Source organism: Staurois parvus, unplaced genomic scaffold, assembly GCF_062004578.1.
Source record: "Staurois parvus isolate SC_StPar_1 unplaced genomic scaffold, SC_StPar_1.0 ptg000610l, whole genome shotgun sequence".
Classification (NCBI taxonomy): Eukaryota; Metazoa; Chordata; class Amphibia; order Anura; family Ranidae; genus Staurois; species Staurois parvus.
In genome coordinates this window covers 1,564,698-1,636,786 of record NW_028318406.1, presented here as the reverse complement: position 1 = coordinate 1,636,786, position 72,089 = coordinate 1,564,698, and the positions used below count along the sequence as shown (strand labels likewise).

Sequence of the window (72,089 nt, the reverse complement as noted above, 5' to 3'; positions counted from 1 at the left end):
ATCTTCAGGTCAGTATGAAGCAATACACCAGGCATAATAGTATAGGACTGCTTTCACACTGATGTGCTATGGTTTACCTACACCATGGATGCAGTGCAGAGTACCTGCAGCTTTCCTGGGTTTGCTGTGCTTAGCCATAGACTTCTATTATATTCTGCGGGTTTAGTGCACTTTCTGAAAGTGCACCAAAGCTCCTGAATGCAGGAGTTTTGGTGCACTTTCAAAAAGTGCCCCACACCTGCAGGATGTAATAGAAGTCTATGGCAAACCGAAGCGGACCGAGGAAAGTCACAGATACACTGCGCTGCACCCACAATTCAGGTAAACTGCAGTTTGGGGGGTGGTAAACCCTCATAGTTAAACACATGTTTTTTACCAACCATGCCCCAAATTCACCCCCTTTAGCTGCTGCGGCCAAGGGTGCACACATGTCATAGTCGCAGAAGAAGTTATACACGCTGTCATGGTTGTTGGGTGCAGCACCTGCCAAACATGACCCATTTAAGTAAATGAGACCACTCAGCAAGTGCCCTGCAACCTTGTGCAGTACAGCAAATAAGGAGTTAAAGCAGGCAGCATTGTGTGGCTTTCTCACCACCTTCTTTAACCCCTTGGACCCCACAGAAGCATGCAGTTGCAGGGTGCTTGCAGAGTGGCCCAATTTACTTAAATGGGTCATTATTAGCAGGTGGCAGCACTCACCAAAAGCAACAGGGGGTTAAATCCTGCTGCACTATGTGTATACCTTTGGCTGCTGCATCAGTAGTTAAGGGGGTAGGGATTGGGGGCAATAAAACCGCAAATCAACTGCAGGGTTTCACCGCCCCCCAACTTTATGTGTGAACGAGCCCTAAGGCTGATGCTGCCAAATGCAACTAAGGGCTCATTTACAAATGCAGCAGGTACTGCTGCTACTCTAAAAAGTGATCCGAGTGTGTTTGACAGGTGGTGGGGAGACTATATGTTGCCTCTTTACCACCTTATTTAAACCCATGATTCCCGTGCAATGCACACGATTGCGACGCGGTAGTATGGCAATTAGAGGTTTATATCAGGTGTGACGAGGCGATACTGGGCAGATATCCACCACTTTAGCCTCCCTAGCGGTCTGATTATGTCCATATTTCTGTGCTCAAATCGGTACATTTTTTTGCATGGAAATATGTATTTTTTTTATTGTAGACCTGTAAATTTTAGGAATACTGTAACTCACTGAAATCTGTCCGAACAAGAGTCTTGTAAACATCCTGGGTATGTTAAAATTTGAAACACGAAATCATAAATTATAATTTAATAAATAATCATAAAAATAATAATATAATATAATAATAATAAATGTAATTCAATAATATAATCAAACCAAAAACACTGAAATTTGAAATAGAGCGCCACAAATCATTATCACTCAATTCTGCAAGTAGTTCTAATTTACTATCGCTGTTCTCTAGCTGGTCAAAACTGCTGTTGACCTAAAGGGACACTTTTTGGACGCCATGGACATTTCTCAGTTTCCAGGCAGAAAGAACAGTAAAAATGCAGGCAGGGCACAGGACAAAGCACTCGGGACAAAATGTATGTGAAATGGTTTGATACAGTAATGTTTTACTATGTGATTTTAGTGTATTTAGTGAATGTCACTTTTTGTCATTTTCAAATTTCCTGCCAGTTCCATCCCCCGTACATCCCGACGTCGCAGGGGACGGAACCCAGAAGACAGATGCCGGCATCCGCCGGAGCACATTGCCAGGGACACTGCAGGAGGGACATCACGGGAGCACAGGACAAGGTAAGAGAAGAACAGAACCCGGAGCAGCGCCGCATGGTAAGCCCGAGTGTAGCTCGGGGTTACCGCTTGTGGTACTGAAACTTTACCCCGAGCTACACTTGGGAATACCACCAGGGAGGTTAAGGTTGCCTTTCTTTGCCTTAAACCTATGCTCTTCCCAAGAAGGGCAAAGAAACAAAATCTCTTGATTGCCGTAAGCTGGCCATACATGGTTCAAAATTTGGTCAGTCCAACAGGGACCAGCTGAATTTCAATTATATGGGCAGGGTGGTTGTATAGAAGTCGATCTACCAGTGTGAATGATTCTGTGGATACAAAAACTGGAAGCTGATTGGTTTCTATGCAGAGCTGCACCAGATTTAGCACTCTCCAGCTTTAGTAAATCAACCCTATTACTCTTCTATATTCTAATGCTTGAAAATTCCTTGCTTTTTTTTTACCCAATAGCAGCTGTATAAGTATCTTAACTAGATATTAACACTAATATTTCATAGGAATACGGCATTTACCTAAATCAGTGAAATAAAGACATAAAGTCCCTGACCACAAAATTACCATGAGCCATAATATGAAATTGCATGGATAAATAAATTAGAATATAATTTTATATGAATCATTTAATATATACATCATTACACTGCAGTTAAAAGTCCATAAACTGCATTAGTGTCCATTGATTATACCAAGCGTAAAAATGTGCAAATCTCTGCTCTCAGTGGTATAAAGTGCTAGTGCTTCACAACCTCCACCTTCTCTTATTAAAAAGAAGGTCAAAAAGTGTTGAATAATGATTATAGCTAGACAGGGATGCAAAAGATTTCTTGGCTCCATAAATATTTCCTCCTGGTCCTGCGAGAAAAGCACTGAGAAATGAGGCTCATAGTGCAGCAATGTACTATCTTTATTAACACAAATCATACTTACAAGGCAAGTGCTCAGCCCGGTATTCAGGAATAATAATACAATGTGGATTGAGCGCCACACTACTGCAAGAAGCTGCAATCTCAGGTGTCAGTGCGTGCAGACCACTCACACGTATGTGGCGGAGTAACAGTACTTGGCCCCATCAAAAACGTTTCATCACACCGAATATCATTGGGAGCAGACATAACACTGTATCCTCATAGTAGCATATATCGAAAAATTAACCCAATCTGTACAACATTTTGCAGAGATGCAAAGAACTTTCACCTAATTGTATTCACATCCCTCTAGTGGCCATAAACTATATTGCACTTTATCCTTGTCACCCTTAGGCTCCATGTACACGGGACGTTTGGAAAACACTTCTGAACGATGGAAGCTGACTGATGGAAAACGTAGGTTAAAAAATGTCTGTTTAGCCGTGTTTGTATACCGCGTTTATGAGCATTTGCATTTAGAAGCAATTAGATAACCTCAGGAGACCTTCCAAAATGCCCAGAATGCACTGAAAAAAAGTAAAAAAATAACTATTTCAGACATTTTGAGAGAAATAGAGAGAGCAGAAGCAGAAAGAGAGCAGTATGTGTTGAGATGACCTGTCTTTTCTGGTTGTATTCACTATGGATCCCGTCATGAGCATAATGCGGCACGTTCTACCATTTTTTCCTTCACGCAAAACCTGGAACTGACTTCACTGGTGTACCGGGTCTATTTGAATACATGGAAAATGCTTTGCATGGATTTCTGATGATGAAAAAAGGCTCTGGACAGCATCTTGACATGGAACTGTTAAAAAGGCTTCTAAACGTAAACGCTTATAAACGCGGTTAGCTGCGTTTACACACATTTACAAGTGTTTATAAGCATTTGGCATTTGAAACAATAAAATCTACTCCTGAACGCAAGTTTTGTGCGTTAAAAAAAAACGACTGTAAACTCGACTGCCTGTAAATGACTGTAAATGATGATGTGTGCATGGACACATAGGAAAACATTAGGGAGTGTTCAGGGGATGCTAAAAAATGCAAAAAAGCTCCTGAACATCAGTTTATCAGCTGCAGTGTACATGAGCCCTTAAAGTGAGATTAAACTAAAAAATGTAAAAACCGCTGACAGGCAGCTTGTTATGAAAAAAGAGACCCTATTGGTCCCATCTGTCGAAAATGCCTCTTTCTGCTCATCACAACGTACACTGAACATTGCATGCACAGCTCAGCACACATTTACAGCATTGCTCTGTGCCGTGATGATGTGATTCCCCTGCTCATACGTGGGAGTGACATCATCGCAGCCCGGCCATGCAAACATCCAGAGTGAACCCAGAAAAAAGTCTGGGAGATGGGGGAAGCACCTGTGAGCAGTGGGACTGCTGACAGCGACTCGCTGCAGGGCATTGTTTCACAGGTGTGCCTGCCATACTGTACTAACATGCAGAGGACCACACTCCATAGAGGGGCCTTGTTAGAGCCAGTGTGCCTTCACATACAGGAGTACAGGGATAGCATACAGCAGTGAGATACTGGGCTTATACAACATAGAAACACGTGGTAATGGTATGTACAGGGGCGGACTGACAACTCATGGGGCCCCGGGGCAATAGGGGATCATGGGGCCCCTGTGTCCTTGCCCAAACTCAAAAAAGCCTATGAAAAAGGTACCAGGGGCATCTCATGGGGCCCCCTACTGACCCTGGGCCCTCGGGCAGTGCCCGAGTTTCCAAATGGTTAGTCCGCCCCTGGGTATGTACCAGGTACACAGGATGCAGTTGAAGTGGCTCATAATGTAAACTAGGTCTTAAAATATATTACCTGCTTGCGGACCACCAATGTACTGCGGATGGGTAGCCTGTACAGGCACAGTGACGCACCTGTGCTGGCCTGTTTCAGGTACAGGGTCCATGCGCCTCCACCTGCCAACTCCCACTGTGATTGTACACTGCGGGAGTTAGTCAGCAGGTCCCAGCCAATGATTTATGGCCGGGACCTGCTGATCGGCTGTGACCAATCACAACCTAGAATCCTATGTTGACAAACAACACAGGGCTCTGTACAGAGGGAATGATCGCTCTTTTTCTTTTCCCTTTTCAAAGATATCTAGTAAAAAGCAGCACATCATACATACATTACACATTGTTAGACACACATTTAACCCTTTGATTACATGAGATGTTAACCCCTTCCCAGCCAGTGCCAATAGTATAGTGACAGTGTATAGAATTATCACTGATCATTTTATTAATGTCACTGGTGATTTCAGTGGCAGTTAGTCAGTTCCCACGCAGTATCAGTGTCAGATTGCCTTTTGCACTGTCACAGTCCACTATAAGTCGCTAATCACTGCCATTAGTAGTATAAAATAAATAAATAATTAAAGAAATAAATAAAAATTCCAGTTTATACTGTATACCATAGTTTGTAGATGCTATAACGTTCATGCAAAGCAATCAATGTACACATTTGTTTTACCAAAGACGTATCAGAATACATTTTGGCATAAATTTAATTTAAAACTTTTTTTTATTGGATATGTTTTATAACAGAAAGTAAAAAAATGTTTTTTTCCAAATGTTTGGTCTTTTTTCATTTATATAATAAAAAGTACAAAATAAAAGTGGTGATCAAATACAGCCAAAAGAAGGCTCTATTTTTGTGAAAAAATTATATAAATTTCATTTGGGTACAGCGCTGCCTGACTGCAAAATTAGCAGGTAAAGTAGCGCAGTGTAGAATAGAAAAAAAATGGCCTGGTCATGAAAGCAGCAAAACCTTCTGGAGCTCACGTGGCTAAAAAAGGTTCCACATGCTTCAAGTGAACCTCCACTCCCTCCTTTTTCATAACATTGGCATGCTGCATCTACCGCAACATCTACATTCTTCCATAACAGGGAGGGAAGATTCACAATGGGTTTCAGACGCTTAGGATACTCCATGTCAAATTGGGAAGTGGGACATGGGACCCTGTTGTGAAGGCTCAAGTGAAGGCCTGAACCTTCTGCAAAATCCTATTACATCCATTTACATCCACCCTGCCCAGCTCCAGAAGCATCCTTCTCAATATAGGTTTCTTTTCTGAAAAGAAAAAAAAATGTTGGCAAATCACCACCATGCCCAGAATCCTGCATCTCTTGTGGCATGGTAGAACTGGCTTTACAGCTGTTCCCATTCCAGCTTGTGTAACCAGTCTCTTTTCATGAGTTTATGGCCTGTGTTACACTACAATGGCAATAACCTAATCTTCATTATTTTGCCATCCCTGCCTTTCACCAGTGTGTGGAGTGCAATGTGTCTGTATTGCTGGGCCATGTTAGGTTACACATGACCATGGACAGATGGTCTAGGACACATGGTCAGGGACACTATATTTCCTTCACAATACATTGGGTCAGTCTTATAGTGGTTGGAAAGGATGCAGGACGGGACACATTCCTGGAGCTGGTGGTGAAGCCATGTGCCTTGTCTAGTGATGACATCCTCCAACTTTTATGGCTGGGGGCCAGGCCAAGGGGTAGTTAACTCCACACTATCTTCAGCCAGGCAATGACACTAACCTGCTGGTTGTCATTTGCTTGTAAAAAACCATACATGTACATGATGGTGCAGTAGTTCATAACAGGAGTGGACTGACCATTCGAGCATTCGGGCACTGCCCGAGGGCCCGGGGTCAATAGGGGGCCCCATGAAATGCCCCTGGTACCTTTTATAGGCTTTTTTGGGTGTGCTCTGAGTGTGGGTGAGGACACAGGGGCCCCATGATCCCTTATTGCCCGGGGGCCCCATGAGTTGTCAGTCCACCCCTGGTTCATCATGATGTACCCTGGTTTCCAGGAGTTCCTTTATAAGGCCAAAAGGGTCTGTGGCCATTTTAGGTGGTCATACCCAGCCAGTATTCACCTTGCATATATGCAGCACCTACATCAGCTGCCTGCCAAATGCCTCACCTGTGACACACCACTTGCAACGACGAGGTGAAGGAGGGAGGCATGTAGGTGGGTGGTACTTCCTCCATGTTCCCTTCCTAGTTGGGCGCAAAGTGTGGGTCACATAGGAGGCCTACTCTAGGATATTTTTTTCTGGGCTACGCTAGGCACTTGAGACAGGGTCACTCTCCTACATGTGGGGTACCTTTGCATTAGTGCCATTTCATCAATGCCCTGGGACAAGGCTGAGGCCGCCGTGAGGGAATACTCAATTTTAAGGTGGGTCTCTGACTTTAGAGATGACTGATATACTGTGTACACTTGCACAACAACTGTCCTCCAGTTACTCTCAGATCCCCATGTAAATGTACATCTTCCCACTGTAGATCAGCTGACTGGGGATATCCCTGGTAGTCAGTGATACTCGTTACCATAAGAATCGTTAGCTCAGGTGGCCAAAAGTGATGAGCAAATCAGTTTGAAAAATGAAGGTGAATTGGAGGGAAGGCAAATGATTTTATTCTTCAGAAAATATGTGCAGAGTTGTGTGATTGTTCAAAAAATAGACAAGTGTACAGAGAAATATTCAGGAATAAAACATTTTTTTGATCGCTGACGATCACTGATGGCCAATATCTCATGGATCAGGTGATGGTCAAAACAGATGTTTATGGGCAACTGACAGATGGTCAGCTTTGTGATTGAGAATGTCCACACTAGTGTGTTGCAGCAATGCATAGCGCCCCTTCATACGTACGCATCCCGCTGTGTTCGTATTTTCACGTTAAGGTGCCTTGTGACACAGATGGATTGAATCTGGGCCGGTTCAGCAGGGGTTGCCCCAGATTTGATCCATCTCTGGGCAGGCTGGTAATACTGAGGTTGGTCCATCGATCGACTTCAGCACAACCAACCAGTTGGATTTTTTCCATATATGATTACTGCTAGACATGTGCGGATGAAAAAATGTGTTTTGTTTTCATTTCATTTTGATTCGTTATTTAAATAATTTTGTTTAGTTAAAAGTGAAGTGTGGACCTTTCTGCCCCATTTATACTTACCTAGGTGGATACTGCATCTGTCCCCCACCGGCTCTAAGTCTAGGTTCACACCTATGTGTTTTCCGCTGTGTTTTGCAGAAACATGTTCCAAACAAATGGAACTGAGGAGGTAATTGAGAGGTCTGGGAGGTTACAGAAGAAGAAACAAGGAGATAGTAAGACACAACTTCATGAAAAATTAATTACAGGGCCATTAATGTGGTATTAAAGTATTACTAAACTCACATCAACACAATAAGTCTGTACATGCAGTATAGCATGCTTGTTATACTCACTGTAGAACCTAAGGGGTTAATCCTCTGCATTGTGTAAAAAGGATGTTAGATCCTGACTTCTCTGATCCTCCTCTTCTTTTACTGTCCCCAATCCATCTGCTGATACTACAGAACACTATGAGTCACTCTGCACATGCTCGTTTTAGTGTGTATTGCTAGAAAGTTGTTTTTTTCTTTGGGAGAGTGCATGTGATCAGCACAGGGCCAATCAGCACTGTCCAGACCGAGGGTTAGGGGTCATGCAGCCTCATAGGACAGTCAAAGGCGAATGAAAACTCCTCCTGCAAACTTTAACCAATGCTCTGCTGGACACTGATAGAAGTCACAAGACTGCTCTAACTGCTGATGAGAAAAGGTATTTAGCAGTTTATATTTACTAAAAAAAACTGCATTTCCATGTTCTGTGTATTGTGGGAGACCAGATATACTGAATGCAAGGTGATGGGTTTAGTAACACTTTAAACTTAAAACCAAACATGTAATATATTGCAGCTTACCAATCATTAGATGTGGTGGCTGCATTAGTTTTCTTCCCCTCTGTTTTCACCTGGTGATGTGGCCAGTAACACACCTCTTCTATTAGAGTGCCCCCGCTCTGGATGAAGGGCAAATTTGGACAGCAGCATTACCATTCTGGGGAGGGGGGGGGGTTGTTAGATGTACAAGCACATTTAACTACAGTGGGGCAAAAAAGTATTTAGTCAGCCACCAATTGTGCAAGTGCTCCCACTTAAAAAGATGAGAGAGGCCTGTAATTGGCATCATAGGTAGACCTCAACTATGAGAGACAAAATGAGAAAAAAAATCCAGACAATCACATTGGCTGATTTGCAAAGAATTTATTTGCAAATTATGGTGAAAAATAAGTATTTGGTCACCTACAAACAAGCAAGATTTCTGGCTCTCACAGACCTGTACCTTCTTCTTTAAGAGGCTCCTCTGTCCTGCACTCATTACCTGTATCAATGGCACCTGTTTGAACTTGTTATCAGTATAAAAGACACCTGTTCACAACCTCAAACAGTCACACTCCAAACTCCACTATGGTGAAGACCAAAGAGCTGTCAAAGGACACCAGAAACAAAATTGTAGACCTGCACCAGGCTGGGAAGACTGAATCTGCAATAGGAGAAAAGCAGCTTGGTGTGAACAAATCAACTGTGGGAGCAATAATTAGAAAATGGAAGACATACAAGACCACTGATAATCTCCCTCGATCTTGGGCTCCACGCAAGATCTCACCCCGTGGGGTCAAAATGATCACAAGAATGGTGAGCAAAAATCCCAGGACCACACGGGGGGACCTATGAATGACCTGCAGAGAGCTGGGACCAACGTAACAAAGGCTATCATCAGTAACACACTACGCTGCCAGGGACTCAGATCCTGCAGTACCAGATGTGTCCCCCTGCTTAAGCCAGTACATGTCCGGGCCCGTCTGAAGCTTGCTAGAGAGCATTTGGATGATCCAGAAGAGGATTGGGAGGATGTCATATGGTCAGATGAAACCAAAATAGAACTGTTTGGTAGAAACACAACTCACAGAGGAGGAGAGAGAATGCCGAGTTGCATCCAAAGAACACCATACCTACTGTGAAGCATGGGGGTGGCAACATCATGCTTTGGGGCTGTTTCTCCTCAAAGGGACCAGGACGACCGATCCATGTACAGGACAGAATGAATGGGGCCATGTATCAGGAGATTTTGAGTGCAAACCTCCTTCCATCAGCAAGGGCATTGAAGATGAAACGTGGCTGGGTCTTCCAACATGACAATGATCCCAAACATACCACCCGGGCAACGAAGGAGTGGCTTTGTAAGAAGCATTTCAAGGTCCTAGAGTGGCCTAGCTAGTCTCCAGATCTCAACCCCATAGAAAACCTTTGGAGGGAGTTGAAGATCCGTGTTGCCCAACTACAGTCCCAAAACATCACTGCTCTAGAGGAGATCTGCATGGAGGAATGGGCCAACATACCAGCAACAGTGTGTGCCAACCTTGTGAAGACTTACAGGAAACGTTTGACCTCTGTCATTGCCAACAAAGGATATATAACAAAGTATTGAGATGAACTTTTGATATTGACCAAATACTTATTTTCCACCACAATTTGTAAATAAATTCTTTCCAAATCAGCCAATGTGATTGTCTGGATTTTGTTTCTCAATTTGTCTCTCATAGTTGAGGTCTACCTATGATGCCAATTACAGGCCTCTCTCATCTTTTTAAGTGGGAGAACTTGCACAATTGGTGGCTGACTAAATACTTTTTTGCCCCACTGTACACTAACAAATTGAAGTCATACTCCAGCTAATACTTTCTACTCAACAACAGTGTTTTCCTTTTGGGATAAAGGTATCAATAACAGCTGATAATTGGAATCATCCTTGTCAGCAGTAAATGGTTTGTCTCAACACTCGAACCGCATGAAAGACTTAATGGCCAGATCAGATGAAAATAGAAGAAAAAAAAAAGAAAACTAATACAGCCATCACATCTAACAATTAAGCTGTAATATAATAAATGTTTGCTTTTGGGTTTAATACTGCTGTAAGCAGTGGATGTAGATAGATTATTTTTGGAGACTAAGGATATTGTTTAGTGTCACTATACTGGAGCCGAAGAACCAAAAATAATATGTTGTCCAAGATAAGTTTGTTTCAGGCCCAATGCTTTGCAAAGTATTTTATTGCTTTCAATCTATCCAAGTGAATATTGCTAGAATTGGGTAACACATATTCTTGCACATCTATTTACTTATTTTTTCTTTTCCAGAAATACCCCCTTGTTTTTCTAACACATGTTGTAGTATAGGTAAGTTCCATGTACGTACAAATGTTCTAACCTGTTTTCTGTTAGCAGAGTATTACTTGTAGTAATTCTTAGTAGTGACCAGCTGGTGTCAGCAGCTCATTATAAAATCATTCTTGTTCCTTATTCCCGTATATTGTCTGTTAGTATAGTATGTAATGAGGGACCAAAAAAGCCTCTTCCTTTAAGGCAAAGTACATAATTGATGGAGATTTACTAAAACTGGAGCGCTCAGAATCTGGTGGAGCTGTGCATGGTAGCCAATCAGCTTCTAACTTCAGCTTGTTCATTTAAACTTTGGCAATAAAACCTGGAAGCTGATTGGTTTCTGTGCAGAACTGCACTAGAATTTGCACGCTCCAATTTTAGTAAATAACCCCAAATGCCTTCTAAAATTAGGATTTTGTGGACAGTGGAAGGAGACTAGCAATCTTCAACAATATGAGGATTTGTCAGAGCTTTGCCTTCATCAGAATGATCAAAATGGCTTTACTTTTAGGATACCCCCCCTTCCCTATTCAACGTTGTGACCCTGGACGCGTCATCCATTCACAGTTCTGCGAATGTGAAAACTACAAGTACTAACAGCCTTTTCAGATGTCGGCTTGTAGTTCTCAATGAACTATCACAGTGCTGTTGAGCACTCTACTAGTTTATAGATTTTTCCTGTCAGTGTGAAATTGTCTGCTCGTAGGATGTATGGACAGACAGCTTACACTGACAGTCTGCAGGAGACCTGCATGACACCAGAGATCTGCTGATTGTGCAATAGGAAGAAGGGTCAGCTGCACACCGGAGGATAGATGAATATAGTGTGTATTTATTGATCCATAGGACACACAAAACACCAGGACATGAATACAGGACTTGATAATGCGTATCACATGATCTTGTGCTTAATCATAACTAGTGATTATGATTATGATTAAGCACGAGATCATGTGAAACACGTTAACAAGTCCTGTTTTTATATCCTGGTGTTTTGTGTGTCCTATGGATCAATAAATACACACTATATTCATCTATTCTCCGGTGTGCGGCTGACCCTTCTTCCTATTGCATCGTGTGTGGTGGCGAGCCAGAGCCTGCACCTGTTGTGGATTGATCTGGATTGTACGCCTGACCGGTATACCTTTTGTTCTTTGGATTCAGCCCTGCTGATTGTGGGTGCAATGCTTTCCACACTCCTACAAATAAAAAATAGTAAATGCACATTTTTTTTACCAGCTAAATATTTATTTATTTACTTAATTTAAAGTGAACTTATCCCTGAAAGTTACTTTTATGTAAAGGAATTACACTGTTCAAAAAAATGAAAGGAACACCTTGAAAACACATCAGATCTCAATGGGGAAAAATCTCATGCTGGATATCTATACTGAAATGGAAGGGGTAATGTGTTAGGAACGTAAGAATGCCCCATCGTTTGATAGAAATTAAAATGATCATCCTACAGAGGAATTCAAAGACACCCCAAAAATCAAAGTGAAAAAATTATGCAGCAGGCTAGTCCATTTTGCTGAAATTTTATTGCAGCAACTCAAAATTTTACTCAGTAGTTTGTGTGGCCCCCACGTACTTGTATGTATACCTGACAACGTCAGAGCATGCTCCTAATGAGACGATCAATGGTGTCCTGAGGTATTTCCTCCCAGATCTGGACCAGGGCATCACCGAGCTCCTGGACAGTCTGAGGTGCAACTTGGCAGCGTCGGATGGATCAAAACATGATATCCCAGAGGTGTTGTATTGGAAGCGAGCATGGGGGCCATTCAATGGTATCAGTTCCTCATCCTCCAGGAACTGCCTGCATACTCTTGTAATATGAGGCCAGGCATTGTCATGCACCAGGAGGAACCCAGGACCCATTGCACCAGCGTAAGGTCTGACAATGAGTCCAAGGATTTCATCCCGATAGCTAATGTCAGTCAGGGTGCCATTATATAGCCTGTAGAGGTCTGTGCATCCCTCCATGGATATGCCTCCCCAGACCATCACTGACCCACCACCAAAATGATCATGCTGAATGGTGTTACAGGAAGCATAACGTTCTCCATGGCTTCTCCAGACCCTTTCATGTCTGTCACATGTGCTCAGGGTGAACCTGCTCTCATCTGAAAAAAGCACAGGGTGCCAGTGGTGGACCTGCCAATTCTGGTGTTCAATGGCAAATACCAATCGAGTTCTATGGTGCCAGGCAGTGAGCACAGGGCTCACTAGAAGATGTCAGGTCCTCATGCCACCCTCTTGAAGTCTGTTTCTGATTGTTTCCTCAGAGACATTCACACCAGTGGCCTGCTGGAGGTCATTTTGTAGGGCTCTGGCAGTGCTCATCCTTTTCCTCCTTGCACAAAGGAGCAGATACCGGTCCTGCCGATTGGGTTAAGGACCTTCTACGGCCCTGTCCAGCTCTCCCAGAGTACCTGCCTGTCTCCCGGAATCTCCTCTATGCTCTTGAGACTGTGCTGGGAGACACTGCAAACCTTCTGGCAATGGAATGTATTGATGTGCCATCCTGGAGGAGTTGGACTGCCTGTGCAATATCTGTAGGGTCTGGGTATCGTCTCATGCTACCTGTAGTGATACTGACCCTAGCAAAATGTAAAACTAGTAAAAAAAAAGTCAGAAAACGTGAGTAGGGAAAAAAATGTCAGTGGCCTCCACCTGTAAAACCATTCCTGTTTTGGGGGTCGTCTCATTGTTGTCCATCCAGTATACCTGTTGTTAATTTCATTAACACCAAAGCAGCTGAAACTGATTAACAACCCCCTCTGCTTCTTACCTGACCAGATCAATATCACAGGAGTTTAATTGACTTGATGCTAGACTCTGATTAAAAAGTGTTCCTTTAATTTTTTTGACCAGTGTACATCCTCCTATCCTTTACAGCAAAGGAAGCTGCCATGTTAGCCCTGTTTGTTCTGCTGTTGCCCTGGTGTTGCACATGTGATCAGTTATGACACCCGTCATTTGATGGCTTGACAGTTTGGCTGAGAGCACAAGCAATTGTGACAGTTATTACTCATGGCATGCCTACTCAATTAATGGATTGAGTTCAGCTTTAAGGGCTCATTTACCCTTGCTTTGACTTTGGCACACATAAAAGTGCCTACTGCTTCAACATGCTTTTTTATGTGTTTTTATGCTTTTGTGATGCTTCTGTGATCCTTTTTTGAAGCTTTAATGAAGCTTGGCAAATGCCCTGTGTGTGTGCTAATTTTCTATTTGTTTTAAAGGGGCTCTTTAGAACCCCGGCTCAGTACTACCCCCACTCAACCGATCCCCAGCTCATTTTTATCCGTGTTCAGCAAATACCCAGCATACCGGTACCCTCATTCAGCAGATCCCTTGCTCATTAGTACCCCCAGCTCTGCTGATGCCCCATTCAGTAGTTCCCTCAGCTTTGCTGATCCCCCACTTAGTATTAACCCCCCAGCTCTGCTGATCCCCTGCTCAGTAGTAACCCCCAGCTCTGCCAATCCCCTGGTTTGCTGATCCTGCTTTCTCTATGGTCCTTGCTCACTTCCCTGTATATTGCTCCCAAGCTGTGCACCATGTGTAGCATTTGCTAGATTTTCCTGCTCCAGGTCCCCCAGCTCTGCTGATCCTCGGCTGCTCAGTCCTCTTGCTCCAGTCTCCGCTCACCTTTCTCTATAGCGTTCCCATGTTGCAAACCACATTTGCCACCTACCAGTCTGCTCCAGTCCAGACCCCGCTACATGCGTGCTAGCACACCCCTTAGGGTGTGCATCGACACAATCCCATGACCTGTGAACAGTTGAGGTATCATGATCAATTACAGTGATCACATGATTACAATGTAAACAAAACAGTCATGACTGCTTGCTTACTGTTGTGAAGCTGTGATTGGCCCACAGCTATCACATGGTACCTGACACCCTGTACCATGTGATTAGCTGTAGCCAATCACAGCATGTCAACTACATTTATAAAAGACACAGAGCACAGACTCTACTGGCACTACGATCAACTACACGTCAAGTTGAAAAAACTGTTGGGACAGTTCCTCCTGTAGCTGGTATAAGACATGATTGCCCCTGTTAAATGGAGAATTAGGTGTCCCAGCCAGGATAGGAGGAGCAGCAAACCAGCTGCTCTTACCAACATGCCTCTGTGAATGTGCACATTGCCTACGGAGCAGCATCAATCCAATCTTTGTCATTTTGAATCTTCTTCTATGTGCATTGTGAGCCATCATGAGAGTCTCTATAAACAGAATCATTTATGTGATGATTACCACATTTCCATATGTGTTAATGCTTGAAAATAATTAGAGTGATCATGCTGTGGTCCATAAACTCAAATTACGGTAATTAGTCACTCATTTATACATCCATTTTAGCATGAAATATTTTTTCATTTCCGTATGCAAATTTAGCATTGAAAGTAAATGGTACAATTGGGCTTTTATTAGAATGGCTCCCCTTTCCCCCTTGCAGTGTCATTGCTGTGTTTTTACTGTTTAATCTAAATAGTTAAAATGGCTCTAAACTCTGGTTTTAAAAAAATGTATTCAAGTATGTATTCTTAACTTAAAAAAACACCTTCTATTGCTCTCAACCTCCGCTGTGATCTGACTTTCTGTTAGAGGGTGACTATGTTCATTCTCCATGGTCCCACTGTATGTAGTAATGTAGCCACACTCTTTTGCTCACTCCCAAGATAGGGTATGAGCCAGGGGCGGACTGACCATTCGAGCACTCGGACACTGCCAGAGGGCCCAGGGTCAGTAGGGGGCCCCATGAAATGCTCTTGGTACCTTTTTATAGGCTTTTTTGGAGGGCTGTAAAAGCAATCATTTCTCCTTCTCTCTGACAACATTCTTGCAGCCATTGAGAAATACTGTGAGAGCTGTGATTGGTCACAGCTTGTCACATGGTACAAGTCTGTTGTGAATAGTTTTGTACCATGTGATCTCTGTGATCATTCACAGATTTCACAGGTAGTAAGCAATGATGTCAGAAGTGTCATCTTGCTTACACCTATTCATGTGATCACTGATTGGCCAATCAGTGATCACATGATCGGGATTTCACTTCAGTCGTCACTTGTCCAATCAGTGATCACATGATCAGGACTTCAGACAGAGGTCCCGTACAGCGATCGGTGTTCCGCTGTGGCACCGGATCACGATACCGCAAGCTCCCGGGGAGCATGCATAATCCAAAATGGCGGGTGCAGTTTATGAACGGCAACTTGCCCCTGCACTGGAGCTGTATATTAACGGCCGGACGGGAAGTGGTTAAGGGCCAGTTCACACAAAGAAAGGCTGAAAGAGACAGTTTGCCTGATTTGCATCAGTACACCTAGAACTATTAAACAGAAGAGTAAAGCAAATTGACACCATATTGTTAGTTTGGTTCTGGGTGTGCCAAACTAGAATGTTGATCTTTAATCACTTCCACACCGCCCTATAGCAGAAATACTTCTACAGGGCGGCACAGGTGCACAAAATCACATATATATACCCGTTCATGGCCTCGGCTGTCAATTATTCCGGCACCCGGCGATTTCCGCGTATGTAAACAATATAGATCTCTCCCGTCAGCTCCTGCACACTGCCTTGTATGGCTCTACATAGCAGAGCCATACAAAGCAGTGTGCTTACACTAAAGCACACACACAACCCACATAATAAAACAGCACACAGCTAACCCTTTGATCACTCCACATGTTAACCCCATCTTGCCCAGTGCCATTCGTAGAGTGTCACTGCTTTTTTATTAGCACTGATCACTGTATTGGTGTCAATGGGGATGTCAGTGACACCAAGTCCGTTCCCTCCAGTGTCAGAATGCCCACTGCAGTCCTGCTAGAAGTCACTGATCGCCATTACTAGTAAAAAAATTAATAAAAAAAAATTCCAGTATATGTTCTGCCATTTGTAAATGCTATAACTTTCACGTAAACCAATTAATTTACACGTATTAGGATTTTTTTTTTTAGCAAAGACATGTAGCAGAATACATTTTGACCTAAATTTATTATGAAATTAGATTTTTTTAATTTTTTACTGGATATGTTTAATAGCAAAAAGTCAAAAATAAACTTTTTTTCAAAATAGTTTTTTTGTTTATAGCGCAAAAAATAATAATAAAAAAAAAAAAAATGCAGAGGCGATTAAATACCACTGAAAGAAAACTCTATTTGTGGGAAAAAAAGGACGTAAATTTAATTTAGGTGCTCGTATTTCCTACAGAATGCATTCATGTGGGATTTCAGGCCCCCAGATATCCCAGGAGGCAATGATGTCAGTCCTCACTTGACTCCCATACTGCTCACCTCAGGATAGGGCCTCTTCAGGTCAGTCTTCATTTGGCTCCCATACTGCTCACCTCAGGACAGGGCCTCTTCAGGTCAGTCTTCACTTGGCTCCCATACTATTCACCTCAGGACAGAGCCTCTTCGGGTGTCTCCAATATCTCTCACCTCAGGACAGGGCCTCTTCAGGCCAGTCTTCACTTGGCTCCCATACTGCTCACCTCAGGACAGGGCCTCTTCAGGAGCCAGTCCTCACCTTAGGACAGGGTCTCTTCAGGTGTCAGTGGTCACTTGGCTCCCATACTGCTCACCTCAGGACAGGGCCTCTTCGGGTGTCAGTCGTCAATCTGCTCCAATATCTCTCACCTCAGGACAGGGCCTCTTCAGGAGCCAGTCCTCACCTCAGGACAGGGCCTCTTCAGGTGTCAGTCGTCACTTGGCTCCCAAACTGCTCACCTCAGGACAGAGCCTCTTCAGGTGTCAGTCCTCATTTGGCTCTCATACTGTTCACCTCAGGACACAGCCTTAGTGAGGTATTTCCTACAGTTCTTTGAACTGCTTTCTCTCACCATGAGGTTATAATCTTATTCTGGGGGAATTTGACTAAAAATACTGCGCTTCTCAAAGCTTAGGGGACACCGCTTAGTGATTACATGGCAATCCCTGTCATTTCTCTCTTCAGAACATAAAATGTCCGCTCCTCTTCCAGCCACCATCTAGCTCTCTTTCTCAAACACTGTTTTTCTCCTGATGGGATTAGAGGTCACCAACCATCAGAGAGAGCAGCCAGTTGCCATACACTGTCTAAGGGAGAAAACCATTACCCCTTAACCAATTTCCCGCTGCCCCTTTAAGTGTGTCTTAATGCTGGGAGGTGTAGTCTTAATTTTGTGATTGGCCAACTCAATTATTTCAATGGGCTGCCCTCCCCACAGGAATAGAGAAAGAAGCCCTGGACTCTGACACACTGCCTGGAATTGCATGGTGCTCTGCTGGCACTATGCGATTTTGTGCATGTGAAAACTCAAGGGTTTTGCCAATGTATGGAGGTGCCATTAAGAATGAATGGCATCTCCGTGTGTCTGCTAAACTGTCTTGTGTTTCTCACACAGGATTGTGCGCATGTTGCTCAAACACAACAGTGTGACACAGTTCTGACACTGGGGGGGGGGGGGGGGGGGGGGAGAACTGACTTTGTGTCCCTGACATCCCCAGTGACACAAATACAGTGATCAGTGCTAATAAAAAGCACTGACACTGCACTAATGGCACTGGGCAGGAAGGGGTTAACGTAGGGCGATCAAAGGATTAATTGTGTGCCGCTTTCCTATTGGGACTGTGTGTGCTATGCACAGCCATACAAAGCAGTGTGCAGGAGCTGACAGGAGAGATCTGTATTGTTTACATGCAGGTCTCTCCCCCATCGGAAATCCTCGCAGATTACCAGGTGCCGGGACCCTGGCTGTGAATGGCACGCATGCGCGCCCCCCCCCCCCCACCTGGAACTGCACAATCCTGTGTATATACATATGATTTTGTGCACCCGTGCAAACCTGTTGCAGTATTTCTGCTATAGGGCAGCGTGGAAGCAGTAAGCTTGGCGTCTTCGTTGTCTTGTAAATCGTTCTGACTTATTGGCACCATTACAGCAAGAAACAAATGATGAAGTGAAGCTTTAACAAGCCTGGAGCCAGCAAACATATAAGTTACAATATACTAAAGATACCAACTAGAGATGTGCATGACTGAAAAATAAGTTTGGTTTGGAATTAGTTTGTTAAAAGTGGAGTTCCAGTGAAAATTTAAAAAAAATGAGTCAGAAGCTACAAAAACTACAGCTGCCGACTTTTAAAAATTGGATACTTCCCTATTTCTCGATTGCGCGGTGTGTGTCCCCCGCAGGCGGTTTCAATAGCCGTCCTGTGTTCCAGGCACCGGCATATTTAGTGTGGGCACCTGGCTGTGACAGCTTGTGGCGTCACAGTCGGGTGCCCTCTGCACGTTTGACAAGTGCTTTGTGAATGGTCCCATAGTATTCTGTCCAAGAAGACTACGGGGAGAGAGGGGGAAGGACAACTTTCACTTCTGATCGCAGCGGAAGTGGGAGTGGGTACCTGTCAATTTTGGGTACCCACTCCCCAAAAGGTACCAATCCTTAAAACGGGGAGTGGGGGACTAGTCCTTAAAGCAGAACTTCCCCTTTTGGGTGGAGCTCCACTTTAAGTTAGAATGATTAGTTTCCAAAAATTGTTTCGTAGATTTGTTATTTTCAAATAGATTTGAAATTCGAATTTTAGAAAACGGCTATATGCATTCTATTTTGTTCTATTTTGTTCTACTCTATTCACAGCCTAAGTAGAAATCATTTTTTTTCACTTTTATACCTTACTGTATTTATTGCAATGCTTCCATTTCAAATTAAAATTCATTTTCAATTTTGGATAATTTGTTTTGTTATAATTTATTTTGGTTTTGTTGAAATTTGTTACTCTTGTGATTCGAACATTCGGATACATCTGAATCTTCAAAGAACGAAAACTTCATTCCAATTTTGCTTCATAATGAAATGAATCGCACATGACTGATAAGAACACCTAACAAGGATATTTTATGAAGCCTACAGGAGGTTACTTAGCAGGCATGTTTTTTTAATACTACATACTATGTGTTTTTCTGAAATGCAGAACCTTGGCATAGAAAAGATTTTTGTACATATTTACAATCATTTACAGCTATCTCATAATTGCAATGAGTAGCTGCTTCAAGGATCCTCAGATAACAGTGTTTATTTTGGTTCAGGTTTATATTCCAACATACCTCAGCATCTATTTAGTTTATGGTACAAGCCAACTTTCAATTAAATGTCCCCCTTATCACTGCCCCAGATTAATATTAGATGGCAGCTGCAGACTTCTAACTATTCATCATTTTCACAGGGCCCAGGGGCAGACTGACAACTCATGGGGTCCCCGGGCAATAGGGGATCATGGGGCCCCTGTGACCTTGCCCAAACTCAAAAAAGCCTATGAAAAAGGTACCAGGGGCATCTCATGGGGCCCCCTACTGACCCTGGGCCCTCGAGCAGTGCCTCAAGTTTCCAAATGGTCAGTCCGCCCCTGACAGGGCCAGTAATGGTTTACCAGGATGATGGCACAGTACTCCTCCATTGAGTTAAATGGATTCTATGGGGTTTATTTACTAAAACTGGAGAGTGCAAAATCTGGTGCAGCTCTGCGTAGAACCCAATCAGCTTACTGTCAAAGTTTAATTGAACAATCTAAAATTAGAAGTTGATTGGCTGTCATGTACATGAGTGATCCAGTTTTAGTAAATCTCCCCCCATATGTCCTTGGACTGAAGAAACCGCTGGGATTTAAACAGCTAAACTGATAAGACCCTCTCTTTTAATACAATCAGTTTTTATTTAAGAAGAAAATAGATGTTAACGTCAAAAGAAAAAGCTTTAGAGAAAATGTCAGAGATGTGTTGAATATAACATTATTTATACAAGAGTAGTGTTGAAAGCGGTGCTATAAAGGAATCAATGTTAATCCAAAAAGAATCAATACACTAGTATTTAGTCACTGGAGTATCATGGTTTAATAGTGGCCACACATGTATTATAATCAACTGATCATTCAAATTTGACTAAAGTGATCAAAAATTGAATTAAAATAAACAAAAAACCCCCAAAACCCCACACCCTCCAAATCGATGGATTAAAGTGTACCTATATGCTTATACAGCCTTCCTCATAGCATTGTATGTCATAAGGAAGGCTGTATAGGCTGAAACACGTTGCATTTTTGATGCTGTGAAATTTTACATTTAGCCAATAAAAAGGATTTTCTTATGAAAGAGTACAGAGTGGCTGGCTGTATACATTATGGACTTATGCTTTGGGAGATGAACACCCTGTCCAGAGCACTGGTCTCCAGTTTCTGAATTATTAATATAGCAGTACAGCTATGGTAAGGTTGGTTATTAAGACTGGACATATATGAATGGAACTTTGGCCAGTTCAGAGACCATCCGAAATTCTTTCAATGTATGGGCAGGCTGGTTGCACACAAGTCGATATATTAAATGACTTGTGCACAACCAGCCTGTTGGAAGATTTTCTCAGCACTGCCAGCTGGCCGTTTAAAAAAAAAATAAAAACCCGAAAAATTGGTCGTTCAATAGGCCGACGTTACCACCAACGGTAAAAAAAAACAAATCGTACGGTTTTCGTCTCGTCTATGGCCAGCATTTAATTACTTCTATCCCTGCAGAGAGCTCCGCTATTATATTTGACATGAAAAAGTTGCAACAATGTATCCATTTCGGATACAGATGTTTTTATTTGGATACAAATAGATACATTGTTGCAACCGCAATACTTTTTCATGTCAAATATAATAGCGGACTGGAATTCTTATTCTTTTTCTTCTTCTTGCAGGGCACAGCTCATGTGCAGATTTTTTATCGGTAAAAAGATCAGCTAATTTGCCCATCATTGCCGGGAAAATCGGCCGATTTTTTTCTAACTTCACCAATAAAAAAAAAAAATGTGCCAAAATCCCGAAAAACGGCCGACCAATTAACCCACTAATGGTGTGAAAATCGTTCGATTTTTTTTTTCGGCCAATTTTTGACCCATCTATGGCCTGCATTAAGCTCAACGAAGTGATTCCCCCATCTATAGTCTGTGGATGGGCAAATCAAGTAATTTAATTTTGTTCAACCTGCGGGTTAAATGAAAAGACAATGACTCGTGTATGGCCAGCCTAACAAGTGAATAACACTGTTCAACAGGTAAAAAGTTTTGGGCATAAAATTAGCTAATCTTACATAATTTTGGGGTGCTGAAAACGAAAATGACCCTAAAAAATGTTGCTTGGCTCTAGTTTCCATGATATATTCACCCATCTAATGACGTAAGCCATTCAAAATTATGATGCAACTTCAGCTGCATATTGCGCAATTAATACTGGTGACCAATAGAAAATTGCATGTATACTGAGATGATGCAATATTAGCCTTTAATTGCATCACTTCACTGCATAAAAGCTGCAGTATCTGTAGCTGATTGTAGTTCGACAGCGTCTTTACATTTTGTTTTATGCTTATATAGGCTACTCAGTAATGCCTCGAACTTGTGTGAATAAAGCAGATAATTTCTGCTATATCTGCGGTGAAATAACTTTTATCTCACAAAAAAGGAGGATAACAGGAATGATTAAGAAAGCCTACAACTTGTATTTTGGCTGCAAGATAGGAGACCAGGACAAGAGCTGGGCACCACATATATGCTGCAATTCTTGTGGGACGGCACTGGAGCAATGGTTGAATGGAAAAAAGGCATCTATGCCTTTCGCTGTGCCAATGATTTGGAGAGAGCCAACAGATCATGTTAGTAATTGTTACTTTTGTATGGTGCCTCCAATTGTAAAAGGGCTAAATAAGAAGAAAAAGTTATCTGTGCACTATCCAAATATTCCATCGGCAATACGTCCAGATCCTCATGGAGAGGGGCTACCAATTCCTAAAGCACCAGAATCCTTCGTGGTTGAGTCAAGTGAGGAAGAACCTGAAGCGTGTAGTCACGTGCAGTTGTAAGAGATAGCCCTTTCCTCGAATACAAGAGAAAAGCCAAGAGAAGCAAAACCGACACAAACTGAAGACAAAACTAGTGAGAATCCTAAGTATTAAAATGATTCAACTTAGCTTATGGCTATAATTTTTCTTGGTAATCCTATGCAATATATTATGCCATTTAGGCTTTGTTATGTAGTCAATATCACTTGCTTTAAATTTGTGGAAAGACATCTATCTATATAATTATTGTGCATTATGTAGTCATTACGCCTATAGTAGAAAACTTTCCGTTTACAGAAAAACTAGAGCCAATTGACAAATTTCATTGTTATATTTGAACTCAGAATGTGAAATTCTTTAAGAAATGGATCCTTTTGTTTCCAAAACTGGCAAAAAATAAAAATTTGTTGAACAGTGTAATTGCTCAACAAGGCAATGCCAAGAGGACAGATCCACAGCAACCACACAGAAACCATCCATTAGCTAAAACCAACCATATTAAAATAAAACTTGATTGGCCGAGGATATCTTTGGTCCTTCCACGGCTTTAATTAATGATCTGCTTTCTATGGAAAAATTCAATCAACTGTCAAGTATTGAAATCTTCACAGACACAGAGGACTTCAAGGAGCTTCAAAATGGTCACAATTTTACATATCCATTTTATATATAGCTCCATCACAATTATTTTAAAACATAAGGCCTGCAGGGCCTCCTAAAACAGACAATCTTGACAATCTCACTAACACAGTTGTTAAACTTTTCTTTAATTCAAATTTACAATCTCCTCCATGGGATGACATGTCCTTATGATCTTTGTGCATCCACACTGGGAACCTCATTCACTCCCTGGTTGCAGAAATAAAATCAGCAAATTGTACTCTTTGTGAAGCCATCCTTGTTCTGTGTGTATACTGGAGTAATTCCTGAGAGATTTCTTAATGTTATACTGTAGCTTTCATGTCTTTTCTCCCACCAGAAGACAGCTTAGGAGCCTCACGGTGGTATCCATTTATTTGTACAGTGCATTGAAGGATCTGCCTATGACAAGTCTCCTGACCTCACTAGTACCAGCACCTATCTCATACAATTTGGCATCACGAAGGAAGCGTCCCATTGGGTAATCATTTATATAACCATTTCCTCCTGGAAAAAAAAAAAAATACAAATTATGGATTGAAGGCCAGTATATAACTTATACAAGCATTGTTTTTGTTAATACACAGCATCTTCATGTTCCTGCCACTGAACCAGTACTGATGTTTTGATCAGGTCAGTCTCAATAACAAGTCTCCAGATCCAGAGGTACCAATCTGTATATTCAACAAGTCAGTGCTATGATTAGGCACGAAGTTCAGGAACACTACCAGCCTTCAGAATTCCCTGTTGCTGTTCTAACCAAAAAACGAACACATGATTAGCTATCCTACATCACTGCACTATGCCTTAAGGCTACATTCACATCTGTGTGGGTGGTGCTGCCGCGAATCCGCATGAAAATCCATGCAGCCGCACCACCCGCACAGAGAAATGCGGACCCGCGGGTGGGTGCCATTAGTTCTAATGGCATGCCGCCCCCACTGGAAAACGCAACCATACTGGGAACCGAGGTTCCCGTGCGAGCTGTGTTTTCAGAAGAAGTGCAGGGACTTCTTCCGTGCATGTCACGGGGCACGGGTGTCCATTCAAATGAATGGGCTTTCATGCCTGCGCAAAATACGGCCCGCATGGCTGCATATATGTGAACCGGGGCTAAAGGAACTGCATAGTGAACATACATCAACATTATGACAAGTAAAGGACATTGATTATCTCGTTATGATGGCATTTGTACGTGTGTGGGATATATTAGGCAGCAAGTGAACATGTTGTGCCTGAAGTGCAGGTGTTGAAAGCAGAAAAAAATGGGCAAGCGTATGCGTCTGAGCAACTTTGACAAGGGCTAAATCGTAATGGTCAGAGCAACTTCACTGCAGACCGGGAACATCCTTTGAGAGCTGCAGTTTTGATCAGGACCTCCCAAAAGTAAAAACTGGGAAGAAAACTGGTGAATAGGCGCCAGGGTCAAGGGTGGTCAAGGCTCATTGCTGGATGTGGGAAGGGAAGGTTGGCCCATGTAGTTCAGCTCCTACTGCCATCCATCACAGTCAGTGAGGAGGAAGGGAGAGGTGGGGCTGAGCTGTGCTCTGTTTGCCAATGGACACAGCTCAGGAGTGAGTGCCCCCATAGCAAGCCGCTTTCTATGGAAGCATTCAGTGGGAGGGAGCAGCCAGGAGCGCTGGTGGGAGACCTGAGAAGAGGAGGATTAGGGCTGCTCTGTGAAAAACCACTGCACAAAGTAAATATGACATGTTTGTTATTTTAAAATATTGTAAGGGTTTACAATCGCTTTAGGAGCCCATGATATCCAAAACTATTCCCTTATCTGCAATTTGGATTTCACTGGGAGATAAGTGGGCAAACTTACAAAATCTGCAGGGGATCAAATAATTATTCTCCCCACTGTATGTAGGCTGATCAGAGGCTCTGACTTCACTACACTTTTTTAATCTCCATACATGTTTCAAGTGAGTATTTCAATATTTCAGTCAGACGAGAGTGTCCTTTAACAGCTATAGCCAGGACGCATGCCATGCAGTTTCGAGCGACGGGCAAAATGTTTTTTACATACGTTTAGCCCTGCCAGGCAAGCAGCAGGGTTTACAGCCAATGGTTGGCTCTCGTAAAAGTGATCCAAGCGGCTCCAGGGAGGGGGCCTGGGAAGTCCCTTTCTGCTGCCTTCTGCAAGCTGTCTGGACGTCTGTGGAACCCCCCCCTCCCACTTGGTGGAGGCACGCTCCGGTCCAGTCTACCCCCCCCCCCCCACTGCCCATTAGCGGAGAGCGCCACCAGTTAGAGCCAGGTGTTCTCCGTGTCCAGCAGCTCTCCATAAGAACGAAATCAGGGCCGGGCGACCATACAGAGAACATCTGGTTCTGACTGGTGTCACCACACGGAGAACATCTGGCTCTGACTGGTGTCGCTTTCCGCCAATGGGCAGCAGGGGGGTGGGACTTGATCAGTGGGAGACGGGACAATATTTTATGCATTACATTATTTTTATTGATTTTTTTTAATTGTATTTTATTTTTATAAAATCTATTTTTATTTACAGTTGCATTTATTTTGATATTTTTATTATTTATATTTATTTTTGTAGTAATCTGAATATTTTTACCTGCAGATAAATATATATATAAAATGTAAATAAAATGAAAAATATATATTATTTTTGTTATATATAAGATGCAAATAACAATCAGAGATTACTTTTTCATTTTATCTGAATCTTACATTTTTTAAAAAAATTATTTTTATTTACATTTTTTATTTATTTTTGTGGTTATAATTCAGCAGTTATCTGCAGCCTTGTACTGTCCGAGTCCCATCCACCGGGAGGGGAGTTAGAGCCTGTCCAATCCGAGACACCCGAACAACCAGCCGATTCTTCCGCTGGCATTCACAGAGGCGGACAAAGAACAGCACCACTCTGTCAGTCTCTATGATGTAGGAAAAAGGAAGCAATGAGCATACATCACTTTCCCGGATGGAAACTGCGCCATTTTTAAAAATGGAAAGCATTTGATCACACTGATCTTGGTGTGATCAAATGCTTTCAGGGCAGAGGAGGGATCTGGCGTCTAATTGACCTCAGATCTCTCCATAAAGAGTAGCAATCACTGCCCATTGCTGTTACAAGGGATGTTTACATTCCTTATGACAGCAATAAAAGCAATTAACTGCTTCCCGTCTGCCCTATAGCAGAAATACTGCTACAGGGCGGCATGGGTGTGCAAAATCACTATATACAGTTGTGACCAAAATTATTCAACCCCCAATGCTGTAAAGGGGTTTAGGGACTATAGTGTACATTTGGAATTGTATTCAGAATCAAATCCTACAAGGACGTTGTAACTACCCAAATGCAACTAAAATGACATCAATTGTTTATGTAATACAGTAGTAAATGGTTCTTATGTGGTTTCTTCATTGCCACAATTATTCAACCCCTTAAAGACTACCACTCTGAAGAACAGAGGTTCATACAGGTGCTTTCCATCAGGTATTGAAAACACCTGTGGATGTCACCGAGCAGCAATCAAGCATAATAAGCACCAATTAGGCAGCTTTAAAATGACTGTGATACTCAGCTCCTTCTAGACATTTACTGGTGTGGTTACAAACATGGTGAAGGCAAGAGAATGGTCCAGGAAGACAAGAGAAGAGGTGATTTCTCTTCACAGGAAGGGCAATGGCTATAAGAAGATTGCAAAGATGTTAAACATACCAAGAGACACCTTAGGAAGCATCATTCGCAAATTCAAGGCAAAGGGCACTGTTGAAACGCTACCTGGTCGTGGCAGAAAGAAGATGCTGACTTCGACTGCTGTGCGCTACCTGAAGCGTAGAGTGGAGAGAAGTCCCCGTGTGACTGCTGAGGAACTGAGAAAAGATTTGTCAGATGTGGGTACAGAAGTTTCAGCCCAGACAATAAGACGCACACTGCGTAATGAAGGCCTCCGTGCCAGAACTCCCAGGCGTACCCCCTTGCTGTCTCCAAAGAATAAGAAGAGTCGACTGCAGTATGCCAAAAGCCATGTGGACAAACCACAAAAGTTGTGGGATAGTGTTCTGTGGACTGATGAAACAAAATTAGAACTGTTTGGGCCCATGGATCAACGCTATGTTTGGAGGAGGAAGAACAAGGCCTATGATGAAAAGAACACCTTGCCTACTGTGAAGCATGGTGGAGGGTCAATCATGCTTTGGGGCTGTTTTGCTTCTGCAGGTACAGGGAAGCTTCAGCGTGTGCAAGGTACCATGAATTCTCTTCAGTACCAGGAGATATTGGATGGAAACGTGATGCAGTCCGTCACACACCTGAGGCTTGGGAGACGTTGGACCTTTCAACAGGACAATGATCCCAAGCATACCTCCAAGTCCACTAGAGCATGGTTGCAGAGGAAAGGCTGGAACATTTTGGAGTGGCCATCGCAGTCACCAGACTTAAATCCGATTGAGAACCTCTGGTGGGACTTAAAGAAAGCAGTTGCAGTGCGCAAGCCTAAGAATGTGACTGAACTGGAGGCCTTTGCCCATGAAGAATGGGCGAAGATACCCGTAGATCGCTGCAAGACACTTGTGTCAAGCTATGCTTCACGTTTAAAAGCTGTTATAACTGTAAAAGGATGCTGTACTAAGTACTAAGATTGAATGTCACTTGGGGGTTGAATAAAACTGATAATGCTGTGAGCACAGAAAAGACATTTGTGGTTATTTCATTATAACTGTTATGTTATATTTGTCTGACCTACAAGTGCCTCTTTAATGTAAATGTAAGCAAGATGACTGAATGATCAAAAGCAATGTCAAACTGGCCAAAACACTCAATTTCAGTGGGGGTTGAATAATTTTGGTCACAACTGTATATATATATATATATATATATATATATATATATATATATATATGTGTGTGTGTATGTGATTTTGCAGTTCCAGGTAGGGGGCGCATCACCGGGTCCCGGCTGGTGATTACTCGTCAACACCTGGTGATCGCCGAATATTACCGACGTAACAGAATTATGTGTCCATGTAAACCTCTGCTGTATACAAAGTTCTGCATTTCCTTATGGTGGCAGTCAGAGGACCACAACAGGCTATATCGATGCTTCTACCTCATCAAACCTTGTATGAAAACCTATATTTTTTCCATGGATCACAGATATTTGACAATTCTGCCACTTCACCACTTAGTAGGTGTATTTGTACCTCTCTCTTCGTACATCAGCAGGCATAGTTCCAGGATTTAAAAATGTGTTTCTGGAAATAAATTAAATAGAGATTTAATCTGAGCATGTCAGTGAAAGCCTTACCCAAACACTGGATGCCATCAAGGGCCACCTGTGTAGCACATTCAGCAGAATAAAGGATCACACCAGCACAGTCCTGTAAAACAAATCAAACAATACAATTACAGAGAGCAAATAAATGCATACTATTATAATGGACTGTTTATACAATTCACTACTCAGCAGTGTGCCTATGAAGGGCCGTGACACGAGCCATCATCAGATGGCTCAGATTACAGACACAATGCACAGAGCTGATTGGAGTGGCTCTGTACCTTGTGATCACTGTAATGACTGCTCACAATGATCATAAATGAATACATTCTAGTATTTACATTTGAGAGACCTCTCTTTCCTCTCACAACTGAAGAAGAGGATGAAGTGAGGCTTTAGCAATAAAGGGAAACAAAAGAAGGGATCTTAGGCAGAAAAAGATTTATGATTGATTGTGGGATCATTTTTCTAACCCCTTTTACCCACCTTCTCCCCTGTACATCCTGTCCCCCTATGCGACCCTTCACCTGCTTTATCCTACACATTTAGCCCTTCATCACCATTCTCCTGCTGCATGTGATCTGTACACTAACCCTTTCACTTTACTATGCTCCATGCTTTAACCACCTCAATATCAGTGTGTTTCTTCATTTGCAAAAAATTTACCAAAAATTTAGTTTTTCATTGGGGTTCATTTTATAAAAAGGTCATTTTTATTTGATATGTTTTATAACAGAAAGTAATTTTTTTTTAAACAGCAATAACCCATTGGTTAATATATACCAAAAGTCCACCAAAGGAAAGCTCAATCTGTCGCTAAGAAATTATAAAGAATTCATCTGGTGTTCAGTGACCGAGTCATTCTTAAGTTTGATACACACAGTAAAATTTTGGGGGCTGAAAAAAAAAAAAAACACAAAACAAAAAACAAACTAAGGAGCTCGGGAAGAGTTTGCTGTACTAAGGATGCAAGTTTAGTACAGAGATTTCCCCACTGAGATGTGTACCGACGTGGGGGCTCCCCCCCCTCCATTTTTCCACCAGAACACACCGGTCAGCGTTCTCAGACATCGGCTGACAGCGCTGATTGGCTGCTGGTTTTACAGCAAACTAGTTTGACAGAAGCCGATCTCGCAGCTGGCTTCTTTCAAACTAGGATCCATACACATGGGCCGAATGTTGGCTGGTATCTACTGTACAGGTTGATTTCGGCCAATATTTGTCCCTTTAGGCAAACTATCACAGCACTGAACACTGAAAAATGGCCTGTTAATGAAGGGATATTAAAGGCTCGTACTCAAGTGACGCAACCTGAACACAGGTTATTTTTTTCAAAAACCTAAATGTGGCTTCAGTGCTGTTTCAATCAAGGAAAAAAGTTATTCTCGTGACCTGTTATCACAGCTGTTATTGCAGGATTCCTGGAGTGGGTGACACCTCTGTCATAGCGTCAGTAAAGCAGGCATTGTTGGTACACCCGTGTCATGACTAAACGTTCATGTCATCCCACCTTCAGCGATATCCATGGATGTGCCTGGCTGTTGTTTATTACCATTCATAACATGTCTAATTTCTTCATTGGTATCTAGACGTTACGTAATCCCCACACCTCGATATGCCCCCTTGCAACACTCTTGTCTGGCTAGTGATAGCTAAAGTTAATGAGGGAATAGCAGGAAATTCTAGTTCCAGCTTAAACGTCTATTGCATGCCACGGTAGCCTCAAAGTAAAGTAAACCCTCACCTTTTGAAACAACCCATTCAGTTTAAAATAAAAAATGCAAAGCATTTATGTATAGATATATAAAAAAAGGACATTATAAACACCTTTTTTCCCCTCTTTTTCTTAAGTGATCACATTCCCTCTGTTCTCAGCTGCATAAGAGCTGGGGGAGGAGAAACAGCAGCACACTGAACTTCCCAGTGAATGGCTGTGCAGGGGGGGGTGTCAGGATAGTCTGATATTGGAGGAGAGCAGGCTGAGTTCCCAGCACAGCTAGAGAACTGACCATACTGTGCTATCATGCCTAGTGTGGCCAGTTTTCAATAGGAAAGCAGAGGGAATGGCAAAGACACCAGGATTTCATACAAAGTTAGCAATACAAAGAGAACAGGATACTTTTAAATACATGTACATGGTAAAGCAGGCACATATCAGGAATATAAAATGTTGGGTTCACATATTCCTTAACCACTCCCAACATCTGGTCATAGAAGTGATGGATTCAGCTATATGTCACATGAATTGAACATTGAGTGCAATTAAGGTACTTGGAAAATGTATTTCTAATAAAAGATGTGGGAAATATTTGTGTAATGGAAGGATCGTTTCAGGAAAGTAGGATTTAAATGTGCTCAGAGTTCAGCAGTAAGCCTTCAATGGTTGTTCTCCAGGGAGGGAATTAGACATGAGAGAATTCCTGAAAGTATTAGATATCAGCTTACCTTCGCATTGAGGTGTCCCTGGTCGCAGGCACGTGCCACATTATAAACATACTGTCGACAAGCAGTCAGGCGTGTGTACATGTCAGCTATCTTTCCCTGCATCAGCTGCCAAAAACAAGTGTTTGTTTTAGACGTATTAAAGTTATTCTAGAAACGGGTTTGAAAAAAAAACAGCACAATATTACTTCTACATGAGCCCATCAAGGAGGATACAATTTCTTGCCTACAAGCCCATCCTAAAGCTTTTATGTACATTTATAAAAAAAAAAACAAAATACCATGTGGACCGCGGATAAATTAAGTGCATTAAATTTGACAATACATGAGTAATATTGCTTCACATATACAAAGTGAAAAATTGTAACACTCAGTGAATAATTGTAACATTGTATATATGTACATTTATCGATGTCTTATTAATCTGCATTTACAAGTAACCCAAATATATTTACCCCAATTCAATATGATTGCAGTTTTACTACAGCAACTGTTTCTGGATATTTCAGCCTAACCAACTGTCAAGAAGCACAAGTCAGATGTCTCGCCTACCAGTGAAGGACACAAGAAAATGAATGCCACGTATGCCATCAATGTACAAGGACAGTGCAGCCAGATGATCGCGCAAAAACAGATGTCTCACAAAACAAAAACACAACAAGCTAGTAGACACCTGCCCATCATCAAACCCAAAAACAGACATCTAAAAGTTAAGATAGTTTGAATCTCGGCTGGTTCAGCAGGGACCAGCTGCGATTCAAATCACGTATGGACAGGCTGATTGTACCAAAGATGAAGCTAGGACTCTTATTTATTTATGAATCGGATACATGTGCATCTTTGGTGGTTATTTGTATTGTTTTACTTTTGTCATAAATAAAAATGCCAATAAAAGGACATTTATAGAAAAAAAAAAAAATCTGCAACAAAAAATAATTAAGGGGATGAAGAAGTTCATTAGAGCTGACTAAGGTTACCATAGAGTAAATACGGGGTAAACAGAATATAGTTTTAATGTTCTTTTTTCTTCCAAGGTTTCTTTAAGCGATGGCAAGCAGATCAAAGGTCTACAGGGGAGGAGGGACAGGGTGTACAATATATGCCCAAAGTATGGTATTTTTCGCTCCATAAGACGCACTTTTTTTCCCCCAAAAAGGGGGGAAAACGTCAGTGCGTCTTATGGAGCGAATATGGAGGGGCCAGTCCGGTATTTCCACCACCGCCATGTCAGAATACTGGGCCGGCCGCTCAGCTCTGCAGCAGGACCTTACCTGTTCCTCGGTCCAGCGCTGCACAGTCTTCCCGCGCCGGCTTCTTTAGTGTAGGATCTCGGCTTGACAGCCGGGTGCCCAGTGCACATGCGCGAGAGGCGCTGCACCTTGTGAATGGTACGGCGTCTTCTGGGACACATGACAGGTCCCAGAAGGCGTCGGACCAATCACAAAGCGCAACGCTTCTTGCGCATGCGCACTGGGCACCCGGCTGTCAGCCTGGTGCCCACTCTAAAGGGAGGACAACGCCGCGGAAGTGGGAGCGGGTACCTGTCAAATTCAGATACCTGCTCCACCTCCCTCCCCAAAGGTCAGCAGTCTCTTAGTCATCTCCTGTACTGTGTCTGCAGTCTCTGGTCATCTCTTGTACTATGTCCGCACTCTCTGGTCATCTCCTGTACTATGTCCGCACTCTCTGGTCATCTCCTGTACTGTGTCCGCACTCTCTGGTCATCTCCTGTACTATGTCCGCACTCTCTGGTCATCTCCTGTACTATGTCCGCACTCTCTGGTCATCTCCTGTACTATGTCTGCAGTCTTTGGTCATCTCCTGTACTATGTCTGCAGTCCATTGGTTCAGAATATTTTTTTTCTTGTTTTCTGCCTCTAAAACCTAGGTGCGTCTTATGGTCAGGTGCGTCTTATGGAGCGAAAAATACGGAATTTAGATATTGTTTTAGGGCATGTTCAGTATGTCCAAAACCCACAAATGATTGAATAGAATTGTATCAGGATAGAATTACTGGAGCTTCTCCCTGAATTTGCAGGTTTGAAAGTTGACATTTGTATTCTTTTTTCAATATTTCGTTGTCATAGATCTAGAAAAAGTCAATTAATTTAGATCCCCTGACCTTCAAGGTTAAAAAGGACCTCAGTCTTGTAGATTGTATCAGAAGAATTTGATTTACTAAAGGCAAATAGGCTGTTCACTTTGCAAGAAATTGTACCTAGAACTTAGCGAATGTGGTGAAATTTCAACTTGTAAAGATTATTCAATCAGGTGCAAAAAAAAAACAACAACACCACAAACTTTTTTGCCTGCACATTATTAGATAATTAGATGAAAGCCAGTGGAGCTTCACCTCCTTTATTAAGTTAAGGGTAAATTCCCTAGCAAAGTGGTCTATTTTCCTTTAGTAAATCAACCCCTTAGAAACAAGTCATCAATATGAGATCCTTCATTTCTCTTATGACAGAGTAACCTTTAAAATTCTTAAAGCGGAGTTCCACTCATGCTGTCAAAAAATAAAAGTCAGCAGCTACAAAAACTAGCTGCTGACTTTTAAAAAACAGCCAGTTACCTGTCCCGCGGTGTGTCCCCTGCAGCCCGTTTTACCGGCCGTCTTCTCTCCCTGGATGCCGGCCGGTTCAGTGTGGGCACCCGGCTGTGACAGCTTGCGGGTTCACAGCCGGGTCAGCCCAATGCGCAGGCAATCGGAAAGGAAGTGGGAGCGGGTACCTGTCAAATTCGGGTACCCGCCCCCAAAGGTGCCAATCCTCAAAGGGGAGCAGGGGACCAGTCTTTAAAGCAGAACTACCCTTTTGGGTGGAGATCCGCTTTAAGGGTTTAGAAGAGAGCTCAGCTTTACACTCCCTCCTTGTTTCTAGAAGCTGCCTAAACGTATGCTGATCAATGTCACTTTGCTCCTTATGGATTTTCCTTTAAAACAGACAAAAAATGCAATCTGCAACACTGATAAACATCACAGAAATTTCTATTTTTTTTCTTATCAATTAACACTTACATATTTTAAGAAGCAATACTTCATTTTTTGACTAAAGTTCTACTTTAAGCCTCGGTTCACAGTGCTTTGGCTTTGAAATCATGCTACTTCAGTGCGATTTCAAGGCTGCATATCAGTGCGATTTATACTACTGGTTTCATTGCGGCTTGCAACGTCATATAACAGAAGTCTACGCAAGTTGCAATGAAATCAACAAAAAGAAATGTAGGAACTTTTTCAGAATTGCTGCGATATCAGTCATGGCAATATGAATGGTTCCATTTCCGGCAATGGGGTGTGACTCGTCATGAGATTTGGACCTGTCGAATCCCATGACAAGTCGCACCAGTGTGAACCGGGTCTAAGCCCTTCTAGATCACCTGGCCCCTTTTGCAAAACATTACAAAAAAGCAGCTATACTGTTTAAAATCCAGTAATACACTGTCTCGCCCTGCACTGCACATGCTCAGTGGCTCTCTGTTTAGGCACTGTGCTGAATTCTTAGAGGTCAATCTGCTGACAGCCTAAAGATTTAATGCTGTTCAGGGGCTCTGGGCTTCTGCAAAATGGCAGCCTCCAGCAAGAAGAAACTGGAGCAATACTGGAGGGAATTCACCGCACACACTAATTTTGGTAGCATAATTATTAATATGGAATATAAGTTACTTGCTAAAGAACACTATTTTTATCAATGTATCAATAATTTTTATGGATAAAGTTCTACTTTAATGAACTTTAAAGTTTCAGTTATGTAACAATTTTTACGTCTCTTATATACTATTCAGATTAAATATATTTTAAGCTTAAGTATATTTCAGATTTTCAGTGCGTTTCCTTCATAGAATTTGTGTAACTGAAATTCAGAGAAGACCAAGAAGAAGCGCCATAACAGATGTTTGGATTGAATCCTTACAAAAGAAATCAGATGTACAATATGTATTGACGGTCTCCAATCAAATGGAATAGGATAGGCTGAGCCATCATAGGAATACAGATTTGGTATGTTATTTAGCTGACTGCCTAGCAGATACAGACTGAGAACAACTTTTCTACCAGGGAACATGAACACATGGCAATGAAGAGAGGCCATAACGTATTGATATTACACTCATTCAAATCATTTTGGTATACTCATATTCTACTAACTAAATATAATTTTACTGGTTTTAACAAAAATTAAAGTGTAACTAAAAAGGTATTTTTTTTAGTTTTGGATGGAGTGGAGATGGATTAGAACACTTGTCAGTTTTTATTGCTGTCTGTACCCCCGTCCGGGAGATTCATCCTCTCTATTTATCCTGTTTCCATTATCATTGAAAGTGAAAGCAAAAGAAAATCCCAAATGTTGGGTTGGCATCAGAACACTAATCAAAGAGAAATCTTCCAAAGGGGACACTAGTTCTAGTGACACACTAAGATTCCTTCACTTTGAAGGGACTTCCACTCACTTGCTGTTTTGGCTATGGTACAGGAAGTCAGGGAAAATCTTTCCTATGGGACACAGATAGGGAAAAAGCAAAAAAAAAAAACCCCATAAAAAACAGGGGGTTATAACAATCCCTTACTCTATCCAAAAAAAAAAAAAAAAAAAGTTTTGCCTTTAGTTACACTTTAAAATTCCTGATATGTGTTTCAAATTCCATTAGGTCACCATACTTCTGAAGAGTTTACTCTAAATAGTTAATTTACAATTCTCTCTATTTAAAGTGGAACTCCAGGAAATAAAGTTTTGGTTTTTTTTTTTTTTTTTTTTTTAATTTTGCTCAGTCCAAAGAAGTCACCTCTAATGATGTGTATACTACATCTGAAAGGCAGCTTAAGATGCTTAAAATGCTAGTATTATTATGCTGAATTCTACTGTCAGCCTTAAGCTTCATGTGATGTGACTGACAGTTCCAGCTAGTATACAGTATAGGATGGAGTCACTTTCTCATCCCGCATACATTTATAAGTATTTTTTTTTGGGACAAGTTCACATTTTTACAAAAAATAATAAACGCAGATTTTCTTGCAGGTAAAAAATGTGCAAAATTTATTATTTTTTGTTTATGGAGCCTCTAAAAGTATTTCCCCAGTGATCAGCAGATTGCTGGTGCCATGCAGGTGCCTTGCAGACCTGTCAGTATATCTGGTTTCCCATACAGGATGTACAAGCAAGCAGATATACTGATAGAAAGAATCAATGAACTACCAAGGCACTCCACAGCTCCTCCATGGTAATTCATTGAGAATTACAAGCAAACAGCTACAAAGGCTGTCAGGACATGTAGTTCATTCATTCACAGAACACCGTGAATGATGAAGCGGCCGGGAGAAGACCCCCTGCTAGCTGTCACAACGGGGAGCGGGGGACGGTTCCTTCATAACATGTTACACCCTGAATATGTGTGTAACATGTTACAAAAGGTGAACTTATCCTTTAACTCAAAAGACATTCTGTGAATGGATAGGGGCTAGCAGATCCTGGAACTTCTCCTGGTCCATTCACAGAGCATCTTGCATTCAGTGACAAAGAATACAAGTCTTTCTCTGAATGAGAGAAAAAGAAGGAGGAGAGTAAGCAACTTGATCCTTCACTGTACAAAAGTGCTAATAGAAGTATCTGGCATAATAGCATGGATGTATGTATACACGACATTAACAATAATGTTTTTAGACCAACCATAAATGTAAAATGCACTTTATTTGTAGTGTAAACACAATGAAGATTAGGTTGGTTGTAAACCTTTACATATACCCAGTGAAGGGCCTGACCTCAGATGATACAAAACGATGATACAAACCCTTCTACATATGCTGTATCTGTCTGTCTACCTGCAGTCTTCTTTTCCCAACATCCATTCAAAGTGCTGAATTTATAAAGCTTGTCTGAGAGTTTTGGAAAAAAAAAAAAAAAAAAAAAAAAGGGGGTGGAAAGCTGAAATTACACTGAAGAACTCAGTGAAGAGAGCTCTGAGAGCTGATTGGAGGGAAGGGACACACCCCACTCCACACAGCTGGAAGGAACAGAGCTGAGTCTGTCAATCTGCTTGAAGTCCCTCCCTGTCACCATTTTTCTCTTGGTGTCAGGAAAACTTGGCAGAAGTGATTCATGCAGATAGTAGAGGAGTGAAGCAACAGACAGAATTGACACTTACTGCTCTTAATTGAGACAAGTACACACTATAGAGGGATAAGCTTTGTTCATATTTCATGTCTGAGGTTTACAACTACTTTAAGGACTCTCAGGCATGCAGGCCATTACCTTCACTGGGTATACAGTTGTGTTCAAAATAATAGCAGTCAGACATCACTAACTGTCATGGAAATTTTGTATTGTTGGTCGAACTTTAAATGTGTCATATATTCGTGTTATTCATATGTCTCTCGTGTGGCTTAATTAAAGCTCTGAAGGCTGCAATTGGGCCATGCGCATGTACAATGTATGTATTACAGTACTCAGCTCGGTAATGGATGAGATGGCAGATCTGCGCTTATAGACCGGCGTGTATACCACCACGGCATTCAATGCGAATGCCGCTGGCAGTAGACCGCGGGCCTGTATCCACATATCAGCAGCATAGTACCACATGGACTTCATAACGCAAGGCGCCAAGCGGTACGAACTCCGTGTGTAGGCTTATGCATATCTTACAACCCATTGGATGTGTTTTAATAAAGATCGTATCGGGCCCATCCAGGTACAGACTGATGTTTAGCTTAGGGGATGCTTGTACAGAGAATTTACATACCAATAGGAGCTAGTAGGAAAGGAAGTTTGCTGACCTCAGAAGGCTCATGGGGGGGAAGGGGAGGAAGTCTGCTGACCTCAGAAGGCTCATGGGGGAGGACCAGTGATAGATAATAGGAAAGGCTATGCTCCAATCGGAATGTATATCCCGTGTATAGGCACTCCCCATTGCATTGTTCGGTGGGAGGGGATTGACTTTATTCATGTGGGGGGCGTGTCTGCTTGTAATAAAACCGGGGGCTGAGTCTGAAACCGGCCCTTATGTGAATTGCAACACCAGCCTTAGAGTGTCGTGTGATGATTCTAGGGTAACGGAGCTCCATCACCCACATTTCAACAGAAGCTAAAGTAGCTGGATGGGCAGGAATCGTGTAGTTTAGCTGCAGTCGTGGTAAGCGAGATTCGCACAGCTTTATGGGGGATTTCTGCGCATCCAACTGTGAGTACTCACGGTAAGGAGAAATTCGTTAAAGCGAATTTCCAAGACATAACCTGATCAATCACTGTTTTTGGTAGAAATGATATTTCTACATGGCAAATAATTTACTAGCAGGTGTAGTAGAGTAATAGAAATCCAACAGACCCAACAGTCATGACATGCATGCTGCTGATTCTGTGTAATTGAATCACTAATTGAAAGGGGCATGTTCAAAATAATAGCAGTGTGGAGTTCTATTAGTGAGGTTCTTACATTCCCTGAAAAACAGGTGGCAATTATTGCCCTTATTTAAGGAAGGAAGGCAGCAAAAGTTGTACATGCTGGTTACACTGCATTTCTCTCTGAAATTCTGAGGAAAATGGGTTGTTCCAGACATTGTTCAGAAGAACAGCGTACCTTGATTAAAAAAATGATTGGAGAGGGGAAAACATATAAAGAAGTGCAGGAAATGATAGGCTGCTCAGCTAAAATGATCACAAATGCTTTAAAATGGCAACCAAAACCTGAAAGACGTGGAAGAAAGCGAAAAACTACCATTCGAATGGATAGAAGAAAGGCCAAAATGGCAAGGACTCAGCCAACAATCAGCTCCAGGAAGATCAAAGAAGGTGTAAAGTTCCCTGTGAGTACTGTTACAATTAGAAGACGCCTATGTGAAGCCAAGCTATCTGCAAGAAGCCCCCGCAAAGTCCCACTGTTGAAAAAAAAACACATGTGCTGAAGAGGTTACAATTTGCCAAAGAGCACATTGACTGGCCTAAAGAGAAATGGCGCAACATTTTGTGGACTGATGAAAGTAAGATTGTTCTTTTTGGATCTAGTGGCTGGAGACAGTTTGTCAGACGACCCCCAAACACTGAATTCCAGCCACAGTACACTGTGAAGACAGTGAAGCATGGTGGTCCAAGCATCATGATATGGGGATGTTTCTCATACTACGGTGTTGGGCCTATTTATCGGATACCAGGGATCATGGATCAGTTTGAATACATCAGAATACTTGAAGAGGTCATGCTGCCTTATGCTGAAGAGGAAATGCCCTTGAAATGGGAGTTCCAACAAGACAACGACCCCAAACACACCAGTAAACATGCAACATCTTGGTTCCAGACCAACAAGATTGACGTTATGGAGTGGCCAGCCCAATCCCCGGATCTTAATCCAATAGAAAACTTGTGGGGTGACATAAAAAAAAATGCAGTTTCTGAGGCAAAACCAAGAAATAGAGAAGAACTGTGGAATGTAGTCCAATCATCCTGGGCTGGAATACCTGTTCACAGGTGCCAGAAGTTGGTTGACTCCATGCAACACAGATGTACAGCAGTTCTCAGAAACAGTGGTTATACAACTAAATATTCATTAAGTGATTCAAAGGAAAGCAAAATCTTCAAACATTTTTCAGTTTATATAGTGAATGTTTGAGTTTGTAAAGAAGAATACAAACACTGCTATTTTTTTGAACAGTCTAATATTCACTTTTTTTCAATTTTTTTTAGAGGAACAACACAAATTTGATATACTTTTCTTCATGTTTTGATTTGGAATAGAATGTGTAGTGTTCCCAATGCATTTGTGTGTATGGAAATAAAAGCTATTAGAAGGATTTTGAGCTTTATTCACTTTTTTTTTTAAACACACTGCTATTATTTTGAACACAACTGTATGTAAGGGTTTACAACCACTTTAAGATGATTGAGGCACAGAGTCTAAGAAGACACATTATAAAGGGACATGCTTTGTTCATATTTCATGTCTAACTTTTACAACCGGTTTAAGCTTGAAAAATGTGAGTGCACATGAAAGTTTAATTTAGGGCCCAGTCACATCATGGTACATTGTGGCACACTGCATATCCCTTGCCAAATAGTAAGTGGGTTTCAAAGCAGAAAAAAAAAAGCTTCTACTGTATTATTTTCACTATATTGAACCACACATGTGTTCTGGTGCTTTGTAGTGCACTGTAGCACAGATGTGTTCTGCAGTTGCTTTGCATTGTGCATGGTGTATAGCCATCTACAAATAGCCTTCTACCATAAATCTCCACAATGTGGTAAAGAAAATGGGCCTTGAAAACAAATGCTGCAATAACGGCTGAAATGATAAACTTCATGAAAATACTCTATCCTTTACCTTTAAGCTTCTTGTAAATTGCATACAGTAGGGACATATTTATAAAGCAGTGAAAGTGAAATTCACCGAACCTTCATTGCAGGTCAATCACAGTAAAACACATGCAATTCTTCTGCAGTGAATGTTTGATCTATCATTCACGGTTTTAAAAATATCCCCGATTTTCCTCCAGCCTCTCTCTGGTGCCCTTCTGCTACCTGGGAAGATTGGTGCTTTGCTCTAAACAACTCAGGATATTAGAGGAATTTATTATACAGGATTTATATAGCGCCAACATTTTGCTCCGCGCTTTACAATATAACGGGAGAAAATACAGCAACAATATAATACAAGAGGGTCCTGCTCCTTGGAGCTTACAATCTATGAAAAGACTGTAGTGATTTAAGTGTCATTAAACCCACATTACAAAAAGCTGTCAGTACATGCTGTATTACATGCTGTTCGCACTCACTCAGTCACTATGGGATTCATTTTCTGTATTCTGCAAAAAACCTGGTTGATCCTGCTGTTCTATATCTCTCACTTCTGTCCATGTCCCCAGTGCAGTTGGGGATTTTGCAGAGCTGTGTTGGCAGCTAGTGCACATGCTCAGTTTTCAGTGAGTTTCTATGCTGAGCATTTCCTCCCCATCACATCTGAGCAGCCCATGTGACTATAAAGTCACACATATGGGCGTATGCACAATGGTAAATGACAGCCTACTCCCTCCTCCTCCTCCTCCATGCCCACTAACCAGCTAAACACAATGAGGGTCGGATATTACATATGGAGGCTTCAGCTCCCTGCAATTCTAAGACACAGCCTGTGACTAGCAAACACCTACCCACACCATGTTATTGCCAAAGAGAATAAAGATTTGATTTCAAATACATTTTTGTATGATGATTTAAACAGTTTATTGATAATTACCTATTTTTACTCTGTATCCCAAAGGCTATTGTTTTTATCAATTGTGAACATGTGACCAACAGCAGAGGACTAGAAATTCCTACTGTCCCTGCATACAAGTTGGGAAATAAGTGGGTCCTGTGACATCTATACATCGAATAGGATAAAAGGTACTTAGTTTTTTTTTTTTTTAAACAATTACAGTGTCAACATCCACACAGAAAAAGGGACAATGTAAATTTAGCAGTGCCTGTTTAGTATCACTTCAAACAGTAACGTGGTGTATATTTTTACCTGGAAATATCCAATTTTTTGACCGAAGGCTTCTCTTGTGTGCAGATAGGGGAATGCATGATCCAAAACAGCCTGCATGATGCTAGATGATTACAGATAAAAAAAAAAAAAATCTTCTAAGGCCACAAAATCTATTGTATTCACAGTATAATATATCTTCTGTGCATGATTCTGCTATCAAAAGTATTTTGAAGCAAACTCAATAGAATTAAGGGATTCCTTATGTGTCATATGATTTGCTATTTAAAACAGTACAAATAATGCAGCCAGGATACAGATTGATACACAGATACCATAAGACTTTGTTACTATTATAATGTATAACAAAATCAGGGAATATATTAACAGGATATTCCAGCCCCTGCCACCAGTATAATGTGCTGCCAATACAAACATGGAGCCATCAACACCCGTCTAAGATGGACACCAATATACAGCCTATTAGCCTTACCCTAGTGGGCCTGCACTGAGAACGACCCTCTCAAGATCCAACCCACTCATCAACACGTAGACTCCCTTTCCAATGTGTCCAAGCATGTTCTTTTCTGAAAGAAAATAACCGAAATTAAAAAGGTAGTGTTTGAAATACCCATCAGTTTCTGCTATCTTTCAAGGATTTCCACACAAAGATCTGTCCACCTGGGTCACCTCTACGCACCTACCACACTTGCACTCTCCATTCTGCTCACTTATTTAATTCTATGGAGAATGCAGTGGGATGACTTTACAAAGGCTGTAGTGGAAAGCAGGGCCAAAAACTCCAAAAGCCGTACATGTTATTATATTCTATTTTGTAGCACTCGCAATTACCGTATTTTCTAGACTAGCTTATATCAAACATTTTAATAACATGATCATAGGAAACATATCAAAAATGTAGTTATATCAAAAGGTAGTCATCTACCAATGTATCAAACTATATTATAGATTTAGTTATTAGGAATTGCAGCATGATTGTAATCTGGCCTTGCTGTACTAGACCCTTGGATCAATTCCCCACCAGGGAAAGTAGCTGGGTGCCATCGATATGCCAGCTCTGTTTGTGCAGGTTTCTTTGGATGCCCAAGTTTCCTACAGCAGTCTAGAAACATGCTGGTAGGTCATTGCCACTGAAACAATTTGGCCTTCGTGTGTAGGTGTGTGGTAGGGACTGTCCCCGTAGGGAAAACCACTGATGTAGTTGGTTTAGTTTTCTTTAAAGTCTGAGTAAAACGTTGCCACAAAAATACAGGTAATAAATCCTATGAACACTAATAGGAGGACATCTGCTTTACTTGCACCTCAACTGCTCTATTTCTACTCTTTGTTCTTCTAAAACACTCCACATTAGGGACATCCACTCTGAGCTCTCTCTTAAAAAGGAGAAGTATGTGGGTTCTGAAAAAACATTCATACTCGCCTCTATGGCTGCAGCTATCTCCTGCTAATTCTAAAGACCGAGAATCCAGCAATTACATGACCCCGATCTCTCAGTTCTCAGTCTTCTCTGAGCAGAGAACAGTAACGGTCAGTCACCTCTCTGCCCCTCCAGTGCTCACTGGAGCACTGGGCTGGGGAGGAGGCAGAAGCAGCTGGCTTATGCTCTCAGCAGCGTGCTCAGAAGCTGACCCAGCTACCGATTAGGCATCTAGGTGAATTCTGACCTTGTCAGGATGCTTCTAGAGCAGGGGTGTCAAACTGGCAACCCTCAAGCTGTTGCCAAACTGCAAGTCCCATGAGGCTTTGCAAGGTTGACAGTTACAAACCTGACTCCCAAAAACAGAGGCGTGATGGGACTTGAAGGTTCGAAATAGATGAAGGGCCGCCAGTTTGACACTCCTTTTCTAGAGCCTGGAGCAGATCTATGATGTCAGCTGACAGCGTAGCTAGCCCACTGTCAGCTGATTCTAGGTCACAGGAGTGCAAACGTGAGGGCCAAAGTAAGTGCGCTTTTAAGCTCTTAACTTACCTAAAACTTGTTTTATACATTAACCACTTGCCTACCTGGCACTTTTACCATCTTCCTGCCTAGGCCTATTTTCAGCTTTCATTGCTGTTGCACTTTGAATGAAAATTGTGCAATCATGCAACATTATACCCATATGAAATTTTTATAATTTTTTCCACTCAAATAGAGCTTTCTTTTGGTGGTATTTTTACCTGGGGTTTTTATTTTTTGCACTGCAAAACAAAAAAAAAAGAGCAAAAAAAGAGCAAAAAAAAGTTCTGCGTTTCTATTATAATGCGATAGGCACTGACAGGCAGCACTGATGGGCACCGATGAGGCAGCACTGATAGGTGGCGCTGATGAGGCGGCACTGATATGCAGTATTAATTGGCACTGATGGGCAGCACTGACTAGCGGCACCGACTGGAGACTGACGGGCGACACTGCTGGACACTGATTATTAGTGCAGATCTCCACTGTCACATTTGCCAGTTATCAGCTGCACTTTACTCACGCTTTCACAGCAACGGTATTTACATTGTGATCTGCTGTGTCAATGAACATGGCTGATCATGTGGTAAAAGGCTGCTGTGATTGGCCGTTTACCTCACCACGTGATCAGCTTTGTTCGTAGGACTCAGAGATCACCGGCAGCACCGGGTGCGCGCAGCTGGGGCGCGTTCTGGGAGGACGTCCATGGATGCCCTCCCAGAACTGGACAACAGCGCTGTAGCGGTCTTTCAGCTATAGCATGGTTGGGAAGCAGTTAAGGCTCCGTGAATACTGGCTTTAAAGAAAAACAAAAAAAACCAACACCACATTCCCAGTGATCTTGGCATAAAAAACCCTACTTTTGAGCCTTCAGGATCGTTTAGCATTTGTTTCTGCCAGAAAAATACTCTCAAAAAAACAAAAAGACGTTTTTTTTTTCGTTTTAATTTGCCTCTAAAGGCTGAGCTTAAGAAAAATCACCTCTAGACTAACTAATGTGCATGGACACATAGGGTAACATTAGTTACTCCTACAGGCAAAACGCTAAATTCCTCTAGAAGCAGGGTTTTGTAAGCCAGTGTGCATGGAGCCTTAGTTGGACATGTTTTTTAAGATTATATGGCCCAGTTTACACTTGCAGACTAATGCTGCAGTTTAATGCATGTGAAATTGCTTACAAAAAGTACAATAAAATCGACATGGAAGCTGGAAGCCGGTCTGATTAATTTCTAAGCAGCAAAGATGGGAAAGGTGCATATGGGCAGGGCAATATACAAAGCAATTGAAAAGTTCCTGTTCTTAGAAAACAGATCCCCCTCTTAAAAGTTGTCAGCAGAACAGATGCCCCATTGAATAGATTTTCCTCCCCATCTCCTGTCCTGGTGGCAGCTGTAATAGTCTGTATGTCCTATCAGTTTCTCTGCCAGTGACAATGGTTACCAGGAAAAACAAAAGGAGTGCCTCTAAGAGGCTCCTTTATAATGGAGATTGCCAATCTGCTCTCCATTATACTCAGCACCGATACACACGTCATGGCACCAACAAAGTTCCCTTTCTGATTAAAGTGTTTTTTTTACCTTAATGCATTCCCTGCATTAAGGTATAAAAAACACTCCACTACCTGTCCCCCCCCCCCCTTACTCCTACCCCACTTACCTGTCTCCGCTTACCGATCCAGTGCTATCCCTGCTGTATCACCGCTCTCCTCTCTTCCTGGTCTCACAGGAGACCCAGGCACCAGTGGGAGCCACAGCATGCTGACGGTGCACTCATAGGTAATAGGATTGGATGAGTGCCAGCAAGGGACTCCAGAAGAGAAGGTAAGTGACCACTGCACCATTACACAGAGCAGGCAAGTATAACATCTTTTTATTAAAAAAGAAAGGTTTAAAATGCTATATATATTTAGCGGGTAAAATAAGTATTGAACACGTCACCATTTTTCTAGGTAAATATATTTCTAAAGGTGCTATTGACATCAAAATTGTCACCACGTCAGTAACAGTTCATGCATACAAAGAAACCAAAACAAGAAAGTTCAGAAATTAAAGTTATGTGTAATAAAATGGAATGATACTGGGAAAATGTATTGAACACATGAAGAAAGAGAGGTGCAAAAAGGCATGGAAAGCCAAGACACCCCAAATCTAAATAATTAAAATAATTAGAAAGCAATCCTGCCCCTTGTCATTGCAAATTAATATCAGCTGGTTCAGTCTCAACTGATGGCCTTTAAAAAGGTGTCTCATTACCAAGGTGTAACACAAGAAACATCTCATGTTGGGTAAAAGCAAAGAGCTCTCCCACGACCTTCTCAACCTTATTGTTGCAAAACATACTGATGGCATTGACTACAGAAGGATTTCTAAACTTCTGAATGTTCCAGTGAGTACTGTTGGGGCCACAATCCAGAAGTGGAAAGAACAATTTCAGCATAAACCACCTACGACCAGGTTTCTCCTCGCAAGATTTCTTACAGGGGAGTGAAAAAGTTCAGAAGAGTTGTCCAATAGCCAAGGACCACTTGTGGAGAGCTTCAGAAAGACCAGGAATTAGCAGGTACAATTGTTTCAAAGAAAATAAAAAGGTATTGCACTCAACCGCCATGGCCTGTATGCACAGCTCACAACACAAGACTCCATTGCTGAAGAAAGAGCATGTTGGAGCTCATTTAAATTTTACTGCACAACATTTAGACAAGCATGTAAAATCCTGGGAGAATATAGTCAGGTCATACGAGACCAAAATTTAACTCCTTGGATGCCATAATACACACCATGTTTGGAGGTCAAATGGCACTGCACAGTACCACAAAAACACTATACCAACAGTGAAGTTTGGAGGTGAGAACATCATGGTGTGGGGCCGTTTTTCAGCATACGGTACTGGCAAACTTCATGTCATTGAAGGAAGGATGAATGCAAAAATGTACCAAGACATTCTTGATACAAATCTGTTGCCATCTACCAGGATGATGAAGATGAAACGAGAATGGGCATTTCAGCAAGATAACGATCCCAAACACAAAACCAAGAAAATTCTCAATGGATTTCAAAAAAAGAAAATAAAGCTGCTAAAATGGCCCAGCCAATCACCTGACATGAATCCAATATAAAATCTATGGAAAGAACTAAAGATCAGAGTTCACGGAAGAGGATCACGGAACCTTCAAGATGTGCAGACTGTTTGTGTGGAAGAATGGGCCAAATCACAACTGAGCAATGCATGCGGCTAGTTTCTCCATACAGGAGGAATCTTGAAGTTGTCATTCCCAAAAAAGGATTTGGTATGAAGTATTAAATACATTTCAGTTAGCATGTTCAATACTTTTCCCTTTGTCATTCCTATTTATTACACATCATTTCTGAACTTATTTATTTTGGTTTCTTTGTATGTATGGATTGCATGGGTTGTTACCGATATGTGGTGAATATTTTATGTCAATAGCACCTTTAGAAATATATTTACTGAGAAAAATGGTGACGTGTTCAATACTTACTTTACCCGCTATATCCTTTATAATCACTTTAATGGAGCAGAGATAGATGAGTGTACTGCGGCCATACCAATGCTCTTTGAAAAATGTCTCTAATAAGCAAGAAAAAAGTCAAAAATAAAAAACAAAGGTTCCCTGGTAGAAATAATATTTTCAGAGTTCAACTGGTAGGAAACTAAAATAGTTTTGGCATTTAAGTGTTTGTGTTTTTTAAAAAATGTTGCAAATACAAAAAATACCTGTCAGGAATCCAAGGAGCTCTTAACTTCCTGTAGTGAGCTAGCAAGGCTGCCTCTGCTGCACTGAAATCTCAAGCAGTACCCGAGTTCTCCACTTCTGGTTTTTAGAAAACCTCCCCTTATTCATCGATGCATTTTTGCGTCTAAAAAAAACTTCTCTCCTCAAACTTCCCTCTTCCCCTTGCTCTGCCCAGAAAATAAAATAACTGAAGCTTGATACACAAAAGAAAATGTTTCAAAATCAACCACTAGAAATACGCCCTGCATATGCTCAGCTCAGATGTAAATTGCATGCTTAGGAGTGCACTTACCCCTGGTTCACATATCCGCGTTCCTGGTGGCCATGGTTTACACGGGCACGAGAGCCCATTCATCTGAATGGACTCCCATGCCTCGAGACACACAGGGAAGAAGTCCCTGCACGTCTTCTGAAAACGCAGCCCGCATGGGAACCTCAGTTCCCAGTATGGTTGCGATTTCCAGTGAAGGCGGTGTGCCATTAGAACTAATGGCACCCGCCCGCAGGTCCACATTCCTCTGTGCAGATCTGCAGCGGCACCACCAGCACAGATGCGAACCTAGGCTAAAGGTTTGTCAGATCAGCAGGTTGTTTTTTTTTTTTTACTTGCAGCATGGGGAAAGACGTATGAATTGCACAGATTGCTGGAATAGTTTTCTTTTTTTTTTTATTATTTTGCCCAGAGATACACGATAAATGACCATGTACGAGTGGCTTAGCTCTTCATCCAGCATGAAAGTAATACTTTAAATCCCCTGCCATTTAGAACACTGCATATATTCAGAGATTCCTTTGGTCAACTCACCTGGAATCTTGCAGTCCTCAAACACCAGCTCACAAGTGTTTGACCCTCTCATGCCTAGTTTGTCAAGTTTCTGGGCTGTGCTAAATCCTGGAGTGTCCTACAAAGAAATCAAAGAAATTAAACTTGTGGTGAGCAAATACCGGGTCTTCAACTGCTAACTTTCTTCCGATAAGCGGATCAGCCTGACGGAAAACTGATATATATATTTTTTTTTAATTTTAACCACTTGAGCTCCAGAAGGTTTTGCCCCTTTCACGACCAGTACATATTTTTGCCATTCAGCGCTGTGCTACTTCAAAGTATAACTAAAAGCAAAACTCTAAAAAGGACTTTTTTTTGTATATTTATTACAGTATATTGTTCCATGATTTATTTTCCATAATTCCATCACCATTAATTATATGCTTATACATACTATTGTATGCACCATCTACCTCGTTACTCCATCTCAGAGTGTACGAAGTATCCTGAATGAGGAAAGACAAAACAGAGGGCGCACAGGCCTAGTGCATTACCATAAAAAATGTTTAATAAAAAATAAAGTATGTGTTCTACTCACAAACGACAATATAGTCAAGGCACATCTGAGGAAGAGGCAAGTCCTTGAAACGCGTCAGCCTTTTGGATGTCTAAACTCCCTATTGCGGACTGTTACTCAGTGCGGTGTTGACCCAGCTGTTCTTTATGATGTGCCTTGACTATATTGTCGTTTGTGAGTACAACACATACTTTATTTTTTATTAAACATTTTTTATGGTAATGCACTAGGCCTGTGCGCCCTCTCTTTGTTCTTTCCTCATTCAGTATATTTGGATTCCCCCGGTCCATTTGAGGGCAGCAAGGTGTGCATGTTCCAGGACATTCTTAATGTAGTTGTAGCCTGCATCGAGTCCATCCCCAAGCGCACGAGCATTTGTGTTTGTGGTTCTTTGTGCTAAGTATCCTACTTGCCTGCTTTTTACTAAATATCTGTTTGTTCCTTCTCTCTGCTTTGCAGGTCTCAGCCATGAATCATTGATTGGAACTGGCTGAAAAAATCCTGCTGTGTCCAGTTACAGTGAGAGTCGTCCGTGGGGTGTGTGCCCGGAACCTGGAAGCCACTGCTGACATACAAGTATGTGATTGTGCCTGTATGAGCCGGCGGCCACAATAAAATGCAGGTGGCCAGCCGGGTGGCAAGTAGTTAAAAGGAGAGGTCAGCAATGGCAGCCTTCATATTATTATCACAACAGGTTTCCTTCAGGAAATACACAGACACACAAGGAATCCTGTAGACCTCCAGGGATTACTAAAAGATTATGGTACACTATGCTAGTAGGCAGGCTGAGAGAAGAAAAAAGGGGAAAACCTACCTTTTCCACAATGAAAGCAGTGATGCCGTGTGAGGCTGGTTTAACATTGCTGTCTGTCTTGGCATAGACGATCACCACATCTGCATCAGGCCCATTAGTAATCCAGAATTTGTTGCCATTAAGGATATAAGAGTCACCTAACAAAATACAGAAATATATCTGAAAATGTATTTCCACTAAAGAACCAATTCATCAACAATAGTTTTTTTTTTTACCAACATTCAAAATGTCGGGCCATTCAGTAAAGACATTTGTGTTTGCAGCTTTCTGAAAAATATTTCACAAGTGGCTAAAAGCACTGAAATCCAGATGCAGCCAAAACATTTCTTTTATTAAGAATAGAATGACGAGTTAGAGCCTCGGTCAGGCTTTAAACACCAAGTGGGATTTCCTCCTAGACTAGGTACACACCCATGGAGGTTGCAGTCGATGCGTTATTCCAGTGTATTTTTTTTGGGGCAGTTTGTTGTTTTTGATGCATGTTGCGTTTTTAGAATGTGGTAATATTGCTAGGGGAAGTTGTATGTTGTCATGTAGGAAATGCACCAAAAATGCACGTACAAGCATTTTTAATGTGTTTTTCGTGCATTTCCATTGAAGTTCATGAAACCCAAAAAGCAATCTGCTTTAAGGAAAAGTCCCTTACCCTTTCCAAAAAATGCACCAATTGAAATTGCACAGATGTGGACGTGACCCATAGGAAATCATGTTAAATGGACTGTAGTGCTTATTAAAATGGACTTTAGTTTCTGCAAATCTCAAAATGCACTGCAAAACGCATACACGTGAACCTAGCCTAAACATTCCAGTTTGACATGACGTTAGAGGAAATCTCCCCACCATGGAGGCAGCCATCAATATACAAGAGGCTTTAACTCTTCGCCAACCCTATTAGAAAAATAGCCCTTATTGCCAACTTTGTTCCTGTTGGGGAGATTTGCCCCACATACTTATCTGACATCCATAAATAGTTTTAATTAGCTCTATGTTGAATGTAAAGTTGCGGTGAAACATTTTAAATTTGTTAGCACAAATATTGGAATTTACATTTTTGATTCCTTTTTACTGTATTATTTGTGACCCAATAAACAATAACAACTATTATATATTTTAACACACCAGATGCAGCGGTGTAAAGCCCGCCACCACTGGACTCTAGAGCAGTGAGACCTGTTCTCTGGAGTCACGAATCACGCTTCTCTGTCTGGTAATCCGATGGACATGTCTGGGTTTGTTGGTTGCCAGGAGAACGGTACTTGCCTGACTGTATTGTGCCAAGTGTAAAGTTTGGTGGAGGGGGGGGGGGGGGGGGATTATAGTGTGGATTATGGTGTGGGGTTGTTTTTCAGGGGTTGGACTTGGCCCCTTAGTTCCAGTAAAGAGAACTCTTAAGGGGTCAGCATACAAAGACATTTTGTACAATTTCATGTTCCCAACTTTGTGGGAGCAGTTTTGGGATGGCCCCTTCCTGTTCCAACATGACTGCGCACCAGCGCACAAAGCAAGGTCCATAAAGACATGGATCAGTGAATTTGGGGTGGAGGTACTTGACTGGCCTGCATAGAATCCTGACCTCAACCCGATAGAACACCTTTAGGATGAATTAGAGCGGAGACTGTATGCCAGGCCTTCTCGTCCGACATCATTGCCTGACCTCACAAATGCTCTTCTGGAAGAATGGTCACACATTCCCATAGACACTCCTAAACCTTGTGGACAGCCTTCCCAGAAGAGTTGAAGCGGTTATAGCTGCAAAGGGTGGGCCAACACAACACACACACAGTGTGTGAAATCTACATTTCAAATCCAAATCTCATAAACCCATATTTTCTTCACAATAGGAAACATATTAAATGTTTAAAATTGATGGCAGCAATAGGTCTCAAAAAAGTTGGGACAGGGCAACAAAAAGCTTGCAAAGTACGTGGTACTAACAAAGAAGAGCTAGAGGAACATTTTGCAACTACTTAGGTTAATTGGCAATAGGTCAGTGACATGACTGGGTATAAAAAGGGCATCTTAGAGAGAGTCAAAGTGTCTCAGAAGTAAAGATGTGAAAATCTGTATCTAAATATTGTTGAACAATTGTCACTACAAAGGCTGCAAGTGCGCCAGTGCCCTCTGCTGCAAAATATGTATCTGATTTACCCTTGGCCTTAGCGGCTTCTGAGCCATCAGGCATGTTTGATTCTGAGTCGCTCCAGTCCTTGGCAGATGAGCCTATTTTGAAGTATTCACAGTTTTCTGTTATTTCTCACAAATTAGGAGACCATTTTGGTTCTTATTAATGCTGTGCACACCACTGCTGTTTCCAGTCTTTAAGAACCCATAAGGCTGCAAAGACCTTCCCTCCGGTTTCAGCTCTTTGGTGGGCTACAATACCCTTGTAAAAGGGCTGAACCACAGATTTAAAGATAACGAAAACGTTAATGATCTATAGTGAAACCAACCTTTCTTCTCTGCCTTCAACTTCATGGACACCACATCAGAACCAGAATTGGGCTCACTCATGGCAAGTGCTCCTATATGTTCTCCACTGATTAGCTGTTGATAAAGCATCAGTGGTTGAGAGGAAAACCAGCAACTAAAACACATAAGATTTGGCATGCACAATTACTAGAGGACAATACATTGTAATTAAGATTGGAATATTCACTAAAGAGTTCACTATACATATACTCCATCAATACAATTAATTATAGTTTGTACTCCGCAGACAGACAGTGGTAGAACTTCGCTTAATAAGCTTCCATGCACACTAACAGCTCCAATATCACTAGAAGAAAAAATGCTGGATAAAAATCCAGTGATTGACAGCAGCGGCGCGGGTAGGGCACGCGCTCGCCCCCTACCCGGAAATGCAAAAATCACATACATACACACACATGTGATTTTGTGCACCCATGCCGCCCTGTAGCAGTACTTCTGCTATAGGGTGGGCGGGAAGCGGTTAACAATGGAGGAGTCCTCAACTGTCAGTGGGGTTCCCTGCTGACAGCTGAATGTAAACAAAACAATTGCTGGCAATGAAAACTTCTCTTGGGGTCAAGTATGGATTTTGAGGGGAACTCCCCTCCCCTCCAAAATCCATAGCAGACACTTATTAGAGCATGCAGCCTGGCAGGCCTGGAACCAGTGGGGGGTCCAAACCCCCCAGCCCTACCAGGTCCTGAAATAAATCCAGCGTCAATCATAATGAACACCTCTGCCATCGACCTGAAAGCAGAAAAACTAACAAAAGAATGATGAATCATCCATTATTAAGGATACGTCGGATGGCTTTCGGCCAGCTACTTAACGCTGTACTTCCCTGCCCTTTAAGAGGTTTCCGATGCCGATAGGCGGGGTCTATGATCATGTGACCGCTGTGATTGAATGTCACAGTGGTCACATGATTGGAAAGCTCCTGATCGCCGGGAGCTATGCTGGGAGCATGGTTTATTTACATTTGGGTATGCAAATATGCGGCCTCTGGGCATCAAGACCCAGCTGCCGAAAGGTCGCAAATTGCTCCCAAAAATTCAAAAAAACATTTTTTTTCTGCTTCTAGAAGCCTACAATAATGTGCAAGGACACATAAGATAACACTATTTGCTTTTTGGGGAGAAAAATAAGAAAAAAAAACCAAACAAAAAAAAAACCAAACACACACACTCAAAGAAGTGTAAAGATAAGCTAGTGTGCATGGAGCCTAAGGCTGATAATGGATACCATGGGCAAAGCATCCAATTCTTGTTGTCTGTACAATGGTTTGCTCATGCAGTTCAAATATACTGTTATTTTCTTTCTTCTCTCAAGAAGGACACACACATAAAATCGTGGATCAATGATCACGAACTCCTTTCAGCTACATCTGTGACCCAGGTACCAACCATTCAGCTTTCCCCTACTATTAAGATGCTATAGTAAAACTGCAACATCATATTTCAGTGTCCTATGAAAAGGCAACCACACTGTACTGTGTGATGTAGAAGAGGTTTGAAAATCCATGGAATGAAATAGAAGGAACATTATGTACTGCAGCAGGTAAAGCCAATAGGTGTAAAATGATGCTTCTTTACAGTATGTTTACCAGTGACAGGTTTGCTTATATAATTTAAAGACCAGGTCATATTGGGTATTATTTAGATCATACCTTAGGAAGATATTTTTCTTTTTGGGCTTCACTCCCATTTCTCACCAGTTGGTTTATACAGAGGTTGGAGTGGGCACCATAACTTAGACCGATGGCTCCAGATACACGCGAGATTTCCTCCATTACCAAGACATGTTCCATGTAACCCATGCCAGATCCTCCATATTCAGCTGAAAAAAGATTGAAACCATGTTATATTAGGATAGAAGGTATTTAAAGCATGATTTATATTGCAATCTAATAAGCAATATAAGCTCCCACACTGGCTAAGGGAGTGTCAGCTCTGCTAATTAGTGCCTGTGATTAACAGTTACAAGCACCGTTCTTCTTGTATGGCTTTCAATGAAGCATTTGAAAGCTGCGGGAAGCAGAGGAGGAGATGTGGCTTCCAGCTGCTTCACTGAAAGGCATACAGGAATATTGGCGCTTGTAACTGTCCCCAACACTGCACTGGTCATCTCCAATCGTTCCCTTTCTTTCCAGTCCCCCCCATGTGCTCCTCATTGTCCATCCCCTCTCCCCATCCTCCGCACCAATAGGAGAGGAGAGAGGCTGGATATGCTCTGCCTCCCCTGTGCCTGCCCACACTCCAGTCAGTGTTTTGCAGCTTCTCAGAAGAGAATGTGTGGGTGGGAAAGCTCTGTGATGCTTCTAACTGAGCGTAAGAGTTGGGAACCATCCATGTGAGTCCGACCTTCCTTCCTTCCACCGTTCCCTTCCTCCTTTTTCTCCTTCCCTTTCTTCCCACTTTCCCTCCTTCATTACTTCCTACCCCCCTTTCCTTCCTTTCTTCCCTCCCTTCACTCTTTCCATTCTTCCTACCCCCCCTTTCCTTCCTTCACTCTTTCCCTTTCTTCCTTCCCTCCCTTTTTTTCCCTCCCTCCCTCCCTTCTATCCCGCTTTCCTTTCACCCTTTCCCTTCCTTCCTTCTGTTCTCTTCTCTCCTTCCCCTTCCTTCCTTCCTCCCCTGCCTTTCATTCCTACCTCCCTCCCTTCCCTTACCTTCCTCCCTCCATTTCCTTCCATCGTCTATTCTGCATAAAACATTTAACAGTACCATTTCATGAGATAATTTATGAGGACTGTTTAGGGACGGAATTAAGGGCGGGGCAGGGTAGAGGTTGGATGGGGCAACTGGTGCAAGTAACTCTTAAATCCTGGCTAGTAGCTCAGGACTTGAAATTTTGAGCCCTGCAGTATATCCTGTTAAGTGTTTAGACTATGAAAAGTTATACTATAAAGATGATCATATAGCTCTGTTCAAAGCACAAATACTTAAGACAAAGGTTGACTAGGTTTCTAAAAGGAAAAAAAAAAATGTGTTAACTCTCATTAGAATATTAGAAAGCATGGAAACATCTGCTATTAACTATCTTATGTCAGTAGGTACCAAATCAGATTCTTAGTAACCGTGATTAATAAATGCAGTATTCCTGAGAAGAGGTCGATTTCACAGACCTAACTTCAGACTGTCTGCAGGTAAACTGCCGCATGAGCAATTACATATGATCAGATGTAAATAGTTCCCACAGCTATCAGCCTCCGAACCTACAGCTAATCGCAGGAAACCACACTGGGTCTCGGGAGGAAGGAGGAGGAGAAAGAGAAGAAAAAAAAAGAAAAAAAAAAAGAGGAGAAAGAGAAAAAAGGAGAAAGAGATCGAAAAAAAGAGAACGAAAAAGAAAGAAAGAAGAGAGAGAAAGATAAAAAAAAAAAAAAAAAAAAAAAAAAAAGGAAGAAGAGGACATGGGTCCATCAACCAATAGAAAAAAATAGATAGAAAACCTCCATATACAGAAATGTATACCTACAGTTGATCTATGGGAAAGGAAAACACCCTTAGCAATTAGCAAGTGTGAATGAGGCCTAATGCCCCATACACACGATGAGAATATTGGACGAATGATCGTCCATTTTTTTTTTGCATGCTAGTCTCATATCAAAAGTGAAGAGGTTAGTAACGCTACAAAAATTCTTGTACGACAGAAAGAAAATTTGTGTTTGATGTATTGTATTTTCAGACAAAAACTGTACTGATTAACCACTTTCCTGCTGCCCTAAAGCTTATATATTGCTAGAGGGTGGTAGGGGTGTGCAAAATCACGTATATATACACACACACACACACACGACTGTGCATTTCCGGGTAGGGGGCGTGCGTGCCCTACCCGCGCCGCTATTCGCGGCCTCGGCTGTCAATCACCAGGTCCCGGCCAGTGATTACTTGCTGACACCCGGTGATCGCTGAGTATTACTGATGGAGGGAAAGAACAGTATGTAAACAATACAGTTCTCTTCCTGCACACTGCTTTGTATGGCTCTTCATAGTAGAGCCATACAAAGCAGTGTGCTTACAGTTGAAGACACCAACACAGCACACAGTTAAACCTTTGATTGCCCCACATGTTAACCCCTTCCTGCCCAGTGCCATTAGTACAGTGTCAGTGCTTTTTATTAGCACGGTTCACTGTATTGGTGTCACTGGGGATGTTAGTGACACCAAGTCAGTTCCCCCGAGTCTCAGAATGCCCGCTGCAGCCCCACTACAAGTTGTTGATTACCGCCATTATTGGTAAAATAAAAAAAATCCCAGTACACACACACACACACACACACACACACACACACACACACACACACACACACACACACACACACACACACACACACACACACACACACACACACACACACACACACACACAAAAGAAAGCTCTATTCGTGGGAAAAAATACGTACATGTAATTTGGGAGCAGCATTGCATGACCGCGCAATTGTCAGTTAAAGTAACGCAAAAAATGGCCTGGTCAGGAAGGGGGGAGGAGGGGTAAATACTCAGGAGGGCAAGTGGTTACTGAATATTCTCACTTCTTTATTCTTCTTTGCAAACATCTGTCTTGAAGTTTACCCATTAGCCTGCTATACGCTCATGAAATTTGACCTGGAGGCATCCATCCAACGTAATGGTACAAAGAGAAAGGGGAAGAAGCAGTTTCCTTTGGGTCGGCTTAAATTATAGTGTGGAGGAGAGGAAGGGGAAGGGGAAGAGCTTGCTGCCATGTGAGGAGACCCCAATACATGATAGGAGTTACTGGAGACACATGCAGGAAGGAAGCTGGGGATACACTGAGATGGAGCAAGGAGGGGGAACCCAATGATCGGCATGATCTGCACCATACAGAGAGCACTATTTGCCTTCCCTTGCTTTCTTACACACATACTTGGACCAATGGGAGGACACATCGTCTGTGAATGATTGAGTTTCTAGCATATTGATACCCCAGTGAGGAAATGCAAGTTGTGACCTGTCTGGTAATTCAGAGGTCATTCACTTGAGGTGAGTGGCTGCATGTTTGTTTGGTGAGTGAACGCCATTTACACCTGGAAGTATATGTATGAGTTTCTTATCCTGTGACGGAATATACATTTGGACTTTCCATGGACTGATTTATATATTTCTTGCACTGCACTTTATTTATTCTACATGCTTATATTATGTTAATGCCAAAACTTTTTTTGGCCGAAGGTGGACTTTAAGATAAAAAAAACCTTTAGTGTTTAAAATCACTTTAGGTTTTCCCAAAACAAATGGTAATCAGCCAGACAAGTTTATTAAACACACACACACACACACTAGGTATACTCTTTTCAATTTCGATGTTCAGTGTTTAAATTTGGCTGGACTGCACCTTAATTACTGTGTTTACTAGTTAATAACCGCTGTGTACTTACTTGGAGCAGTTATTCCAAGAACTCCCAGATCTCCAAGTTTCTTCCAAAAGTTCTGAAAAACATATTTGCAAGGTATTTCAGATTTACGTTACAATGTGTACAAAAAAATGATGTTCTTCAACCATCGGAAGTGACTGTTGCAGAGAAAAATAAAAAATTAAACCAACCAGCTCCTGTAAAGGAAATCATGTAATCCTTACCCATCCAGCCCGTTTTGCCAACTCCAATTTGCTTAGATAATTCTTTCCTCTACCTGCTCTCCTTAGCTTTTTTTTTTTTCCTTTTATTAACAACTGTTGCATAAGAACCCTTTTATTTTTTTCACTTTGTTTAGTCATTTTTGTAGCGTTACAACAAGGCAACATTTCAGTTCAATCTTACTTTATCCACATTTTTGTATAAAATAAAACAAGTTAGACAGATAGAAGAATTACAGAGAGATCAGAAACTAGTTCTTCCAACGTTGTTGAGGTGTATACATTGAAACATACGGCTCATAATTGAGGAAGACAGCATACACCAAATGTTGGGCACCACCACTCAGAGCTTCTAGCGGATACCCAAGAAAGGTAGTAGCTTTTTCTGGTAAATTAGATGTCGCCCTCCTTTGGAGTCAAAGCAATAGGTGCGACCGATCGGGTGATAGGTTTGACAAGTGGCAAAGAGATCGTACTGGAACCATTGCAGCTGGTGTCTCAAAATTAGAAAAGGGGGCAGTGAAAGAAAGAATATGTAAGGGGGGGGCAGGAAATGAAGAGGGATATGGAGGGGGGAAATGGGCACTCCATCATGGCTTACTAGATGCACTAGGGGTATCCTCCACAATTCAGTCCTGGAAAGCTGCGGAGAAACAGAACAAAGACCACGAAGTCCAAGCTTGTTTAAACTGTTCTTCCCCATCATCCCCATCGTCCGTAATGGAGTCCAGTTCATGCATCCATCCCACAAGGCACCATTTTAGAGAATGATGATTTGATTTGAGAATAAATCCATTGTATTTTGTACCAAATGCAATTGTAATGCTGTCATAAATAGATTATTAGAGATTTTAAACGAGTATCTTTTCATTTTTTTAAATTTTGCTTTGCCTTTTAGAATATACAGAAGATTTTTTTTAACAAAATGCAATCAACAGAAAACCCGTTTTGCACCATATACAATGACAAAGTTGTTTAAGAATCATTTGAGCCAGAGCTGAAACAGAATACTTGCTCTGGTTCATTGAAGGCTCTAAAGGCGTGTAAGCTCAAGTGACTAATGAAGATGAATATAATATTAAACATAATCGGCAAAATATAAACAAAGATCAAACTTCTGTGTATTTTCGTTTTTCCCACATATTTAAAATTCTAAACAATTACAGGTCAATAAGAAGGCATAATACATCATTACACAAGTAACTGCCAGAAAGAACACTGACCAGCTGTAACAACAACAGTACTCACTCTCAGGTCTTTGAATTCATTCTGTTGATCAATCTCATTGGCTTTAGGTGCCAGATGGTCCTGGAGGAACCTGTGTACAGTGTGCCGGAGCTGAATCGGAAAAAAACACAAGTGCAATTTGTTAATAAAAGAGACTTGGCAGATACATTATCTCAACAACTACTTGCACACAGATTGGCATACTTGTGCGTCTACAGCCAGTGCTTGCTTCAATGGCCAAATTGGCAATGTAATGTAGACAGTAGTATGGTGGTACATGGTACGGTGCAGGTCCCCAAGCAGAAGAATGCATGAACCTGCATTTCTGGGTGGAATACATTGTACTGCAATTATTGGACTGTGTACAGTCTTCATTTATCCTGGCAGTTCGGGCTACACACAAATGCAATACATTTCACCAAGCAAACAAATCATCTGTATAATAGAATCTGTTTGGAGTGTGACTGTTTGAGGTTGTGGGCAGGTGTCTTTTATACTGATAACAAGTTCAAACAGGTGCCATTGATACAGGTAATGAGTGCAGGACAGAGGAGCCTCTTAAAGAAGAAGGTACAGGTCTGTGAGAGCCAGAAATCTTGCTTGTTTGTAGGTGACTAAATACTTATTTTCCACCATAATTTGCAAATAAATTCTTTCCAAATCAGCCAATGTGATTGTCTGGATTTTTTTTTCTTATTTTGTCTCTCATAGTTTAGGTCTACCTATGATACCAATTACAGGGCTCTCTCATCTTTTTAAGTGGGAGAACTTGCACAATTGGTGGCTGACTAAATACTTTTTTGCCCCGCTGTACATGGGTTGGGCAAAAACAATGGAAACACTGCATGATTTGTAGGTGTGAAGTGACAACATGTTTCACATTGAAAGTGGAAGTGATGTAACATTCTTTTGCTTCCGCTTTGTGATGAGACACCGCGTGAGCTGCTAGTACTATGGAGTCATGTCAGAGCTTACTGAGCAAAAGAATGTTATATCACTTCCGCTTTCAACACGAAATAGGTCTTCACTTTCACACCTGCAAATCATGTAGTGTTTCTATATTTTGTCTAACTTCTGTATAATACTGTACTATATTATGTATGTCAGACTTACAAGATCTCGAGACTTACATCAAACATGACAGTTCTCCTTCAAATCACAAAATTCATTATATAGGTAAGAGTATTTGGTAAATTATCAATTGCAGACTGTCATTAAATCAGTGGTTCCCCAAACTGTGGCCCTTTGTTCTTTACCCAGCTCTTGGGTATCATTTCTCCTGCTGACACCCAACAATGGATCACTATTCTCACTGACACAAACAGGACACTATTCCTACCATTGGCACCAATGATAGGGCACTATTCCTTCTACTAATATCAATGATCGGGCACTATTCCTACCACAGGTACCAATGATGGAGTACTATTCCTCCAAAACCAGTGATGGGGCACTATTCCTCCAATACCAGCGATGGGGCACTATTCTTCCTCTGACACCAACAATAGGACCACAGGTGCCAGACCATTTCTTTTTAATTCCACTGCTCACCAACTCTTGGTCCAAACAATAATGAATTGCCCCTTTGGAAAGTTTCAGGACCTCTGATCAAAGAGCTGGAAACAGTCAAAGCAAAATTTTGCCTCATATAAATACCGCTCTATTGCTATATAATGTATTACAAAGACTTTAGCAAGCCTGATTAAAATCCTGCCCTTCCTCTACATTGTTGATATGGAGAAAAGCTGCACTTGCTAAAAGGCCACTCAGTGCAAGATTCTGCCTTTACAGGGAAGATTTCCTGCACTTCTAGTCCTGTGGACCCCACAGGGAAGATTTCCTGCACTTCTAGTCTAGGAGGACTCCATGTTTGTAGTTGTCGGTTAGTAAGATTTAAAATAAATGCAATCAGTGAGTGCTTCAGATGATAGCAGCTGTAGCACGTAAGGCAACCAAAACATAAACCTCATAAATATAGATATATATATATATATAAAAAGTGCAGCGCTAAAAAAGGTATATATTCCAATGAAAGTATTACAATAAGATATTCCAAAAAATCCAATAAAGTACTCTAATAAAATGTTATAATCAATGTATACACCAGTCCGGATAAAAGTAATATAAGTAAAATTGATGCATGAATAAAATGGTGACAATTTGTGACAAGTGATTCAATACAGGAGTTGTTTGTGACTTCTTGATCCAGTGGTCTGGTGATAAATAGAAGAAATACGCACTCGCCAGATGCGTATTTATAATACGCATGTAATAAATAAACCAGAGGTCCCCCTCATGGGATGGACGAGCTGGACTGTCTTAGCGGACTCTCCTTCCTCTGGGTATAGGGCAGCCACAACGTTGTCTCCTTCTGGGAACTGGACAGGGTACTGGGCAGCTTACGTCAGGGTGTGCGTCATCCTTAGGAATGGTGTCACGTATCACAGACTCCTGATGCTCGGGCTCTGGAACGGATGCAATGGACATCATGGCGTGCAGGCCCCTTTAACGCTTTTCGTGCGATAGCACTTCATCAGAAAGGTATGGCCAAATAGAGTACTTTATTGGATTATCTTATTGCAGTACTTTCATTGGAATACATACCTTTTAGCTCTGCACTTTTTATATATATCTATGTTAAGATTTATATGCAATATATTCTTTATTTTTTTATATTTCTTAGTTTGCACATATTTGCTTTTTTGCATAGTTTATTTGTCAACTTCTTATATCGCAGGATTATTAAATAATCGAATTGGTTACATTATTGATTAGGCACTGGTTTGAAGGATTTTTAAAGAGACAGCACACTTGTTTATTTTATTTACACAAGAATCTAGTACTCAGGGTTCCCAGGTGCAGCAGTCTGAATCTACATATTGTTCAGCACGAGGGTTTTCTTTTATTATTAATCTATCATGCAGAGCTGCACCAGATTCTAAAGGAATCGATTTTAGTAAATCTCCTCCCAAGGTACACTACCGGATTTTGCCCTTCAAAGCACATCTTCCATGGAAATAGAAGGTCTACTTTGTTCACAGACCCCCAGCTGTGTTAGTCAGAGAATGGGAGCGTACAACACATTGGTCGGCACAGGGAAGCGGTACGTTTGACTTACCCTGGAAAGCACAGTAGCACCATTTAGCCACACACATTCTAATTGTGAAGGTGACAAAGAGGGTATCTGAAAATGGCCGGGAGGGCTCTACTGACCCTACCAGGAGCCAGGGCTTAGTTGAAGCAGGAGCCTCTGCTGCCCCAGATCCTATACCTCTGTAGCATGATAATATTTGTACTGCTCTATATTGTCTGCATAAATATATGTTCCTTAGAGGCAAGAACTGCAGTTTTTTTTAATAAGAAAGCCACTAGGTTATTCAATCTCAACATTTCAATCTGTAAAATATACTATCACCTTAAAACCAAATTGTTTGCTTTATTAGATGAAGTGCATGGATTAAGTGCACAATATAACACTTCATAGATAAGGCTACTAAAGGCAGGAGCAAAGTTCTTGATATTACACACCTACACAAAGGTCTCAATACATTTACACTGCTATAGCATTTGTAGGAGGACCCATTTTTTCTGCAGTTGCAAGAAGTCAAAACATCTGAAGGACATAGAAGAATCCAGGAATAGAGGAGGAGAGACTTACTGAATACTACCAAACAACATAAAAAACATGAAACACATTCCAAAAAAAAAACTTAAACCAGATATATAGTGCCTTGAAAAAAATATTCTTACTCCTTGAACTTTTCCACATTTTGTCATGTTCCAAAATGGTTTCAAATTTTTTGTAGAACCACCTTTTGCTGCAATTACAGCTGCAAGTCTTTCTGGGGATGTCTCTACCAGCTTTGCACATCTAGAGAGGGACATTTTTGTCCGTTCTTCTTTGCAAAATAGCTCAAGCTCTGTCAGATTGGATGGAGAGCATCTGTGAACAGCAATTTTCAAGCTCTTGCCACAGATTCTCATTTGGATTTAGGTCTGGACTTTGACTGGGCCATTCTAATACATGAATATGCTTTGATTTAAACCATTCCATTGTAGCTCTGGCTGTATGTTTAGGGTTGTTGTCCTGCTGGAAGGTGAACCTCCACCCCAAGTCTTTTGCAGACTCGAACAGGTTTTCTTCTAAGATTGCCCTGTATGTGGCTCCATCCATCTTCCCATCAACTCTGACCAGCTTCCCTGTCCCTGCTGAAGAAAAGCATTCGCACAACATGATGCTGCCACCACCACATTTCACGGTGGGGATGGTGTGTGCAGGGTGATGTGCAGTGTTAGTTTTCTGCCACACATAGCGTTTTGCTTTTAGGCCAAAAAGTTAGATTTTGGTCTCATCTGACCAGAGCACCTTCTTCCACGTTTGCTGTGTCCCCCACATGGCTTCTCGCAAACTGCAAACGGGACTTCTTATGGCTTTCCTTCAACAATTTCTTTCTTGTTGCCACTTTTCCATAAAGGCCAGATTTGTGGAGTGCACAACTAATAGTTGTCCTGTGGACAGATTCTCCCACCTGAGCTGTGGATCTCTGCAGCTCCTCCAGAGGTACCATGGGCCTCTTGGCTGCTTCTCTAATTAATGCTCTCCTTGCCTGTCAGTTTAGGTGGATGGCCATGTCTTGGTAGGTTTGTAGTTGCACAATACTCTCCATTTTTGGATTATGGATTGAACAGTGCTCTTTGAGATGTTCAAAGCTTGGGATTTTTTTTGCTTTTAATAACCTAACCCTGCTTTAAACTTCTCCACAACTTTATCCCTGACCTGTCTGGTGTGTTCCTTGGCCTTCATGATGCTGTTTGTTCACTAATGTTCTCTAACAAACCTCTGAGGGCTTCATAGAACAGCTGTGTATTTTCTGAGATTAAACTACACACAGCTGGACTCAATTTACTGATTAGGTGACTTCTGAAGCCAATTGGTTCCACTAGATTTTAGTTAGGGGTATCAGAGTAAAGGGAGCTGAATATAAATGCACATACTTTTCAGATATTTGTAAAAAAAAATTGAAAACCATTTATTATTTTACTTCTACTTCAGAATTATGTGCCACTTTGTGTTGGTCTATCACATAAAATCCCAATTAAATAAATTTATGTTTTTGATTGTAACATCACAAAATATGGAAAAGTGCAAGGGGTATGAATACTTTAAGGCACTGTAGACAGATTCGAACCATCTATGGGAGGCTTGTTGTACCCAAATCCATTGTTGTGCGGCTTGGGTACAACCACCCTTTTGGATTTCCCATGCGATTACTGCCAGTGGCTATAGCCACTAACAATAATCATTGTGTTCTCACGGCAGGGACGGCTCCGCTCTGCTGGAAGAACCCAATAGCTCCACAGAAGGGATCCTCCCATCAACAATGGCAGGGTTGATGGAGGAATCAAGCGATTTTCTTTCCTGCAACCAGTTTGTGCAGTAAAGAAAAGCACATCCATCTATGACCTTCTTTAGCATGCTCTAGTATGAGTTTCTACATGGTGGAATCTTCAGACATTAGACATCTGTGTCTCTATTAGTGGACCAGCCTTTAGTAGACCCCTAGGGTTCCTTCAGGAGGTTGAAAGGGGGTTCCTTGCGCCATGATGAATTGATCTTCCACATGCTTTGACCACCAATATAAGCCTGTAATTTTCCACAGACCACCAGGGTAAGGGGTTACATTGTATTCTTACTATACATACACTGTCTTCCTATACATGTACTTTCTATACATTGTACTCCTTCCTATACATACATGTGGTCTTCCTATACATTGTACTCTTTCCTATATATACACACACTGTCTTCCTACACATTGTACTCTTTCCTATATATACACAATCTTCCTATATATGCATGGTCTTACTATACATTGTACTCCTTCCTATATATACACACATGGTCTTCCCATACACACACACGGTCCTCCCATACACACACGATCTTCCTATACATACACGATCTTCCTATACATACACGATCTTCCTATACATACACGATCTTCCTATACATACACGGTCTTCCTATACATACACGATCTTCCTATACATACACGATCTTCCTATACATACACGATCTTCCCATACACACACATGATCTTCCCATACACACACACGATCTTCCCATACACACACACGATCTTCCTATACATACACGATCTTCCCATACATACACGATCTTCCTATACATACACGGTCCTCCCATACACACACGGTCCTCCCATACACACACGGTCTTCCTATACATACACGGTCCTCCCATACATACACGGTCCTCCCATACATACACGATCTTCCTATACATACACGGTCCTCCCATACATACACGATCTTCCTATACATACACGGTCCTCCCATACATACACGATCTTCCTATACATACACGATCCTCCCATACATACACGATCTTCCTATACATACACGGTACTCCCATACACACACGATCTTCCTATACATACACGGTCCTCCCATACACACACGATCTTCCTATACATACACGGTCCTCCCATACACACACGATCTTCCTATACATACACGATCCTCCCATACACACACGATCTTCCTATACATACACGATCCTCCCATACACACACGATCTTCCTATACATACACACACGGTCCTCCCATACATACACGATCTTCCTATACATACACGGTCCTATACATACACGATATGGTCCTCCTATACATTGCACTCCTTCTGTTACATACATGATCTTCATATAGATCCCCCAGCAGGCCAGGTAACCCCCCACCATGAAGAACGATCAGGGCGCCTCACCTGCCTTTGCTCATCGCTGAGCCCGTTCACAGTGTCATCTATGGGTACGGAGGTCCCCGAACACCCCCGGCTGCTCGGAGCCAGGACAGGCCATCCCCGGCGATAGCCACCCACCACTCTGCGGAAGAGCACAGCCATGATATCCAGGAGTGACCGGGACACTGCTGTCCAATAGGGAGCAGAGAGAAAGGGGGTGGGGGAATGTCAGCCAATAGGATCATCACAGCTGACAGACAACCTCGCCCATTCCTTATGTCTCCGTCTAGTTAGATGCGGCGGCTCACCTTGGTAGAGAACGTACACAGATGTCACGTGGTGTGCCGGATCTGTGACAACGCTGGTGTAGTGTACGCAGATACCGGCCTGCTCGTACAGGAGAGTTGTAATATCCGGGACTCCCTCCCCACACATCCTGTTTCCTCTGCTGGGAGTTCTCTATCATTGATTTGTACACACTGGGATGTAGCAGGGGCTGATCTGTGTGATATAAGTGTGTACAGACCAGTAACTAGGGGTGGATTCCAGGGTCACATCCATACAGGATTTGCACTAAACCTTGCATGTTCACAGAATGGCCGGATTATTTGTCCTTCTTGCCCACCCAAACCTCCTGCAGGAAGCCATTCATTTTTTGGTGGAATTACTACAGCCAATAAATGACATCTTCCCAATGTGCAGCTTCATGCGTTACTAAGACACAAACAGCCAGAAAGTATAAATGGTTGCTAAGATGCAAGTTACAGAAAAGCATCATTGGTTGCTAAGGCTCTAGTGGGGGGGGGGGTGAAATAATAATTGGTTGCTAAGATGCTAGCAGACAAAAACTTTCATCGGTTGCTAAGACACTCGCTGTTGGAAATTGTCATTGGTTGCTAAGATGCTAGTGGCCAGAATGTGTCATTGATTGCTAAGACGCAACTGGAAAATGTAATTGGTTGCTATGATACAGACAGCCAAAAAGCATCATTGGTTGCTAAGATGCAGGTGACCAGAAACCATTGTTGGTTATTAAGACACTAAGGACCAAAATGCATGATTGGTTGCTAAGATGATAGCGACTGGAAAGCATCTTTGGTTGCTAAGACACTAGTGACCGGAAAGCATCTTTGCTAAGATGTTCGCAGCTGGAAATCATCTTTGCTTGTTAAGACGCTAGCAGTTGGCGAGCCTCATTGATTGTTAGGATGATAGTGGGGTGATAGTGGCCATTGTTTTCTATGTGCCCCGTTCACACCAAAATGCTGGTGTGATGTACAGAGCAGAGCCTTCTTATGCACCATGTCTGCATTTCTCCGCACAGCTCTGCACATGAAAATGTAAACTGTGCAGAAAAACACCCCCATTGGTCACAACAGCCACAAAACGATCTGAATGCAGTCCTGTTTCTCCGGTCCATATACCATGGGACAAATGTAAACGAAGGGGTAAACAATGCCAATCACCATATATGGTCAGTGATCCCATTTATTTACATTCAGGCAACATCCAGACATAGTTATATGGGGATGAAGAAATGACAAGTGCTGGACAAATCATTTCAAGGTGTTCCCATCATGGCTAATGGGAGGGTATACATTTCTGGACCTTTTTTTGTGTGTGTTGGGGGGTTGTTTTTCTCCAGTAAAGAATATTTTAAGTGTCTGTGTCTAAGGCTCAGGTTAACACTGCCGCGACTTGGGATCTGCCTCCAACCCCCCAGTGCCTCACGTCCTCTGGTCCTCAGATAGGGGTTGGTGCAACCATACACACTGGTCCAGCGCCCTCCACAGCCCCCACTACCTCTGGGGAGACTAACACAGGAGGATCAGACACAACATCCATCGACACCAACTTGGGACACTACACAAGGGGATGACACAACACTGGATGGACCATCAGGCACTGATTCCACTGAGACAACATGGACAGAGACATTGGGGAGCCCTGGCACAGCCCCCCTCTCCTCTGCCTCCTCTTCCACCAAAGTTACTGGTAATGCTTGGCCTCAGGGCACTGGTTGTTCGCATGGCCAACCTTATCACAAAGATTGCATCTGACAATATTACAGTCCTTAGCCAGATGCCCCAGGTCCTGACATAGAGAGCGCTTCATCGCAAGACATGAGGCAAAATGACCCCGAGAACTGCAGTTATTACAGAGCTTGTGTGTGTTAGGCTTCAGTGTGGCTTTATATGGTGTACAGCAGTCTTTCTCAACCTTTTCAAGACAGAGGAACCCCTAAGATAACTTTCAAGTCTCCCCTAACCCCTGCTAAAAATGACCATACCTACAACTCATGATACATCAATGTGATGATCCATGGGAAGAATGCTCCTTATACTTGTTTTTACTGGGAAGAATTACCCCCTTACAGATAGCTAAAAAGATCCGTGGTGTCAGTGGGAACTTATCTGAGAGGCTGAAATTGCTCATTGCTCAAGGAACCCCTAGCAACCTCTGGAGCAACCCTGGTTGAGAAACCCTGGGGTACAGGGTATAAATCCTACATCCAACTTATCCCTTGCCCCTACTTTGGTATCTACCTCCTTCAATTCCTCTACAACAAAAAAACAATATGGGGATTTCATGTGAACACCTCCTTCAGGGCATACGGTAATGGCACTTTCTAATTTTCTCAATAAATCTCTGCCTAACAAACTCACCGGACAATTTGGAATGACCTTAAAAGAATGATTTACAATGTGACCTCATCCATAGGGATTGCTCACCTCTAATGGTGGAGTTTCCTTTGTCTTGGTTAGAACTAGAGATGAGCGAATTATTCAAAAATTCGATTCGGCTGATTCGGCGAATTCGTGGAAAAAAATCGATTCGAGTCGAATATATTCGCTGCGAATTTAACTTATAAAAGGGTGTTTCTAGGCTTCAGAGAGCCTTTATATTAGTGCAGAACACTGTACCTTTAATTTAAATACCCTTGGAGTCTGCTGGGGAAGAGAAATAATACTGTCAGTCAGTATGACATGCAGATGAGTGCCGTCGATCTTAGAATCACCGCACACTTCACTCATTTGGGCAGTCACGGGGCCAAAACCAGAGTGTGGAGCCACAGTGTGGCGGTGGAGGCAGCAGCAATGGGAGGCCATACAGCACCCTATGACAAAATGGAACCCACCAGCAGTGTGAGGAGACCTGAAAGTGGCACATGGCAGAGTGTGGCGATGGAGACAGCAGCAATGGGAGGCCGTACAGGGACCCATGACACACTCTGGACCTGGCAGCAGCATGAGGAGGCGGTACAGGGGCCCATGACAGATTACGGGCCTGGCAGCAGCAATGGGAGGCCCGTAATCTGCCAGCACCCTATGACAAAATGGAACCCACCAGCAGTGTGAGAAGACCTGAAAGTGGCACATGGCAGAGTGTGGCGATGGAGACAGCAGCAATGGGAGGCCGTACAGGGACCCATGACACACTGTGGACCTGGCAGCAGCATGAGGAGGCGGTACAGGGGCCCATGGCAGATTACGGGCCTGGCAGCAGCAATGGGAGGCCCGTAATCTGCCAGCACCCTATGACAAAATGGAACCCACCAGCAGTGTGAGGAGACCTGAAAGTGGCACATGGCAGAGTGTGGCGATGGAGACAGCAGCAATGGGAGGCCGTACAGGGACCCATGACACACTGTGGACCTGGCAGCAGCATGAGGAGGCGGTACAGGGGCCCATGGCAGATTACGGGCCTGGCAGCAGCAATGGGAGGCCCGTAATCTGCCAGCACCCTATGACAAAATGGAACCCAGCAGCAGTGTGAGGAGACCTGAAAGTGGCACATGGCAGAGTGTGGCGATGGAGACAGCAGCAATGGGAGGCCGTACAGGGACCCATGACACACTGTGGACCTGGCAGCAGCATGAGGAGGCGGTACAGGGGCCCATGGCAGATTACGGGCCTGGCAGCAGCAATGGGAGGCCCGTAATCTGCCAGCACCCTATGACAAAATGGAACCCACCAGCAGTGTGAGGAGACCTGAAAGTGGCACATGTTTGAGGCATGATTCATGGCGGATTTAGTCAGTTGTGTCAGGAACTGGTGGTTTGAAATCCAGACTAATCCACGCCTGATTCATTTTCACAAACGTGAGTCTCTCCACACTTTGGGTGGACAGTCGTGTCCTCCGCGGAGTTACAATACCTCCTGCCGCACTAAACACGCGCTCCGATGCCACGCTACTGGCCGGGCATGACAGCCTTTCAAGGGCAAATTCAGCTAGTTGGGGCCAAAGGTCAAGTTTCGTTGCCCAGTAGTCAAGGGGATTGTCTACCTCGGTTGGCAGGGTGCTGTCCAAGTAGGCCCAAGCCTGTTGTTTGAGGTCCTGCTCCAGGTCCACCTGATGCTGCTGCTGCTGCGGCTGGTTAGTAGTTTCCTCACTGCGCTGGTGAAGAAAGCTACTCATCATCGACTGCAGACTGAGGCAGCCGCTGCTGGTGGAGCTACCACTGCTCCTACCACCCCACCCCTCCCCTGCTGCCATGGCAGCGGAACGCGAGCGCACAGGGCCCACAGTGTCTGAGGATGGACGTTGGCACAGAAAGGCAGAGACCAACTGACTACATAGGTGGTTTTTATAGTACGTTATTTTGGCCTCCCTCTCAGCAGGTGTGAAAAAGGCCACCATTTTTGAACGGTAGCGAGGGTCCAACAAGGTGGACAGCCAAAAGTCATCCCTCTGTCTGATGGTTATTATTCGGCTGTCGCTACGCAAGCAACCGAGCATGCTATGGGCCATTTGTGCCAAGGAATGCGAGGGACTCCCTGCCTCCATCTCCACAGCATACTGCCACGGTGCGTCTGGGTCCTCTGTCTCCTCCTCCTCCTCTACCAGATGCTCCTGCTCCTCCACTCCTGTCCGCTGAGTGGAAAAACCACCCATTTCACTCAATAATTCCTGAGCACCAATGTCCTCCTCTACCTCCTCCTCTTCTTCCTGTCCTGCCCCCACAGGGGTCATGTGGCGTTGAGATCTGTGCGCCACGGCTACCGCACCCTGACCAGCCATTGTTAACAGCATTTGTTCCAGGACGTGCAACAGAGGAATGACGTCGTTCATCCCATAGTCCTGCCGACTCACGAATAGCGTGGCCTCCTCAAAGGGCCTGAGCAAGCGGCAGGTGTCACGCATGAGCTGCCAATGGCTGACATCTAAGTTACACAGGGGAGTACCTTTATCCGCTTGTAACATCAGGAAATCGGTGATGGCCTTTCGCTGTTCGTAAAGGCGGTCTAACATGTGTAGGGTTGAATTCCACCTTGTTGCAACGTCGCAGATCAGGCGATGCTGTGCAATTCCGTTCTGCCGCTGCAGCTCAAGGAGGGTGTGCTTTGCGGTGTAGGAATGGCTGAAATGCATGCAAAGTTTACGTGACATTTTAAGGATGTCTTGCAGTGGGATGGTGGATTTTAGGAACCGCTTGACAACCAGATTGAACACGTGAGCCATGCATGGCGCATGGCACAACCTTCCTTGACGCAGAGCAGACACCATGTTCTTTCCGTTGTCGGTCAACATGGTTCCGATTTTCAGTTTGCGCGGAGACAGCCATCTGTCGATTTCTCTGTTCATTACACTCAGAAGTTCCTCCCCTGTGTGACTACGTTCGCCAAGGCATACCAGGTGCAGCACAGCGTGACACCGTTGCGCCCTGCACATGTGATATGCCGGTCGGGTAATGGGACTTGGCACGGGGGTGGCGGCTGAGGACACGGCGGAAGAAGAGGTGGTAGAGGCGGACATCTTTGCTGGACCAAGGACGTGCAAACGTGGAGGCAAAAGCGTCGTGACCTGTCCAAGTTGCTGGTGCGGCTGTGCCGGCACCACGTTCACCCAGTGGGCCGTAAATGACATGTACTGTCCCTGACCGTAGTTACAGCTCCACATGTCGGCGCTGCCGTGCACTTTGGCAGAGACCGACATGCTCAAAGACTGGCCCACCATCTCTTCTACATGTGAATGCAGGGCTGGCACTGCATTTTTGGCGAAGAAATGCCGGCTTGGCACTCTCCACCGCGGCGCGGCACAAGCCATCATTTCTCGGAAAGGTGCCGAGTCCACCACTTGGAAAGGGAGGGACTGCAGCACTAGCAACTTGGACAGGAGGACGTTCAGCTTCTGCACCGTCGGGTGCGTGCTCGCAAACTGTTGTCTCTTGGAAACGGATTCCAAGAAAGACTGCTGACGGAATCCGTGAAGAGGAGTAGCAGGAGAAGGAGCATCTGAACGAGCGGAAGATGCCAACGAGCGACAACTCCCCTCAGCAGAGGTGTTGGAGCCTTGACTGGCTGATAGAGGGCGATTGATGTCGGGTGACGGAGCAAGTAACGGAGCGGGTGATGGAGCGGGGGCTGGGGCAGGCAGAACCGCCGTATCTTTATCACGGTTTTCCCAGGCCACCGAATGGCGACGCTGCATATGCTGACGCAACGCTGTAGTCCCAACATGGGCCCCCTGGCCACGCTTGACTTTCTGGCCACATAGTCGACATACGGCTACGTTTACTTCCTCGGGCGGCTTGACGAAAAATTGCTACACCGCCGAGTAGGAAACTTTGCCTCCGCTACTCCTCACTGGCTGACTGCTACTTCCTCCGTGCACACCGGCACCACTACTGGCCGTGGTGGTAGGCTGCAGTGGAGCTGGTGCTCTACTCTGTGGCCGTTTGCCTCCACTGACACTGCTGTGACCCTGCTGCCTCCTGGGCAACCCACCGACTGTTTTGCTCGCTGCCAAGCTGGCACCCTCTTCTCCTGATGATGC

The 72,089-nt window shown here is 42.7% G+C and overlaps 1 protein-coding gene across 1 annotated transcript; it reads right to left on the bottom strand.

Moving 5' to 3' along the window:
* Positions 1-20,629: 20,629 nt before the first annotated feature.
* IVD (isovaleryl-CoA dehydrogenase) lies at positions 20,630-65,528 on the bottom strand. The gene is made up of 12 exons (XM_089693036.1): positions 65,337-65,528; positions 58,577-58,666; positions 57,132-57,183; positions 53,400-53,569; positions 51,715-51,808; positions 49,265-49,401; positions 47,913-48,009; positions 41,887-41,980; positions 41,436-41,517; positions 30,963-31,067; positions 28,548-28,620; positions 20,630-23,779 (listed from the first exon to the last, which is right to left on the bottom strand). The coding sequence occupies exons 1-12, from the start codon at positions 65,472-65,474 to the stop codon at positions 23,646-23,648; spliced, it is 1,266 nt and encodes a 421-aa protein (XP_089549162.1). The 5' UTR covers positions 65,475-65,528; the 3' UTR covers positions 20,630-23,645.
* Between the last annotated feature and the right edge of the window lie 6,561 nt (positions 65,529-72,089).

Excerpts from the sequence above, each read along its gene's own strand:
- IVD (XM_089693036.1), bottom strand. The coding sequence starts at position 65,474 with ATGGCTGTGCTCTTCCGCAGAGTGGTGGGTGGCTATCGCCGGGGATGG. Across the intron at positions 58,667-65,336 it reads TCAGCGATGAGCAAAGGCAG|CTCCGGCACACTGTACACAG; the intron begins GTGAGGCGCCCT and ends TTTCCGATTCAG. Across the intron at positions 28,621-30,962 it reads AGGGACACCTCAATGCGAAG|GACTGTGCTGGTGTGATCCT; the intron begins GTAAGCTGATAT and ends TTTGTTTTACAG.